The following is a 69,429-nucleotide window of genomic DNA, read 5'->3' as shown; positions in this document are numbered from 1 at the left end:
AGGGGAATTCGGAACCTGGCAATCTCAACACAATGAACATTGAATTGTAAATGGATTAAAATTTTCTAAAAGGGAGTACACCTGGAATATCAATTGCGGGAGGATGCCCAAGAGAGTGTAAAACAGGACAGTGCTGTGGGTTAGTAGATAGAGCGAGATGGATGAACAGTTAGTGATTTTGAGGGGCCACGTGCTTGGCTCACGTCTTCCAGAATGGTGGCAAGTACCCCTCAGTTTCTCCTGGTGTCGAGGAGGACCCCCGATCCCCCAGTGCGCTGCAGGGCTGACCTTCAGGGCGGGTGGAGGGCCTGCGTGCTGCTGTTCTCAACACCTGCTTAGAGCACAGCCCTCTGCTGCCCTCTCCACTCCCAGACTGAGGCCAGTGTGGGGTGAAGACGCAGCACGTGCCCCTTCTGGTGGCCGATCGGAGGGATCTTGGGTGGCACTTATGTTGAGATAACCGTGGCTTAGAGAAGGCATTTATAAAAACTGATCATGTCGTGGGAATCGTAACCTTTCTTTTCTAATAATATATCCTTGGATATCCTGGAGAAGGAGACCAAGAACCCCAGATGTCCCTAACGACTGCACTACCACTCACGTGGAAGATCCTGGTTTCTGGGCTTATCAAAGCCAGTTCCTAAGGCAGAATTGGGGGGGAATGAGAGGTCCCCCAGGACTCCAGAATACTTCCCCAAGTCCATCAGCCTGTGGTCTTGTCCCCATTTGAAGCCTTTGTTTGGTTCAGGGCATTCCAGCCTCTGCTGAAGAGGCCGACTTTGTGGTTGTCTGGGAGGGCAGTTCCTTGGGAGTGGGACAGAGGCTTTGGGCTCTGATGACCCCGATGCCCATCCCTGTCCTGCCCCCTTGCCGTCTGATTCTGACCACTCTACTCCTCTGGTGAGGGTCCGGCAAGGCAGGGCCTGGGCTAGCGCCGCCCCGTTGGAATGCAACGTGACCCTCATGCCTAATTTAAAATTTTCTAGAAGCTACATTAAAGAAGCAAAAAGGAAGAGGTGAAGCTAATTTTAATAATATTTTTCATTTCACCCAGTTGATTTATGTAATCAGTATAAAAGTTATTAATGAGATAGTTCACATTCTTTTTTCTCCAAAACCTGGTGTATTTTACGCCTACAGAGCGTCTCCATTCACAGCAGCCGCATCTCCAGTGCTCAGGGGCCACACATGGCTGGGGGGGGGGCTTCACTGGAGGGGGCGGGAGTAGACAGGGCAGCAGGAGGGAGTGTCCAGTAACTGGTGCTGGGGGGGCTGTGTCCGCTGCTTCCTCTCTGTGACTCTTCAGGGCCAGAGGCCACGCACTGGCCCACTCCCGACAGCATGGTGGCTGTGTCAGCTTCCTACTGCCGTGTCACCGGCTGCCCCAGACTTGTGGCTTCCAGCAACAGCCACTGGTCATCTCCCAGTTCCGTAGGTCAGACGTCCGTGTGGACCGAGGAGAGTGGTCCTCTGCCCCGTGCCTCACAGGCTGCCCTGGTGGGGCTGGCTGGGCCACCTTCTCCCCCTGAGCCTCGGCTGGGGACTCTGCCTCCAAGCTCACTCGGGCTCTCGGGCAGAATCAGGTCCTTGCAGACGTGGGACTGAGGTTCTCCATTTCCTTGCTGGATGTCATCTGGGGACGGGTCTTCGCTCCTGGAGGCCACCCACATTCCAACTCACGCTTTGCATGTGGCCCCTCAGGCTTGCGCTCTGACCGCCCCTTCGCTATCAGCTTTTAAAGGGCTCATGTGATTAGATTCGACTCGCCAGATAATCTTCCTTTTGATTCACACGAAGTCAACTGACAGTAATCTTAATTACAAAATCCCTTTTGTCGTGTAGCACATATAATCCGGGCAGGACGTCCGTGGCCTGCACAGCCCCGGGGATCAGGGCAGGAACTCCTGGGGCCATTTTCAGGGGCGTCCACCTGGTTACTGGAAGCCGAGGTGGGTGGAAGCGCGAGGCTCCCTCTGTCGCAGGCTGTCCTGCTTGCCGGGCCTGGACGTCCCAGCAAGGCTGGCGGGGCGGGTGGAGGCCGTGCCTCTGTACTTTGCACACGTCTGCCTGATCTAGTCTGTTCTGGGAGTTCTCTTTTTCTCTGAACTAATCATCTTCCCAAGCATTTGACCAAGGGCAACTGGTCACCTGTTCTCCCAGGTCCACAGATCTGGGGACACCGTGGTCTGATGCACTTTCGGTCCTTTTGGGTTTCCGAGGTTGAATGTGGTGGTGATTTTAGGGAAAGCTTTTCTTGAATGTTTGGAAGCAAAAGTGATATTTGTGGAAAGACTGGTCACCACAGCCTTTCTTCCCCCAGTTATGAGGAGCAGATCCCTCTGTGAGCAGAGTGGGGTCCCTGCAGGCCCTGCTGGGGTCCGAGCAGACCCCGTGCTGGAGGACGCGCCGGGCCCCTCGGAAAGCCCATCCCCTGAAGTATGTGCGCTGTGATGCTGTCCTGCCCCTTACATGCAAGTTAAGGGAAAGGAGTGTCACAGAAATGTTGTGTGTTCCTTCATCCCTATTAAAAGTCATTGTTCGAGGAGGCAGTGTAGTCCAGCTTGCAGGTCCTGGGCATGAGGACTCCGGATACGGCTGCCTCTGTGGCAGAACATATGCGTTTGCCAGAATGGGCTCAAGTGACAGGCGGCCCCTCCCTGGCTATGCTCAAGGAATTCTGGTACATGGAGTTGCTAATTGAGTAGGGTTACCAGATAGGGACAAGCACCAATACATTCTCCAGTGAGAGCTGTAGGAATTTCTCCTCGCTCCTCACCTGGGGCCCCTGGAGTCCAGAGAGCAGAGGGCATCTCAGTAGGATTGGTTTCTTTGTCAACCCTATACCTTGTATTCTATGCCTTTCGTAAACATTATTCCTCACGGGACTATCAGGCCTCACCCGCTTGCCAGGGGAGTCTGTACCAGGGCCCTGGGGCCGCCGTAACGAATTGCCAAACGCTGAGTGGCTGGAGACAACAGAAACTTGTTCTTTCACACCTTCTGGAGTCCAGAAGTCTGAAATCAAAGTGTCGGCAGGCTTTGGAGGGGAGCCCGCTCCGTGCTTGTCTCCCAGCCTCTGGTGGGTGCTGGTGACCCTGGGCGTTCATTGCTCGGGCTGCGTCCCTCGGATCTCTGCCTCTGTCTGCATGCGGCCTGTCCCTGGGCGCCCGTGTCCTCTGTTCTGATAAAGACACCTTCCATCCCGGATAATCTCAGCTTGAGATCCATAACTTAGTTACAGCCACAAAGACCCCTTTTCCAAATAAGGCCACATTTCCTGGTCCTGGATCTTAGGGTGTGGACGTATCTCTTTGGAGGGGTCACCATTCAACCCGCCGTGGAGTCCATGTCACAAAAAACGTTAAGGATCGTCGTGATCTTCCTAGAGGATGACTGATCTCTCCTGTCAAAACTGCACCTTTTCGTGACTTTTGCTGCTGTAACATGCTTGTGTTCCTGACTTGCAAACTGAAAATAATGACCCTTCCCCTTACCCCGCCCCCTAAACAGCTTCTGAACAGGATCAAGTTATGGGGGGGATGGACAAGGGCACCTTTTTCCTTTTTTACCCTCAAAAATGGTTCAATCAGGAAACCACTGGTTGCAGGTGACTTTTGACATCTCTCCCACGTACATTTGACAGCATGACACTTGCTAAATGCTTTTTTGCCAGGAGGAAACTCCCGCCGTGCCTGGGATGGCGCTTCTCCGCTTTGGGCTCGCTCTGAAGTTCACCACCCACATCCCCTGCCCCCTGCCACTTCTCTGGAGACACTGGAAACCACTGCGGGGTCAGGGCTGGCTGGGCGCCCTGTCCTTTACAAACCACTTTGTCCCACATGACTCCGTGGGGCCACGGTGATGGTTCTCCTCCAGCTCACATGGCCCATCGCCCCGCTTTTCTGTTCTCTGCTTAAATGTCACCTCCTCAGAGGTGCCTGGCCACCCTTTCTGCCCTGAGGTCCCTCTCATTTTCTCTTCTCTTTTTCCTCCTTTGTCCTTTCCTGACGATGTCTGCAGGGCGAGGAGACAGGCAACCTCAATGTCTTCGAATGACATAATTTTTAACTTTCCTCCAGTCAAAACCAGAAGAGAGAAGTGGAAAACGCTGGGTGAAAACCGTGTCATTCAGTCGCTTAGGGTACATGCACAGTGAAATTTGGGTGATTTTAGTTCGGACGTTCAGTGATAATTTTTCTGAAATAGCCCAGTAGGTAGACGTTGACCCCGACCCTGAGCTGGAAACGTCTCCATCCCCGGGCCCGCCGCTGCTCTTTGCTGCTGGTTTCTCCTCGTGTCTTCTTGACTCAGAACTCACATGCCGTCAAACCCACCATGGTTTTTTCTTTTTTAAAAGATTTTATTTATTTATTTGAGAGAAAGAATGAGAGAGAGAGAGCAGGGGGGGTGTCAAAGGGAGAAGCAGACTCCCCGCTGAGCAGGGAGCCCGATGTGGGGCTCAATCCCGGGACTCCAGGATCATGACCTGTGTCGAAGGCAGACGCTTCACCAACTGAGCCACCCAGGCGCCCCAAACCCACCATTTTAAAATGTACAATTCAGTGGATTTTAGTGCATTCACAAGGTGAGCCCAAGCGATGTTTGGGATGCTTGACTATTGCAGAGGCAAACTGTTAAAAACATTTTTCCCCCAGTGTGGAATTTGCATATAGTGTTTGTTAAGGTATTGAAACCACGTTAAAAAACATCGGGGCTATACACACCGAGTGTTCTCTGCATGGAGTCTGGTTCGGGGGATCCGTGTGACGGACGGGACGGTGGCAGAGGCGCTCCCCCGCTGGACGGGGAAGCTGAGGGCCAGGGAAAGGAGAACTGGCTCTCTGGAAACCCCCAGGTTCATGGTCAGGGAGACCAGCCACCCACGGAAAACTTTTCTGAATGACACAATGAATTCTATCCTACCGCCGACCTGAGATGAGGATGCCTCCAGAGCCCGCCACGCCACAGCCTTCCCAAGGGCCAGCTGCGTCCCCGCACGTCACGCGGGCCCTGGTGCAGAGAGCCCATCCCGGCACGGCTCCCACCCCTTCCTCTCCCGTCTGTAGCCTGGACACTAGTTCTCTGGGACCAATACTGTCCGCTGGGCACGCTCGACGGCCCACGATCAATCTGCTCTTTAGACACTCGAGGCAACACACAGTCCAAGAGACAAAGCCAGGCTTTCTGCCTCCCCAGGAGCCCCTGGCATGATTTTTCTCCCACTTTGGTCTCTTCTCCCGCTTCTTGTAACAAGCCTTTCTGGACCTTTAAGGCCTATTTCAAATGTGGCTTCCTCCATGAAGTCTTTCTTGATTGTTCCCGTTGGGGTGAATTTGATGCAGCAGGTAAGCCCTCCTTCCTTCACTTCACAGAACTGCGTTTTCTCCTCCTCCCGTCTGCTGGCTGGCCGACCCTGTGGGCCTCGCTGCATCTAGGTTTCTGCATGTGGCCGGTGGGGAGCTGGTATTCAGCCTGTCCCCCCCGCCAGACCACCTAGAAGCTCCAGCAAGCGGCCTGGGAGAAGAAGCTTCGTCGACTTTACCAGGGCGTGCTGCGTGTGTGCATTGCTGTCTTTTCCCTGGACTCCCAGGTGCTGGCCCCGCCCGGGTCCTAACCACACACACGTCTTGCTTTGAATTATAGTGATTGTGCACCTGTCCAGTCGTCCCCACTAGAGAAAGCCCAGGCTTCCCGAGAGAGGAGATTATGGTTACCCTTCTTTATTCCTCTCGGTCATTTAGTCTATACCGCGTGTGTGCATTTTCTTAAACACGTTGAAAAGTCAGTCCTGGATCAAGGAGCAATGTAGAATTCCCTCCCTGTCTTAGTTGGGCCGCGTCTGCATTCCGGGGTGAGCGTGCGGATTCCTGCCTGACTCTTCCCAGCTGGTTCCTGTCTCTGGATCTGTCCTTGTGATTTCTGCTTCTAGCGTAAGCTATTCCGGCTGCTGGCTCTCACTCCCAGACACCTCCTTGGTCCCCCGCATATTGCCACACTTACGGGGCAGTTTCGGGGCTGACGCCATGGCTTCCTGACTTGCAGTCTCTACCTGGGTTACGACCGCATCCCCTCAGTCCCAGCTGCTCCGTGACAGGACTGGACACCGGGCAGGGCACACTTCCGTATCATCGGGCAACACCGTCTTGGCTCTTCTCTGTGATGTTGTCTTTTCCAACCCATTAACACGGTATGTTCTCTACTCAGTCGTGTTCTCTTTGTCACTTCCAGTGACAGGGCACCTTCTTGTTCATAGGCGGTGGTCCCCTCTCACTGCGTCCTCACGTGGTGGAGGGGTAAGGGGTCTCTCTGGAGCCTTTCATACAGGCACAAACCCCATTCACAGAGGCTCTGTCCTCATGACCTAACCACCCCCAAAGGCCCTCCTCCTGTCACATTGGGGGTCAGGCTTCAACATATGAATATCGGGAGTCATGCATTCATAGAAGTTCATGTGCTGAGACAGTAAGGAACCCAAACCAAGCAGCAAATGAGGAGGAAAACACGTAAGGACAGTCTGTAGGGGAAAGAAGTCCGGCACCCGTTGCTCGAGAGGGTGATGCAGCCGTTCGCTACCAGGGAGTCTCAGCGGGCGTCGGCAGCGCACTCCGTCTCTCCAGAGTCCTACATCCTGGGGTGAGACGGGTTTTCCATTAACTCACACCTGAGAAAGAGTCCCTGGAAATTATTCTACGAAGAGATAGTCCCAAATGCTCCGGGGCCATGAGAGCGGCCCCAGGACTTGGAGGCGAGCAGAAGAGGGTGTGCGCAGCTCCCGAGGCTTGGTGTGAGCTTGCGGGGCCCCCACACAGACGCGGCCTTCGCACCCGGTCCTGGAGCGAGGGGAAGCAGGTGTTGTTTGCACACATCTCTAGCTTGGCTTGCAAGTGATGATGCATCTATTTGCATAAGTGGGTGACAGGGGTGCAAACAAAGAGCTCAGAGCAAGGAGAAGGCTGTCAGGAAGGAAATGACTAACTTGCAAAGAAATTTCAGCCGTTTGTGTCCTCTCCCAAATGCCTCCCACCAAGTTCCCAGTTGGCCTGCGTTGCAGCTGTAGCCCGGCTCTGCCTGGAGAAATGAGGCCTGGAGATCGGGAAGAAACCGGAGCGGCCGGCTAATTCAAACCTTTGCTCTTGCAGAAGGGGAGACAGAGGCATGAATTCTACCCCTGCCCCGGCCGCACCTGCATCCCTGAGCAAAGCAACATGGAGGAGTGGGAAGAGCCTTCGGCTTCCCTGAGCCTCACCGTCCCCATCTGCCAAAAGGGGACAATCATACCTGTCCCACAGCGTTGTTCGGAGAACCACGGGAGAAGGTCTGAGAGCAGGTGTTTGTAAAAGAGAAAGCAAACTGCAGGTTAAGGTTGGTGGTGCCAGTCTCAGGTCCGTGCACCTCCAGCCCTTCCTCTTCGCTTTCGGGGTGGAGTTCTGTAAGGCAGCAGTGGCCCCTGGGGGGGGGTCCCCGCTCGGCACCTCGGCCTTGGGAACCAGCTCGGCCTTATCTCTTCTTCGCGTCCCTCCATTGTTGCCGGTTATGTGGCACGTTACAGACAACCATGTGATTACAGCAAAACAGATTACGACCCGGTGTGGATTGAACTGCCTCAGGTCACGAAATACTCACCCAACACCTGTTAGTGACAATGAAGTTGGACTGGAATTGCGATTTTTAAAAAAATTTTTTTATTTATTTAAGTAAGCTCTACCCCCAGGGTGCGGCTTGAACTCATGACCCTGAGATCAAGCTCACGCTTTCCCAACTGAGCCAGCCAGACGCCCCTGCAATCACCATCTTAAACTCGCAAGGGGGGGGCCCCGGGCGTGTAGGATCAAGCAGTGCTCTCCCGATGACACAGGAGGATTCCCCCCCAAACCTGCCACAGCCCAGGACGCCCCTGTCCCCTCCACCCTCCCGTGGGGGAGGCAGCTTTCCATGTCACCTGTGGGCACGTCATCCCACGCTCACATCACCTGTGGGCACGTCATCCCATGCTCAGAGGGATGCTGCGGGCACAGCCGGTCCTTCAAGGGATGGAAGTAAGCATGGGAGCAAATCCTGCCCGCTGGCTCAGAATCCCCTCGCGCTGCAGACGCCCGAAAGGAAGGCAGGCTGTGGAACCGTGGGGACTGTGGCGAAGTCTTCGGCCCGTCTTGTAGGACCGCAGTGACGATGGGGCTCGGGCGCACTGTTGTAATGTCTGTGCGAATCCTCAGAGGCTGTGGCTCTCTTCAGAGGTCAGCGATTATGCTGTGCTCTTCTCCCCCCGTGCTTACACTCTACATTTATCAGACAGCTATTCGTTGCAAGTCCGCAAAGGTAACTTGGAGACGGGGACGGATAAGTCACTCTGATTATTTAGCGTTGCTGGTTGAGCACGCAGGGTCCCGGCCCCACCCTGAATATACTACGTGCCCTGCGTTACTTCTGTGTATTAAAATATAAGGACATTCATCTACGGTACATGTCAGAATCGATAGTTTTGGTAAACCAGTCTTTCCTAGCTATAGCCCCAAATATTAAGATATTTGGTCTGCGCTTAGAACCTTTTTACTCCAAAAAGCTGGTTTTTTCCCAGTACTGTTTCAAGCTCTTTCACTAGTAATCAGTATGAGTATAAAGTCTGTATTTGAAAGGCAGGAAAAAAAAAAAAAAAGAAAAAATTATCGAATTGCTTACTCTAATTCTTTACGTTAAAGTTTCATGTGCTTGCCACCCTCCCTTGGAGGAAGCTTGTGAATTAGGTACAGGGCACGTTTTGCAAGGACTGAATAAACACCCAGCAAGTGAACGAACAATGCATTTCGAAGGAACGAACGTGGGAGTCCCTACTCTGTAGTAAGACAAACAGAGCCTTACCTCAGATTTGTATTGGTCATCCTTTCAGAGTAAAGAAATAAATCGGGGGCAATAGTAGTGATGTGGTTTTTGGAATGTCGATGAGGTTGGTGGGGTCGGAGCCGAAGGCCAAGAAAGCAATCTTGAGACATCTTGGGTGCAGAAAGGTGGTTTCAGGAAAGCTTGAGGATAGCACCCGTGGGCAGAAGGAGCTGCCGTTCTGGGGTCGTGAGGAGCAACTGAGTAAACACTTTGGGGTAGGGGGAAGTAAAGATCAGGGAAGTTCCAGAATGATTTTCATCTGCTAAAGGAGACTCACTGGGTCCGGAAGCCTGGCTATTGTCAAGCCAAGGTGGTTTTTCCATCCAGCAAAGCACTAACATGAAGACAGTCGGGGGCTTCCTGGAGGAACCTAACGCTCCTCCTGCCCCAACTATTTGCCAGTGGGCTGTGGGTTATAAGGACATTTAATTTTATCTACATTTCCTTCTGCCTTTGTTTCCCACATCAGTAGCAACTAACAAATAATCATCTAAATCCACCTTGAACAAACAGAGCAATTGATTCAGTTACAAGAGAAACCGCAGGAAAGGACATGGGGTCAAAGTTCACATCTCTAGCACAGAGTTTTATCCAGTTTCTGGAGAGTTCCTTCCCAAGGCCCTTGAGTCAGCCCCGACCTACCACCTCGAAGAAAGCCCCCTTTTATTGGAAGACAGCCACCTACGTGAAAAAACTGACCCCTTGTGGACATGCACACACAGGGCACGCGCGCAAGCATGCACACACACGCCCTGTGTGTTGAACTACCTGACAAACTGTGGCCATCTGTTCGGTGTTGTGTCAGCTAATGAATGAATCTGTCCCTTATCTGGCTGGATAAACTGCCAACTTTCCAGTCCTGGCTGGCTTTCCCAGATGTATCCCTTACTTCCTGCACCTGCCGCCCGGCGCCGCCCCTGCACGCAGCCGGCCTTCCTTCTGACCTCGCCAAGGGGTCTTCGCTCGAGCCAACATCGCTGTTGCTTGCCCGCAGTTCGTCAGCTGTCCTTTGCTGCTGTTTTCATTTTTCGTACAAACCTTAAATACAGCAGGATGGATTTTCCGTGTGTACACACCCGTGTACATACCCCCAGGTCAAGATGCAGAACCTTCCAGTCCCAGGAAGGCTCTGCAGTGACTCACCCCGGTCGGTTCCCGCTCACCCGCCTCCCCCAGCCCCCAGAGGTAACCTCTATTCCACCCTCTGTCGCCTGAGTCCAGCCTGTTCTTGAACTCGGACACTTTCTCAACTCAGCGCAAGTCTGTGAGCTTCACCCCCGCTGTGCGGCCCGGGGACGCTTTGTTTTCTCTCACTATTGCGTAGTATTTCATCGTGTGCAGAGGGGCTGCCTCCAGGCGGACGTCGGGGGCTGTTCTGGGTAAAGCCGCAGTGAAGTTTCGTGCATATGTGTTTTGGTGGAGGTGCTCCCTGCCCTCGTGTCTCTTGGGGACATGTTCAGGAGTGCAAGTTCTGGCCTAGGTTCAACCTATGTTTCCCAAAGCGATTGTAGCAGTGTGCTGTCCTGCCAGCGGTGTGTGAACCTTCTCGTCATTCCACACCTCTCCGACGTTTGGTATCGTCAGTCTTTTAATTTTAGCCATTCTGGTGGGGATGTAGTGGTATCTTACTGTGTTTGTTTTTTAAAGATTTTACTTATTTATTAGAGAGAGAGCGCGAGCGCATGAGTTGGGAGGGGGGCAGAGGGAGAAGCAGGCTCCCCGCTGAGCAGGGAGCCCGATGCGGGGCGGATCCCAGGAGCCCGGGATCCCGACCTGAGCCGAAGGCAGACGCTTCACCAAGGGAGCCACCAGGCGCCCCTGACTGCGGTTTTCAATTTGCATTTCCCATGATTCTGATCACCCTGTCATGTGCTTTCTGGCTATTTGGTTAGCGCCGCGGTTGCGCCTCTCGGTAGACACAAGCCTGGAAACTCAGAGTGTGAACATGACTTCATCCATTAAGGCGACTTCGTTTCGACAGTCTTAGAAGGACTGATTCAAAGGCAGCGTATGTCTCGCGCCCACAGAAACCACTTCAGGGACATGAAGGCTCTCTCTCAAAGCCGAGCAGGTTTGTGCCCGGAGTCACGTCACTTTGACAAAGCCTGAGCACGCGCCTGGGCTCAGGGAGGGGCCAACGTGGCGCACGAAGACAGCACTAGAGACAGGTGGGGGCCGCGTGCGGGCCAGCGCTGCCACCCACCCGAGTGGAGACCGCTTGGTGACCGCCGGGCGGGTCCTGGGCTCCGCCGCACCCGCGCAGGCCGAGCAGACTGCGTTTCTGCCATGGACTTGCTCCCGCCACGATTCTCCGAAAACGGCTGGGGCTATCTGGCGGCACAGTCCGCGGCCCCTGCTGGGGGTGGAGATGGAATCTTTCTCTTTCTGGGGCATCGCACTTCATAGCCTGCATGTAAGTCGTTTCTTGAAAATGGGTGTGGTGAGCTTCTCCCAGCGTGGTGGCGCCCTGCCCGCCGGCTGGTAATGACGCCGACTCCTTGTGTTCGTGACCTCCGGCGCATCCAGCTTGTCTTTCATGGTGGTTGCTTTCTCCGTCCTGTTCGAGGAGTCTTTGCCCGCCCCCCTCACTGTTTTCTTGATTGAGAGGTATTTTTTGGCCGACGTCGTGGTGTGCCTGTGCTGCGTTGCTGACCCACAGCTTGCCCTGCCCCCCGCGAGTGGCACATTCTCGAGAGCCTTCCTTATCTAGACGCCCAGATGAGCGCTCTGCTGACGGGCAGGTCTCTTCCTGTGTCCTGTTCCTCCGCCTCTTTATCCGGAGCTCTTCGGCTGCCCATCTGCCGTGGGAGCATTAGCACTGTGGTCTGCAGTGGGCCAGACTTCTCGGATGTGGCATCGCCGCCCTCGGAGGAGAGCAGTCGTGTCATTGCGTGGATGTGGTCTTAAGCAGAAAATTCAATTTAGAGTCAGTATGACATCTCGAAGGGGATCAATTCCATTAGAGTTGTCATGTGTTGGTCTCTTGGAAATATGCAATCAGGAAAAAAATTCCAACCGGTACAGGTTTCCTCTGTCCAGAGCTGTCCTTGGGGGGCACTGGAGTCAAGCTCGGGAAGCCAGAGAAATGAGAGCTGCACGTGGGGATCCAGGGGCCGACAGACGCAGCTGGCCCTCCGGGAAGCCTGCATCCCACCTGCCTGCACTCCCACCGTCCTGTGAATGCCGGGCCCCTGGGAAGCAGGAGAAAACGCAGCTCACGCTAGTTAACAAGTAGACGCAGGTAGCTAATAGCAGGTAGATACAGCCACAGCCACCTTTGGAACACGTGTGGCAGCTTCTGTGCATGAATAAACCCCTCAGAATTAGGAGCATGGGTGGAAGGGAGTTAACACAGCAAGGCTGAGACCGTGGTCCCCGGAAAGGCCTGCTGGCCAGGTCAGCCCTCAGCTGGCGTCTGGGAACTTGGATTTGGGGAGGCCCCCCCCCCAACGCTGATAAGAGTGGCTCCCAGTGCCGACACTATGCAAACAACGTGGTTGATGCCGAACACCTGCTTTCCTCCCGGGACTCTGGGGTTTGGGTCCGCGCCCGGCAGCGGAGGCTGCTCACGTGACCGGCCCTCAGGAAAACCCTGGAGCCACGTCCCTAGCGAGCATCCCCGGTGGACAACACTTCACACATCTGTCACAACGCGTTCCTGGGGGACTGAGTGTGTCCTGTGACCCCTGAGAGAGGGCTCTGGAAGATGGCGCCTGTTCCCCCAGACTTTGCCTCCGTGCCTGTCCCTTTCCTGATCGTGCTTTGGGTCCTGTGCTTCTAATACGTCATGGCCATGAGTGCAAGACTGCTTGAGTCCGTGAGTCCTGGTGAATTACCGAAATAGGGTGTTCTTGGAGACCCTCAAGTAAGAGGACTGTAAACAACAGCACACGTCCTGGAGCGCAAGGATGAGCACAGGTTCTCCCAGCCCCTCCCCTGCTGCCCCCGAGATTGTCTCTCACAGTGAACTCACACGTGTCTGTTTAAGGCACCCCTAATTCAGTGCTGCGCTAAGTAGGGGTGCTAAACCAGAATAAGATCTTACGCTTTATCTTAAGGAGAATTCAGTGAAATCGTTCATAAATGTGTACATCTGGTCCCAAATTATGTTAGATTTCAGTGTGGCTGGAGTCGTCCATGTGCTTAAAATGAGGGTCAAAGGTTGGAGTAAGAAAAAAAATGAGGCTCGAGTTGGATCTTATGGATGGCGTGGCAGGCAGAATAACGGCCGCGGAGACACCTATGTCCTCGTCTGTGACACGGGGAACGCGTTGCTTTACACGGCAAAGGGAAATGACGGCTGCAGATGGACTTGGAGTTGCTAATTAGTCGGCCTTAGGTAGGGAGTGTCCTGGATTCTGCGGTGGGAGATGCATGTACGCCCCAAGTAATTGCGGGGAACTTAAATGTGGGAGAGGGATGTCTTAGTTTGTTTGGGCAGCTATGACAAAATACATAGGCTGGGGGCGTACAAAGAGCTCACATTTGCCCCTCGCAGTTGCAGAGGCTGGGAAGTCAGGATGAAGGTGCTGGCACATTTGGTGTCTGGTGAGGCCCCGTTTCCTAGAGGACTGGGCTGTGCCCTCCCGTGCTCACGGAGGGAGGGCGGGAGCTCCTGGAGTCCCTTCACAGGGGCACTCCTCCTGTTCACGAGGGCTCGCCCTCACGGCCAGATCACCTCCTGAAGGCTTCACCTCTTAGTGCCGTCCCCGTGGGGTTAGGATTGCGACGTATGAATTGGGGGGGGGGGCACAAACATTCCATCTGTGGCAAGGGAGGCAGAAGAGAAAGGCAAAGTGATGTGATGTGGAAACGGGCCATCGGGGCTTTCGAGACAGGACAGGGAAAGGCCAGGAACACGGCTGGGAGAAGCTGGAAAGACGAAGGAACATGGCTCTGGACGCTTTGATCTTAGCCCCAAGACCCCGGGGTCGGTTTCTGACCCGCAAGTACGCATGTTACAGCAGCCTGAGGAAATGAATAGAGATTTGTTGAGTTTTTGTTTTTGGTGGATGAAGAACAGTAAAAGGCACAGGCTGCTGGCTGTGACCCGCTCGTCAGAAGCCCAGGAGCCCCCACCTGTCGGTTTCCAGGCGGGAGGCAGAGCCCCACCCCCGCGGCAGGTGACTGGCTTTCTCTGGAGGGAGTCGACACCTGTCCTCCCAGCAAGCGCCTTCCCAGCTCTCTTCAACACCCCTTGCTAAGCCTGGCTTGGAAGGTGCAAAGCAGAGGGGGGGACCGGAAAATGAAAAGCTCCTCCCTGAGAAATCTCTTCGCCAACTCCCTTACGGAGCCTCCAACCTCCCCTGCGCCCCTGTGGTCACAGCCCTCGATAATCCTAAGAGGCAGGAAAGACTAGGCTGAACCACACCAAACTGCTCTTTCTGTAGGGCAGAAAATTGTTGAGTATTGGCAATTTCAAATAACACAATATTCTCATCAACGCCACTGTATAGGCGGGGACACCAAAAGTTAGGAAGGTGAAGTCATTTGCTCAAGGTCACACACGTAGTGAGCCAGGAACTTGGATCTGAACCGGGTCCCCTGCAGAATGTGCTGCGTCCGTCAGGTTGGGAGGGTGGGGTTTTCAGATGCCAGGATGTGCTGTGAAGCCACGGGGGATCCCTCGTCGAGGGAGACGCTGAAGCTGGGGGGCCACGGCGAGGCCACACACGGACATGGTGCGGAGGACACGGTACGGAGGCCCAGGCGGAGGCTGCTGCAGACAGCAGGGTGAGATTCACCCGGATTACGAGGTGCCGGTGGGTCACGGGAGAGGAAGGAATGGTCAGAGACACTTTTGTTTTTCGGGTCTCCGGCCCTTGGCACCAGATCCAGCCCATAGCCGTCACTCCATCAACGCTCATTAAATAGGAACAGAACTAAACAGACAAGGTAAAAGTCGTTCCCAGGCAGTGAGGAGTCACCACGTTGAAAATTCGGGGTTTTGGGAGCAGTTTCAGTGCCAGCCGCTGTGCTGTGAGCGTGCCTGTAATGTGTATAGTGACACCTACTGCCAGGGCTGCGCGCTGGGACGGTGGCCGGCTGGCTTCTCTGCGCTGCTGTGCTCCCGTCTTGACCCAACTGGAGAGCTGAGTGGAAATTTGAGCCACGGGCAGCACTGACTGGGAAGGAAATCTGGGCAGGCTGAAGGGTCACATTTGTGAAGAGATAGTATAAACACTCATGCAGGCTCTTGAAAGAATTTGAGTTCTGGAAGCTTGTCCCACATCATAACGAACGTATCAAAATGCTCCCACATTATCCAAACACTCTTAAAGAATTTGAGCTTTGAAAAACGAGTTTTCATTTGAAATTATTTGGCGACACGGAACTCATTTAATTTATGATTGCTATGACTTCCTGGCAATCATGGTATTAGGAAATTCTTACCAAGTGATTTCTAACTTCCATGTGGTTTTCAAATACGACCAAATGTTTATCAGCAAAGAAATTGCAATTTGAAGCTGGCACGTTACGTGTTGGGGACTTTTCTTCAAACATTTATTAATTTCAAATTTGCAGTGTACTTTTTGCATTGGGGGGCCAAAAATTTTTCTTTTTGAGGCTCAAACATTTTCATAGGTTCTTGAAAAGCCTAATAATACATGGCTCAGTTAACCTTGCTGCTTGTGTGTGATTGGCCAACGAGGCAATAAAAGTCAACGAAGATTCTCATTCTTCTCCCGGTAAGGCTGCCCCAGACCTGAACATGGGGAGACCTGTCTTTTTCCTTCTGTCTCCAGGGTTTCCTTTGTCATTTCTGTCACCAGTGTTGCCCCCCACTCCACTCCCAATGCCAGCTAACATCCCAGAGGGGCTGGAAACTGGACACAGACATGGTGAGGACCCTGCCTCAACACAATTCACATTACCTGGGGAAAAGAATTTATGATGAAAACTTCCCTAATTGGACATTCTAGCACTAATACGCTAGACAATCATGTTTTTATTTCTGATAGCCAGAGGGCAATGGTTTCAGATACCTTTTTGTAGCTGGGCACTTTTTCCTTTTTTACACTCCCTGTCAGTTGCCAGTGATTGGTCATCTAGGACCAGGTCTATAAGTAACCATAGGTCAGGTGTAAAGTTTGCCCCTGTCTGGACATGTTACTAGTGGCTTCCTCCCCTAGGAGGCATCCCCCACGCAGCTCCAGGAGCTTTGGCCACACTCACTGAGATGGGGGTCGCTCTGCAGGGACCACAGGCCGTCTGCAGCAGTGACCTCCGGGCCGCCACCATCCCAATCATGACTTCCAAGGATCTCCACCTTGGCCCGGACCTGTGCGGTCTCACATCCATCATCCGTCCCAGAGCCTTGACTGTGGTATCTGAACCCGGTCCCAGCCCCAGCGAGCCCTGACCTCCAAGATCCGACCTCCGCCTCGGCCCCGAGGGCCCAGCTCTGCCCTGGCCTCCGCCGTCCGACCCCTCGCACCGCCCCGGAGGCCTGCCAGCGCCTTGACTTCCGCCACCTGACACCCACCACCCGCCCTGCCCTGGACTTGGCCGCAAGGACGCCCCCGCGGCCCCTCGGGAATTCCTGCGGACACCCCCACGTCCCGCGCCGCCCCCGGGACCCCCAGCGCAGACCCCGGAAGGGCACCCGGACCGTCAGCTGCCGCCTCTGCGCAAAGTGATTTCTCGGAAAGCTGAGCGCTTCGAAGAAGGCGGGCCGGACGGGCCGCGCCCATTGGGCGGTGTTGGCGGCGCGCCCGCGCCCATTGGGCGGCCCCGGCGGCCCTCCCGCGCCCATTGGCCCGCGCGGCCGCCGCTCGGCACGCCGGACCCGCCCCGGCCCTAGACCCGCGCCGGCGCCGGAGCCCGCGGCCGCATCCCTGGAGCGCGGCGGCCGGCGTGGGAACGCGGGCGGCGGCGCCGAAGGCGGGCGGCGGGTTCGGGGGCGCGCGCGCGGAGGCAGGTAGGCAGCCCCGCGGCAGGCAGGCGGCCTGGCCGGAGGGGGCCTGGGCGGCGGGCTGGCCCCGCTCCGTCTTTCGTCCTCTGCTCTTCCTTCCGAACCCAGACCCAAAGTCCAGGCGTTGAGCACGGGGTGGCGGGTCCCCAAGTGGCTGATGCTTGACAAAAAAATCCTGTTTTTCTTAGAGTCGGGTTTGCATGGAAGACCTTAGAATGGCCTATCTAATGAGGGGAAATACTGACCCCTTTATTGCAAGACCTGCTCGCCGGTCCCGCCAAAGCCCTGCGGCCTGGAGTAGCGCTCGGAGGGTCATGACCGAGAACCTGCCCGGTGACCATCCGAGTTCGTGTGAGCTAGCTGGTGGAGGGGGGTGCCCACTGGGGTTTTCTTCTGCCTGATGACAGTTAACGATTTCTGAGTGGGCTTTGAGGCCCTTCGCTCCCATCATAGCCCAGTGGTCCCTGGCAAGAAAGCCCCAGCTGTGTAGGGCTCACCACTAACAGGAGCATTTGGGTGCAAAATGCACCCCAGGGCAAAGGGGAGACTTTACAAAGTGAGATATGTTGCTTACCCAGGGCTGTGGAGTGCTGTATGAATGGAAACTAGAGACTGAGTATTCCAGAATTTTAAACAATCCCTTCAACATATGGGGGGATAAAACACACTTTCTTTTCTTTCTTTCTTTTTTTTTTTCTAAACCCAAGTTAGGAGCTGGTCCTGAAATGAAGGTTCTGAGCATGTCCTTTGGGATTATGGCAGGTTCTTCCAAGAAAAGAATTGGGAGTGGTTCAGTCGTTACAGAAAGACTGGGGCCAAAGTGACAAATGGCTTTGATGCGTTTGGTCTGGGGGTGGGGGAGATGAGGATCTGGGGCCTCCAGGGAAAGGTGGCCTGGAGCCCTGAGAGGTGTGGGCGGTGAGCCCCGCACCACCTCCTGAGCATATCCTGGAATCCGGCTTGGGTGGGGCCACCACAGCCTCTTATCACCTCCCGCCTGGGAAGCCTGATTGTGGGGACCCATTTATTGGGATGCAGATTAGCTCCAGATAGGACTTGGCCCATAAAGAGAAAGATTATCTAAAAATCAAGGAAGAGGAAGTTATAAACATGTGACCGGGCTTATGAATTTTTTTTCTGGCTTGACATTTGATGGGATTAATGCGTTAGTGTTCCATAAATCATTGTGGGTCATCTTGGGACTAGAATCTCAGGCTTGTATTGCCACTTAAGAGTCTTAGAGGTGATCTCAGTGAGAATTCAGGTGGGGCTGTCCATGTGCTTCGATGTGGTAACGTAATCTTAGCATTTCTCTGTATAGTGAGCAAAGTTAAGACCCTGCCGGGGTTCCTGGGGGTCAGGGTGCCCTTCTGGGCTTCAGTGTTTCCTCCAGTGAGCAAACAGGCTGAATTGGATTGCTTCTAAAGTGTTGTCCAGTTTTCATATTCTGTGATTCCCTCTTCCTCTCATTGATCCCTCTCTTAACTTTCTTTTCTCTTTTCCTGTCCTTATAAATCACCAAGACCACTGTCCTTAAAAATTTTGGGGGCTATGAATCCATTAGAAATATATATTTTTTTAATTTTATTTATTTACTTGAGAGAGAGCACGAGTGAGAGGGAGCACACATGGAGAGGGAGAAGCAGGCTCCCTGCTGAACAGAGAGCCCAACATGGGGCTCGATCTCAGGATACCAAGATCATGACCTGAGCCAAAGGTAGATGCTTAACCAGCTGAGCCACCCAGGTGCCCCAAATCCATCAGAAATCTAGATAAGAAGGTGTTGACCCACTTTCTAGAAAAGTGCCCATACAGACAAAATCTTGCTTTTCATTTTCAGGAGCCTCCTGGAGCATGGACTCTGGTTTATAAACCTTGTGCTAAGGGGGTGAACAAAGCCCTCATGAGTGGGCACATTTCCCTGAATTGACAGATCCGCAGTCACCACCCCTCCTGTCGTGTTCTGGCCCCTCTTGCCCTCCTCCTGCACACAGCTTGCTCCTCAAGTGAGGCGAGATTCCTTTTTCCCCCTGAAAGGATCTGTAGGAATCAGTACGGTGCTAGGTTATTTTCTGGGGGGTGCTCAGTGGTGGGGTTTCTTTTCCCTCCCTGGATGTCCCTCCTACATCTGTACCTTCTTACTTAGAAGCACAAGGGACTGTTCTGGAGTTCTGGGATGCTCGGGATGCATTCACTTTGCCGCTGAGGAGAGCCTCAGACAGGCTCAGGTGGTTTTCCCGAGGTCAAGTTGGAGAAGAGCCTTTGCTGGGTCCTCAGTTCCCAAGTGCAAGTCCAGTTCCTAATTCCACCCATGCCACCCCTTTTACACCCACCAGTGGGCATGGAGAAGTTACAGTTGGCACTTGGGATTCACCTTCTCCCCGGGACCTGGACCCCCTTCTGATCCCACAGCCACCTGGAGGATGGCTGGTTTCTAAGTCATGCACTTGCTTTATGGACCAGCTCTGGATGTGACCATATTCTCGGGGACATTATGTCTTGCCACTACTGATTGTTTCAAACCTGTTTGCCCAAAGAGGTCACATTTTAATCAGAAGAATAGAAATGCCTTTTTTTTTTTTTTTTTGGTGGGCGTCTGTCCAACAGTCTAGGGGATTTCCACCCCTCTTCTTGTAAATGTGGGTTGTGTGTCGTCGATACGGCGTGATTGTTCTTTTTCTGTGTGCTGTTGGGAAAGCTGCCTATCCCGGCAACAATGTTCTTCCAGAGGATGTCTTAGGGCACTCTGGTGAGGTCCCCAAATTCTGGTGCCTTCTGGAAGAGTCTAGCCTGGCTGACTTTGCTCTGTTCTGTGGCCCCAGTTGATTTCCTTGCTTTTGTTCTAATTGGTCCTAAGAGTTCCTGAGGAAGAAAGTTAGGGTGATAACATCTGTTATCTAGAGAGAACCTTCTAAGTTCCAGGCATGGCATCAGGTGCATGCTCTGAGCCCTCATCCCGAGGAGGCCTAGTGCTGATGGTTATCCTGGGGCTTCAGCCCCCGTATCTGGCTCTCCAAGGTTAAATCATGATTCAAGGTCACCCAGCTGGGAGATGGTGGGACTCAAATGGGACTGCAGTGCTGTCTAATTCCCAAACCCTTGCTCTCATCAATAACCCATCTGTGAAGGAACAATCTAGAAGGGATAGCTTTGAGGATCTCTTTTTTTCTTGGAGCATGTAGATGTCATATTTGCTAATAAACACTGGTCAGACTGGGCATCGAGTCCGGGAATTGGCTCTCCACGTGGTGAGCTGCTCATTAAAGGACCTGGAAATGTAAAGGTGCTTATTCCCGTCTCATGCTAAAAATGGAATGGTGCCCTTAGATGTGGCTGTGTTTGCCTGGAACGGAGCAAGGGGTGAAGGCCGGAAGGAGTACCAGCCGGAGCCTTAGGACGGACAGACGTCTGGTGTGGGGCCGCTGCGGGGTTCCCGGGGAGCTTTCAGTTTTCAGGGGTTTGAGGCCCAGGGGAGGCACGGTCTTCCCACAGCAGGTGGCCCAGGGTCCCAGCGTCTGTGGGTTTCCCCGAGGCTGGCACCTGTGTTGCGACCCTCTGATTTTCCTGTTGGCAGTTCTTGGCTCTCAGATACATGGGGTGCTGTGATTAATGAAACAATAACTGTAACAGCACAAAGTGCGTTCTTTTCTCTCCAAGGATGTGTGACCGGAATGGTGGCCGGCGGCTTCGGCAGTGGCTGATCGAGCAGATTGACAGCAACATGTACCCAGGGCTGATCTGGGAAAATGACGAGAAGAGCATGTTCCGGATCCCTTGGAAACACGCCGGCAAACAAGATTATAATCAGGAAGTGGATGCGTCCATTTTTAAGGTACAGACTTGAACTCCCTCCCCGGGGCACAAGTGGTTTCTGTCTTCCCTTCAGGCCCGTGGCGGTGTTGAGTGACATCTTTCTTATTTGCTTGGAAATTAATCTAATTTTTTTAAACAAACATGGAGTGAGTGCCGAATGGGTCTCCAAAACATACACTCGGTGATTTTACATCTATTGTATGACCAAGTCACTTGGAAGTTAGTTGGGTATTGTTGGTGTTTTCCCGACGGGGAGATGGAGGGCACTTTCCCCACCTGTCCTACCATTTCTTTTGTACAAGGACTCACAATCGGAGAGAGAAAAGACTCCTTCAAGGCCCCCTGGGCTACCGTCTAAATTCCGTTAGGAATTCTAGGAAGGGTGTACGTCTTTGTTCTTTCAAAGTTATTCTGCCTGGCAATGCAGGGTCAGCTCAGTTGAGAGAGACACCATCTGTCATTGCTTCCGGGGCCGGGTCATGTGGGGTGCCCTGAACCTGCAGCAGATGTCTAAAAATAGTCTTCCTTCCCTTGTGAATAAAAAGTGCCCAAGCATGGCGAGGCTTGCTATTTACCACTAGCGCAGGGTGAGCGCTCGCTCTGTGCCCGGCCGGCCCACGTCTGCTTTTCCTTCCACATGCTCCTGTGCCATAGGCACTGCTCCTCTTCTCCCGTAGAGGTCGCAGGAGAAGTGACTTGTCTAACTCTTACAGCTCTTGGGTGACGGAGTCAGGCAGCCCAGCCAGGAGCCCGTGCTCCCAGCCCTGCGCGGTCCCGGGAAGCAGAGGTTTCTTGCCATGAACCTACCTCCAGGCGGAGGAGCGGGAGCCAGGGCAGCCCAGCTGGACCGTCAGAGTCCCTGTGGGTCGTCGCCACCCACAGGCATCTCTGAGGTCTAGGAACACAGGCCCCCTGCCCTGGGAGGTTTGGATCCCGAGGTCAGGGTGAGCCCAGTCTTCTGTGACAGCAAGCGGATGCACCACAGGTGGCCAACTTAGAGCCCCCTTTGTTCTGTGGGCATTTGGGGTCCAGGGAGGGGAGAGCGGGTGAGGATGGGGAGGGCGGGGCAGGCGGAGTTGTGGAAGGGTGGGACCCCAGACCGTGGTGAGGGAGGGCGCACAGGCCTGTGGACCCCCGGGAGCAATGGATGCTGAGCTGGGGATGACCGTCCTCTGGCCCAACCGAACAGAAACGGCAGCAGATCATGCCTTGGCCCCAGAGTGGGGCACACGTGGGTCACAGCCGGCTTCAGAGGCGTGTGGGCCCTCCGGTTCTCTGTGGCATTGCCGTGGGACTCCATGTTTCAACAGTTCTGTGCCATCTCTCATCCGGGGTCCCAGATCTCTTTGGGAACCTGCTGTCAGTTACTGGCCCTCAAGGGACCCCATGTAGCCTGAGTGTCCAGCAGATTTCTTTCCATCTGGAGCCTGGACACTGGCAGGTGCTTGCAACGTTCTTGGCAGTGTCCTGGACTCCCTGGCATTGTGGTGAATCTCTCTTGGGAAAGACTCTACATGTAAAGGTGAACGGTGCCCAGGGTCCACCGGGTCTGCTGGGAATTCTACGTTATAGATGGTACAGGCCAGAGCTCCTCAACCTTGGCACTGTTGACGTCTTGGGCCAGGCAGTTCCTTCTTGTGGGGCCGTTCTGGGCACTGGAGCGTGGCCGGCAGCACCCCTCCCCCTCCCCGCCGAGACCCATGCGGGTTGTGGCCCGCGGCCCGGCTGAGCAGATGGAGGCGGATGCCTGGGCTGCTGAGGGCACAGTTTCTGGGTGACCCTCACTGAGATCTCCTCGGGAGGGGAGTAGGGGCCCATCGAGTAGGCTACACGTCCCTGGCTGTGGCTCCCGGTGGCTGTGCAAGGCCTCTTCCTTCACCCTGCTCCCTGTTTCAACTTAGGCTCTGGGGGTAATGAAATAAAGCCCCAGATTTATATGTCTTATGCAATGCTCTTCATGGCCGTTTCAACAGCATTGAGAAAAATGTGCAAGATTCCCAATGCTTCCGTTCATTACGCAGTCCCTTGTGTGGCAATCTGAGAGGAGCCCACAATCTCAGCAGGAGCGGGGTGGGAGGGAGACGTGGGCGCCCCCCAGGGCTGGTGGCCACCGGGAGGGCGGCCCGCTGGTGAGAAGCATGGAAGGACCCACGTGGCGCTCCGCTGGGCCACGCCGGCTGGCGCCCATCCTCTGAGGGCGTCTCCCGCGGTGGCCACACACACTTGTGCTGGGGCAAGAGCCATCTCACGGGGCTTCTGGATAAGCAGAGGACCTTCTCTTTGGGACATTCCAAGAACACTTTTCAGAAATCTAGGAGTTCAGAAAATTTGGTGGAGCGTAAGAGCCATTTTACCAGCGAGCTCTCCACCGTCTGTGGGTGCGCTTGTAGGGCCCGCCTCGTGCTGTGGGCCAGAGATGGGGGATTGGGAAAGGCTGGGCTCACTTTGTACCACCCTTGAGTACACCGAGGCTCTCTTACCCGCTCATACTTGTTTAAAAGTATTCTGCCTCCTTTTCATAACGCTGAGGCTCGTGTCTCTCATCGACCAGCGCTGTGACGGGCCTAAATGAGTTAGGACGGACTGTGTAGCACACATTTCAAATTCAGGAGGCCGTCGAGGAAAAAAATAGCATTTGGTCTTTAAAACGCAAGATGAGACAATAGCATTCCATCAGGGAGCGTTTGTGGGCCCAGGTGCACTGCTGGCTGCCGGCGAGCGCGGGAGACGCGGGTGGGGTGGAGACGGCCCCGGGCCTCGGAATCGCGGCGTCTGCGCTCTGTTAGCTCCGGAAGGGTCTTGAGAGATCACCAGCTAAGCGGATCTTTCAGAGCCGGCCAGAGAGCCCATGAAAAGGCTCAGGGCAGGGCTGGGAGCAAGGTACGTCTGACGCCACCCAGGGCGCCTCCTGACCGCAGCGCCCCGCTTTGCGCCATGCTGTCCTGGCTCGCTTCACGGTGAGTGTGAGGCTCGGATGACTGATAGGACCGTCGGCCCCGCAGTTCTGGATAAAAACTAACTGGTCCTAACATTGCCTTGAAACCCATGATCTTTAAGGTCTGTGTGTAATGTGGATTAACCAGGGGTTCCCGGGGTGGGGTGGGGGGGACGGTGTCGCAGCGTTCCCTCCCCGGGGCACCCTCGGCCATGTTTGGAGACAGTTCTGGTGGTCACAGCAGGGGCAGGGGCGCTGCTGGGCTCGGGTGGGTCAAGCCCAGGGATGCTTTTAGACATTCAACCACACGGGACGGCCTCCACCCCAAAGTACGACCCAACCCCAAAGAGCAATAATGCTGAGGTGGAGAAACTCTGATTTAACCTCATAAAAATTTGAAATTACTGTTAAATGTGTACGTGGTTCGCCTTCCTTAAAAAAACTAAATCCATGCCTGGTCTGAGATGCTGTTAAGAAAACACCGAACACCGATTGGGAGGGACTGGAAACCATTGACTGGAGAGGGGAGTTTGTGTCTGTCAGAGAAGGGGGTGACACTCTTGTGCACCAGGAGGAACGTTCTCCCGTTTGCCTCCGGCAGCCGCACCCAGGCTCAGGGCGTCAAGAGAGGAGCTGTGAGGTCTTGTCCCAGGGGCCGGGGTGTCACGGAGTTCCTGCACGTGTGGCCCCCTGGTCACCTGCCAGTCACTGTGATGCTGGCTGAAGATGCAGATTCCCAGACCTGAGCCCCGCTTACTGAAGGAGACCCTCTGGGGGCGGGGCCCAGGGGTCTGCTTTTCATGAGCTCCCAGGGCGCCGGCGGGGGTCTTGAGCTTGAGGACCCTTGCTGTAGGGGAGCTCCATCAGGCTGACAGTCGGGACCGTGGTGTTTAACCCCAGACAGGGTCACCTTGGGAAGACTCGTGTCGTCTTGGTGGGGCTGAGGATTCCATCCAGACCTGGTGTTAGCGGAGGCTGGCAGGTGCGTCTCATCTCGCCTGAGACGGATGGTTTTCACCTGACAGCCCTGACCCCCTCGTTGGTGTGTCTGGATTCCAGTTTCGAAATCTTGAAACTGCCCGTCCACGTGTTCGTCTGAATGTTCTTCAGTTCTGCCCCTTCTGCCTTGTGGTTTTTGTAGGTTTCCAGCTTTGAGTGTCTGGTCCTAGTTGAGACTGTAAGGCCTGCAGAGGTCAGGGACAGCTGTGGAAAACCAGCAGAGACCGAGAACATTTCATTGCCTCTTAAACAGCGCCCTGGGGGTGGGGCGGGGGAGGTTAGAATAAATGCCAAAATGCAAAACAAAATTTCTATTAAAAGTAGCAAGGCAGTGGATGACCGCATTCAGACTTCTTGCAAATGTTCCCTTTTCATGCTAAGTTTTGGCTCCGGGTTGATCTGAAAAAGCAACAAATTGTTCTTTGTTTTGAACATTCTAGTGAAACCATGTGCGACTTCCTCTTTGCGCTAGCTGACCTCAGGCTCCTCCTGGCCCTCTGGTCCAGGGAAGGATTCACCAAGAGGCAGATCCAGCATGTGTGTGTGGGGAGGAGCCACGGGCAGGGGCTGGATTCCGGCTCAGCTGGGTCGTCGGGGGGGGGGGGCTTCCTGGCGTGGGTCTTTTTAAGACGGAGGTCCCCGAGTCCTGAAAGTCCCTGAATACGAGTTGATAGCGAGAGATGACTGTCGGGGTGGCGAGAATGGGCCGGTCCTGACCGTGGCTTTGGATATTCGTGGTCGGGGTGGGGCAGGCTGGCCTCCTAGTTCAGGTGCTTCTTTCTATCCCCTCAGGCCTGGGCAGTCTTCAAAGGGAAATTTAAGGAAGGGGACAAAGCTGAACCGGCCACTTGGAAGACGAGGCTACGCTGTGCTTTGAACAAGAGCCCAGACTTTGAGGAAGTGACAGACCGGTCCCAGCTGGACATTTCTGAGCCATACAAAGTTTACCGCATCGTTCCCGAGGAAGAGCAAAAATGTAAGTGTCCTTTATGGGCACTGAGCCCAGCAGAGGCTGCCCGGCCTGCAGCCCCTGCCGGAGAGCCTGGGTCTAGGGGGACGTCTGGGTCTGGGGGGACATCTGGGCCAGTGGTTTTAGCTCAGCTGACAGTCCCCTGCTCTGCGTAAGCAGATGCTGAGAGCTCCTTCCCCTGACCCCGGCCACCACCTGCTGGCCAAGTGGCGGCTTCCCGCTGAGTGGGAGGAAAGGGTGGGGAGAAGGGTGGGGAGGTGGGGGGCGGCTGCCTGCTGCTCATCCCCCGCCAGACCAGGAGCTGACTGTGCGGGGCCTCCGGAGGCGCCGTCACGGGGTTGGGCAGGAGCAAGCGGCCTGGGCAGGGTGGATGAGGAGTTCCTTCTGTTTTCTCACAACGCCTGGGCGGGCTAGGGGACGGTCAGGTGGATGGAGGGGGCGGTCAGGTGGATGGAGGGGGCGGAGGGTAAAGTTCTTGAATGCCTCGGGCGATGACGGCACCGTGGGCCTCGCTGCCAAAGATCAGATACGCCTGGGCACATGGTTAGATCCTGATCGTTATTTGGGAATTCTGGGAAGTGATGATTCTGGACGGGTCTTCCAGCTCTGAGATCCCCACAGAGCATTCGTGAGATTAAAGCGGGAGAAGCCCAAACCTGCCTCCCGTGCCACAGCCTCGCTGCCGCGCCCTGGTCACACGTGGCTCATCGACCAGGAGGCTGTGACTGCTCTCGCCTCAGAAGCCTTTGCAAAGTGGGGTGCTGTGTGCGGATCCGAGCTGGCCCGGACACGAAAGCTCGTTGTCGTCAGTGGTTGAGAACATTCCTTGAACACACCCCTTAGCCGTCAGAGGTAGCCATTAGGCCGCTGCAGCCGAATGACCTGCTGCCTCCAAGCTCTTCACTTGTCCCAGGCGCCTGGAGGAAAGCGAGTCCTCAAACTCTCTGGGGCTGCACGGATGGTCTGCATTTGAGCTCTTCCCACTGGGCGAGGGTCGAAAATGTTGACAGAGAATTAAAAAAAAAAAAAGTTAAAATTGTGACTCTCCCAAACCTGTAGTGAGCCTGGGTGAGAGAGTCCTGTAACTCCTCCCCAGGGGAGTCAGCATGAGGACGGAGACCGTGGGACGACGCATGTGAGGCTGGGGCGAGACTTGGTCTGGGATGTCCCACCCTGTCCCCGCCTGCCATTGGGGTTTGGGGGGTCGTCTGAGCTGCTGTCCTTTGTAGCTTCACTGCGTGTAAATTAGCACCTAACTACTGAGTCGTTACTGTCAGCAGTTAAGACAGACGAACCCACCTCTCCCGGGAGAACCCGACGACCTTGACAGGGAGGCCTCGTGGGTAATGCTCTGGGAGGGCTCTGAAAGGCCAGGCATGCATCTTTCCCCCTCCCCTCCAAGTTCTGGATGACTTTTCATCAACATCAAATGAATTGTGCTTGGAGGGAATGGAGAAGTTTCTCTTCGTGCCCCCACCCTCGGGGTTGGCCAAGCTTGAGCTGGCAGGTGAGCCCAGCTTGTTTATAGTGTGGGGAGCAGCCGGCATCACCTGCCAGGGCGGGCGTTACAGAAGTTGGTTCTCAGGGGGCAGAGGGACGCTGCATTTGCATAGTGTCTAAATGGACCCGCTCTGCTCTGTACTTCAGCGGTTCACGGGCTTCACTGGGGGTGCCCCCTTTACCCCCTACTTCCCCCATCCACAGCTTCTAGCGAATTCTTGAGTCTGTCCAGGGAGAATCCAGATTCAGTCGGGATGGCGCGATGGGTCACTTAGGTGCTTGCTTGCTGGTTACAGGACACAGGTCACTGGATAAGGCAGATCTCTGGCCTGGGGTGGGGGCCTGCTGTGGGGCGGCTCTGTGCCTGGAGGCCGTGCCTGCTGGAGCCAGGCCTTCTGGTGCCGCATGTGCGCATGCCTGGTGTGTGTGCATAGAGCTGTGCTGTGTATTGGGAAAGGCCACAAAGATATTTCCTGTCAATTAACTTTAAAAAAATGACTCCGGTCTGCACATACATTTTGCCAGGAAATCTTCTGAGTGCCTTCAGACAGCCCGGCTTATGAGTGTAACCCACATGGTGGTGAACGCCTGGCGTGAAGCGTGTCTGATAGGCACTCATTTTCCATCACAGCTAATGGGGATGAGCCACACGCCAGGCCTTGTCCTCTGAGTGTTAGAAGCAGCAAATCCGACTTCTCCCTTGGACTTTGCCGGTCAGACACCTGAAGCAGCGGGGGGAAATACTTTCTAGGCCTTTTCCAAACCAGTGAAGACACTGGCTTTTATTTCTTTCAACTGAGCATTAAAAACAGAACAAAACAAAACACCAACACTGATTCTGGCCTCGATGATGGCTGTGATGCCTCCGTGCCCTGTGTCACACGTCCGCCCGATTTTCCGCAGGTAAATTAGGCATGGCGACCCCTGGCTGCGTGAGCGAGATCACTGAGATGGAGTGCGGGCGTTCCGAAATCGATGAGCTCATCAAGGAGGTGAGCGGGCAGCCCCGCCAGCGATCTGGCCCCCGGCCGGGAAGCCGCGTCGCTCCTGCCCTGCCGAGGCGTCCCGAGCCCTGGGCTGTCTCGGGAGGCGGCACCTCCAGCCCCGACCTCTGCCATCTGGCCAGCCCCTTCCCCCCGGTCCCCAGCTTCATTCCGGGGGCCGGGGCTGAGCTCCCTGCTCTGTGCCAGTGACATTTGCTCCAGCTGTAAACTTGTTATATTTTGAACGTTTTGAGCGGCAGTGTTAGGAAATGTGACACGGAACCCCTTGGTTTCTTGGGAGCGCTGCCGTGAACAAAATGTAAACTCCCCATGCGGCTTGGGGTTGTCCTTACGGGGATGGCGGTGCTGGCGGTCCCGGCAGGCAGCTGCCCGTCTCAGACTCTGCCGCTGGCAGGCAGAGAATCAAACCTGCTAGAATTGTATGTAAACTCAGTCCATAGGCTGCAAGTAAAGGCTTAATGGGGTCTCTTTAGGGAAAACACGTGGGGTTTTGGGTGCCAGTTTTAGGTCTACAGAAACCCTGTTCTCTTACCATCCGCCTCTTACCTCTGTTTTTATGGCTGTTACCAGGTGGGCCTCGCACAGCTAAAACCCTCCCATGCTGTCCTTGTAAGAGGTGGTGTGGGCGCTGCGGAAATTCTTCCCAGTACATGGCAACAGTGCCATTTTTAGGGGTAGCTTGGCTGTCAGAACGCAGATAGCAAAGTGCAGCCCCCCCCAGCAGCCGCAGCTGGGTGCGGGGGCAGGTGCGGAGTTTCTCCGTGGCCTCTGGCAGCAGACCGAGGGAACTCCTGGCTTGGGGTCTCCAGCAACATCCCATTTTCCCTGTGAGGCTTTTCTGCCGACTCAGCTGAGGCAGTGAGGTGGTTACGTTAGCACCCCGGGGTCCCAAGAAAAGCAGGTTTCAGAATATTTGCTCATCAGATTTCTCAGCCTCCGTTGAGGAGTGGGCCAGAGGTCGGCAGTCCAGGCGTGGAGAGAGAAGCAGGACGCGCTGAGTCACGGCAGAGTCTGTCCAGCGTCACCGTTCACTGGCGTCCCAGAACCTTCTGCCTCTCCAGGGCATTGGGGCAGCTGGATGACCTGGCCATTCCGTTCTGTGACAGGCGGTTTCACAAAAAGGCCATTAACTGATGAGGGGTCCTGCAGAGGCTAATCGTTCAGGCACGTGGTTTGGTTGCTAAGCCTGGTGGGTTTGTCTTGGATCTTTCAAGATGCAAAGTAAAACTTTCCTTTTGTCTTGGGATAACGGTGACTGTGGCTTTGGTGAAGTCTAAACCTTCATCTCTACAAACACCGGAGTCCCACTCTGGAAGCCCAGTGACCACGGTGCTCTTGTCTCTCCCCGTTCCCACAGCCTTCTGTGGACGACTACATGGGCGTGGTCAAACGGAGCCCCTCCCCGCCCGAGGCCTGCAGGAACCAGCTGCTCCCGGACTGGTGGGCTCAGCAACCCAGCGCAGGTGAGGATGGGACTGCCGCACACGCGGGGGATGGGGTGCGGGGAGCGTGGTGCTCACTCCTCCCCGCCTTCAGGCAGTGGGGGGCCGGTGGGCTGTGGGACTACAGTGATCCCATTTTACTGAAGGTAACTCAGCCCCTTCCCCTACGGCCTCTTAGGAAGGCACACGGACCCTTCCCCCAGGAGGGGTCTACTTGCCGCCTGCGCTCCTGGGAGGGTCCGAGCTGCGTTGGCAAACCCCTCCCAGACCAGAGGGGAGACGGAGCTTGCCACGTGGGCCTCCCAGCCACCTCCGGGACCTCTCAGAGCCAAGGGGAGCCCTGGGCAGCAGGAGAGGAGGAGGGCCAGGGCCAGGACTGTGCGGTTGCTCAATGGGAGCCCTGGATTTGAATCCCGTGGTGGAGGAGGCTGTGTAACTTACTCCGTTCTCAGTCGTCTCATCCCATGGAGACACCAGGACCTGTCCCAAGGGGTTATGGGGCTGACTGAGACATTCACGCATCTATTACCTTCTCGTGCCTCCTCCCCCCACCTCCCCACTTCCCATTCCAAAGACCCTCCTCGAGAGCACGGATTTCTGTGCTTCTGCCCTCAGTCTCTGTCCCCCACAGCTCCCCTGCGGGAGGCTGCGAGGGGACTCTGGCCAACGGGCTTCACAGGTCGCCAGGCTGTGGGGTGGCAGTTTTGCCTGCAGGGCCCTGGGCGAGCCCCCTTTCCCTGCACTGGGGTGACACCTCGGGGAAAGCGAGCAGCTCGGGCCCCGGGTTCCCCTCTGGAGACAAGGCCTGGATGGTGGGAACGCAGTCCGTGAGATTTCGGGAGCAGGCGCTTGGGTGGGAGGACACGGGGCCCCAGCGCATCACACTGACCCTCAGTCAGAAATCCCACAGCACGGAGGACGTTTCCTCCCCCTCTTGCTGGTTGAGTTGAGGTCTGGTTTATGAAACGTGGGTTATCGTGCTGGGGCAGTGGGAATCCCAAATTCAGCAGAGCCCGTGGCAGGAACTCGGGAGCACACCACGTGTGGCTTTTAAAGAAACTTCTGGAGAGGGAGCATTTGGGTTGGTTCCCCACACACGACGGGGTCTGAATCTCCTTTCCTCTTTCTCCCGCAGGCTTGCCACTGGTGACGGGGTACGCTGCCTACGACGCGCACCATTCAGGTATGGCGCCGCTCCGGGTGGGGCTGGCGGGGTGCACCACGGGTGCTCCTTGAAGGCAGGGCGCAAAGAACCTGTGTGGGCTTGCAGGGTCCATGGTTGAGCCGATCCGGTGTCAGAAGTCAGGCCCCTGATTCCTCCTTCTCAGTGTTTGCTTTTAGAGCAAGCAAGGGGCAGCCTTCTTGAGGCTCTTCTCGGATTAGACCAACAGACAGATCCAAAGAGCTCTTTCTGTGTAACGTGCAGGCGCAAGAGCGTGGGGACAGCTCGGGCCCAGCTCTGCCCTCTTGTGTGACCTCAGGCAGAGTGATTGAGCCGCTCAGAACCTCACTGGAGTGTGGTGAGGATTAAATGTAATGTCCTTAAAAGTTTCTGGTAGGGACATCATTGGTCAACAAACATTACCAGTATCTGTCGTGAGTGTCCATTTCTTTTACTCTGTTGCACACTCAGGATCGTAGTGCTAATGATACTAATTACTGGGGATGGTGGGGATGGTGCTGCTGCTCCTGGTGGGGATGGTGGTGGGGATGGTGATGATGATGGGGATGATTAATGATGATGGGGATGATGATGGTGGTGGGGATGGAGATGATGGTGGGGATGGAGATGATGGTGGGGATGGTGATGATGGTGGGGATGGAGATGATGGGGATGGTGATGATGGGGATGGTGATGATGGGGATGATTGATGATGGTGGGGATGTTGATGGTGGGGATGATTGATGATGGTGGGGATGATGATGATGGGGATGGGGATGGTGATGATGGTGGGGATGTTGATGGTGGGGATGATGATGATGGGGATGGGGATGGTGATGATGGTGGGGATGTTGATGGTGGGGATGGTGATGATGGCTGACATTGGATGCTGACTAGATGCCAGGATCAGTGTTGAGGTTTTGATGTCCGCATCTCATCCTTCCATTCACCTGTAGAGGGGTGCTGTTACTGTCCCCAATGACAGGCTCAGAAGCCCTGGGTCACACAGCCTGTGGGCTGCAGAGCTGGGATATGGCCTCAGGCTGTCCCATTCTTGCTCCTGCCCTCATGGTCAGAGGTGGCCTCTGGTACATTTTTGTCCACTTAAGCTGGGGACTCAGACGTCCTGCCAGTGACCCCTGGAATTGGCAGTCTGGCTCACTGACAGCATCTTTAGGGCAAAGGAAGCCAGTGTCTTCCCCAATAGCTGTTGGTTCTATGAGAAGTGAACAGCCTGTCTCATCAGGATGGACCACAGAACGTCAGGTCTGGGGGACCAAAGCTCTCTTGGTGCAGAGGAGGAAATGGGGCTCAGAGAGGTGTCTGGACCAAGGCCCTCGTGGGACGGTGTTCGGGGTGGTGGAGGCAGCTTCCCCCCCAGGCAAGAAAATGACAGGCAGCAGTGTTCCTGATCATAGCACAGGTGTCCCTGCACAGCAGCCCTACGAGCTGGGGACTGTCACAACTTGCCTCACAGAGGAGGGAACCCAGGCTTAGAGGTTCAATTGCTGGTCAGGGTCACCCAGCTGGTAAGCAGGTGCCCGGGGTCAAAGCCAGGCACCTGGCTGCCTCCAGCCTGCACAGCAGCGGCCCTGCTCCCAGAGGCCCTGGCTCACGGGGCCAGGCCTCTGACCTAGTCAGCTCTGGGCTGTGGCCAGGCAGTCTGCTGACCGGTGCTTTCTGGGGGCAGGCGGGGAGCCGGGGGCAGGGCTGAGGCATCTGGGTGAGGAGGAAGTGTGCTTAGTTGCCCCATAGCTGTCCCAGCAGAGAGCGGGTGAAGCCACCCATAGCACTGCCTCACGTGAAGAAAATCCCAAAACCCTCTTCTAGAAGTTGTGGACTTTGGTCCCTCTGTTCCCGTCACCCCCCCCATGTAAATAAGTCGATGGCAGGGGTCCCCTGTTCTCAGTGCCACAGGGATGAGGTGATGAGTGACCGGGCCAGTGAAGGGTGGCAGGGAGCGCTGGATGGCACGGCCTTCAGACGCCACTGGGCTGGATTTCTCCATTTTTCTGGAGAGCTCAGAAGCCTAGGTTTTTGTGTGAAACCTTCCCAAATGAGATGTTGGCCACAAACCCGCATTAACAACACCCCAGTGTGCTTGGGGGATCCGGATGGGCCCGTGGCTGCCAGTGTGGACCTCGGCTGTGTCCACGATGCTCGGGGGTCGAGGTGGGGTCTGAACTCGAACAATGGGGTGCTGTGCTGAAGAGCCCCGGTGCAGAGCCGGCCTGCTGGCAAGCGAGGGAATCCAGTCTCCCCCCCTCAGCCCTCCTGCCGTCCCGCAGATGCCTAACCTGTCTACACCTGTTTCTTTACCTGGAAGATGGTGTATTCATGAGTCGCCTGTGCCTCACGGGGCTGTGGTGAGGGTTCAGCGTGCTGATAGGTCTGGCGGCCCAGGAGCAGCACCTGGGATCTTGTGTGTAGACCGGGAATTAGGATTTAGAACTCGAGGAGTCTCTCGTCCTGTTCCCCTGACTTGTCTAGTCGTAGCTGCTCGTGGGCTGCTGACGTGCGCCAAGTGCAAACATGAGCTTGTGCCATCCTTGGCTGGGGGAGGTGGGCGCTACTGTCATCTCTGCTTTGCTGACGGGGAAACTAAGGCACAGGGCGGTGAAGCTGCTTGCCCCCAGTCACACAGCTTGGCCCTCACGTCAGAGTGTCTCTGCTCCTGGCGCTGTTGCCATGCTGTCACTGTGGTGGGGTCGTCCGCCGGTGGGTGGGTGGCTGTTGGGGGGGCAGGACAGGTCGTGGGGGCTGCTGAGGCTTGTGGAAGGGCTGGCTGGAGTCACAAGAAGGTCCTGGTCGTGGGTTTTCCTCCGCGGCTCCCCTGTCGGGTGCAGTGGTCCTCCTTAGGCCCTGCCAGCTCAAACTTACTGTAAGCTGTGCTGCCCTATGGCCCTGGGGCCACTGGGAGAGCCTCGCCCGGGCATCTGGGGAGCCCCCGTCTGCTGCACCCTTGGAAGCAGCCGGTTCTCCCGGCTGCGAGGTGCTGCTATGAGGTCAGCTTTGGCTGCGACAGGGCAAAGGTGTGGAGTGGTGACAGTCATCCAGGGTGTTTCTTTGGGACAAAGTTCAGGATAGTTCTGGAGTGAAGGAAGTGGAGTGTTTCAGGATGAGGTGCGGGTGGTACAGACTCGGCATGGGGGGCAGGATGGTGAGCCGGGCGTCACAAGATGTGAGGTCAGACGCCGGCCCTGCTGCTTCCGGCCGGGTGACCCCATCTGGGCATCCATGTTCCCACCTGTTACATAAGTGAATTGGACCAGAACACCTGACGCTCCCAACCTGGCATGATTCTAGAATGCCGTTTAACTCCTACATGGGAGAAAATGGAGCTTGGTAACGGTTGCAGGGAGTCTTACTATTCAATGGAGCACATGATTCTTTTTTTAAAAGATTTTATTTGTCAGAGCACAAGGAGGGGGAGTGGCAGGCAGAGGGGGAGAGAGAGGCAGGCTCCCTGCTGAGCAGGGACTCGATCCCAGGACCCCGGGATCATGACCTGAGCCAAAGGCAGATGCTCAACGGACTGAGCCCCCCGGGTGCCCCTGAGCAAATGATTCCTCAGCAGAGCCCAGGGGCGCGTCCGAGGACCCGCTGCAGGCTTCAGAAATTCTGGCCCCACCTGCCCGTTTTCTCCCTTTGAGAAGGAGTTTGTCAGGAGTTGGTGTCCGGGTCCGTCGGCACTAAGCCGGGGCTGCTGCTTCGGGGACCAGAGCCTGAGAGAATATTGAAAAGGGAATCGTCTTTCCATTTACTTGCCGCCGGGGCCGTCGCCCTCCCTCGGTCCTCAGCGCGGTCCGTTCGGGAAATGCTGAGTGCATTTGAACGCTTTTCAGACTCTTCAGAGAATAGGTGTAGATGAAGGCTTGTGCAGAGATTTGCGTTTTGAAATCCATGGCACCCCAAGGGAACTGTGAATTTGTCAAGAAAAGGATGGCATCTGTGCCCGGGAATGCGAATCCAGCACTTGTGTTGGTTGGGAATTCGGAGCAGGCCCCGCGGGCACGTAGCGCGAGAAGCAGTGTATCCGGTGTGTCGGACGGACGGGCGTTTACAGGACAGCGTCCGACAGCGGCACAGCAGGGTCTGGGGCCTGGAGCAGTTCACGAACTTCCACGTCGTGCCCGTCGTTGTGACCTTCGCTAGAAGACGGGCGCGGGCCGGCGTGGTGGTTTATATGGAGTCATTGGCTTCCTTAGTAATTCTCTGGGTTCGTTCGTGCTTATAAACACTTGCTTTCTAGAAGGGTGCGTGAACTTCCCCGAATCCCCAGGGGAGTTACGGCGCCTCCTGTTTGTGAGAAAGGACAGCCTCGTCCCTGCACAGAGACGACCGGGCCCCCCTTCCCTGCGGCCCCTGACCTGTGCTCCTCCGCCCGCAGCCTTCTCCCAGATGGTCATCAGCTTCTACTACGGGGGCAAGCTGGTGGGCCAGACCACCACCAGCTGCCCCGAGGGCTGCCGCCTGTCGCTGGGCCAGCCGGGCCTGCCCGGCGCCAAGCTGTACGGCCCCGAGGGCCTGGAGCTGGTGCGCTTCCCGCCGGCGGACGCCATCCCCAGCGAGCGGCAGCGGCAGGTGACGCGGAAGCTGTTCGGGCACCTGGAGCGCGGCGTGCTCCTGCACAGCAGCCGGCAGGGCGTGCTGGTCAAGCGGCTGTGTCAGGGCCGCGTGTTCTGCAGCGGCAACGCCGTGCTCTGCAAGGACCGGCCCAACAAGCTGGAGCGCGATGAGGTGGTCAAGGTCTTCGACACCAGCCAGTTCTTCCGAGGTCCGTCCCTTGAGTCCTGGGAGGGCCCGTGGAGGAGCGGGGGGACACGGGGTGCATGAGGCGGGGGTGGGGGGTGGCGGTTCCAGTCCTGCTCTGTGCTTTCTCGCCGAGCGACCCCGGGGCACCTGTGTGTAGAACGGGGGTGCAGACACAGCTCCTTTCCTGAGTGGCTGTGGGGAGTGTTAGGGACTCCCGCACCTCCATCGGGGACTGTCCCCAGGTCCTGGCAGCTGGTTAGAAATGCAGAGGCGTGGGCCCCAGCCCTGCCTGCAGGGCGAGACCTGCGTTTTGGCAAGGTCCCCGGGGATCAAGGTGCACATTCTGAGACAGGGTGACCTCATACGTGCCGGGTCCTCCGCCCACGCTCACCCACGGGAACACTGTGCGGGACCTGCTGTCACTCTGTGGGGCTTCGGGTTAGCATCCTGCCCCAGTGCTCCTCCCAGAAGGTCAAGTGTGAAAGCCCCGGGCACCCCCCCTGGGGCAGAGGGTACTGAGGCCCCCCGTGTCCTTCCAGACCTGCAGCAGTTCTACAACAACCAGAGCCGGCTTCCCGACGGCAGGGTAGTGCTGTGCTTCGGAGAAGAGTTTCCAGACATGAGCCCCTTACGCTCCAAACTCATCCTCGTGCAGGTAAGTGCTCCCGGCCCACTGTTCGAGTCTCCGTTTATACCTGGGCTGGGGAGCAGGCAGCAGGGAGTGGGGGACTCCACCTGTGGACAGAGGCAGGCCTGGGGGAGACGTCCATGTGGGGCTAGTGGATTCTTGCCACCTCTCAGCCATCCTCTCCTGTTCCACGACTCTTAACAGTCTCTGCGTTCTCCCCCTACCTTAAGTCAACACCCCTTCTCGCAAGATTCTTTCTAGTAAGGTTCAATTGCCTCAAGGTCTGAGAGACAGATTAGGGCTTTTCAGGCCCTTATTTAATCCAAAGGAATGAAACTCTAACGGTAGAGTTCTGGACGCTGGCTACCAGTGTGGGCTGTAGCGGGAGAGTACATAGGAGTCTTCGCAGGAGTACCACTTGCCCGTCCCTTGCACCTACCTTTTCGGGGCTCAGGTGGAGTTCTCGGTGAGCACTTTGGGCTGGGTCATCGGAGAATCTGGCTGGTGCCGGAGACGGTCCGCCTGCACTTCCCCGTCTGACCTGTGCCCGTCCCTCCAGATCGAGCAGCTCTATGTCCGGCAGCTGGTGGAGGAAGCTGGGAAGACCTGCGGCGCCAGCTCCATGGTGCCGCCTCCTGAGGACCCCCAGCCAGACCAGGTCTTCCGGATGTTTCCAGACATCTGCGCCTCACACCAGAGACCTTTTTTCAGAGAAAACCAACAGATCACGGTTTAAGCCTCTCTCTTGGGCACCCCATCCTGCCCACATCTCGCGTTTCCCTATTACAATTACTGTCGTAATTATTTAAGGATGTCGATCCCTGTGACCTGGGGCGGGATGCTTCACTCTGCTCTTAATTTAGTAAGGGCGCTCCCTGAGGACTTGACCTTTGCGGCGGAACAGGAGCCTGGGGCGGCTCTGAAACATGGAAACGTCCCCAGATGATCTGGATGCTGTAACTATAACCTGTGATTCAAACATTTATTTCCCGCATTTCCCCTAATTATCATTAGTTGCTAGATTCTTCCAGCATTTGGGGGTAATTGGTTACTAGCACAGAGCCGCCCCAGGAAAGAGATTGGAGTAGAAGCCATCTTGTCAGAACAAGGCTGCTTTTTGTCTTCCCTTGGGTCAGAGCTTCAAGATTTCATACGCTTGGTCCCATGTGGACTGTCTTTACTTCTTAAGCACATTAATAAGATATAGGAATACTTAGGTAACAGCCTCCTTTCAGCAAGTGAAAGCAAGACTCGGGGCCTGTGGGAGGCCTGCCCCCCAGCAGATGAACTGGTGCCGTGACCATCTTCCCTGTGGGCCTTACTGCCTGGAAGCTTAGAGCTAAATTTGTTTTTCATTTAATTAAATCATTCCCTCATCCCTTGCGCTTTTCTTTCTAAATGGTTTTGACCTGTTTTAAAAATATGCATACTTTACTTGTCCTACTGTAAACTACTTTGAATTTTTTTTTTTTTATAAAGTGAGCAGGCTGTAAACCACAAATTCAAAAAGTAATGGTAGATCGTACAAGCGTTTTGATTGTGCATTTGATTCCGTGCACCCAGAGCCCGGCCGGTGGTGTGGAGCGTGGGGGCGCGCCTCGGGCGGATTGGGGAGTAGGTCACCGCCACCCTGGTCCTGGGGCGGATGGCAGCAGGGACAATGCCTTCCCCCTCCCTGGGACTCCTCGAGGTCCGAGGTGGCCTCGGGCCGTACCAAATTCTGGGTCGAGTAGTATGGGGGGACCCCAAGGGGGCCTTCCCAGTTTGAGCCCCAGAAGAACTTTGGCTGTTGGCTAGTGAAGAGGACGCATTTACTACCCCCGCACGTGTCAGAACGGCGGGGCCAGGTCAGCTGACCTTCCGTGGTGCACGACACATCTCCACAACGGCTCTAAAACCATTTTCATGGTTAAAAACCACTTGAACATTTTTTTCCGGGAAAAAAAATGTGTATTTTGCTCCATTGGGTGCCTCTTCCCCATCTGTGTCCTGGGTGATGTGCCGGACGGAGGCTGGCCAGCCAGGTGGGCACGGAGCAGGTGTCTGCCCTATGCCCCCGGGGAGCCAGCTCCCTGCTCAGTGTGGACACCAGGCGGGGCTCGGGGGGCTCTCCTACCACTCTCTGGGGGGTGGGGACGAGTCTTTGCCCCATTCTTTTCCCTTCGTACCCCAGCCTGGTCCCCACAGGCCCAGGCTCAGCCTCACCGTGAAGGGCAGGAAGGGGCCTTACCTGTCGACGCGCACTTTGCGAAGTGGGGGAAGCTGGGGTTTGGGGGACAGGATTGCCCCCCCTTAGCCAGCCTGGCAGCCTTGTCACCATGAGTCTGACTTAAAATCCAAGCCGAAGAACGTTGTTCCCCTCGACCGCTTCCGCGAAGGTGATGGAGGCGTGGTGTGTGGACCGAGGCTTTGTCATCGGTCCCTTGAACTGTGTTTGACTTCACCTGAAAATATAGGGAAATTCAGCAAAAGTGGCTTTTCCGTCTGTTTTCTGAAATGAACAGTGGGTTTTGGTCTCCAGCTCAAACGGTAAAGCATAGATCCCGACTCTGCTAGATGAATATTTATTTTTGTATCCACTTAAAACATTGATCTTTTTTGTTCTTTATTAAAATAAAGTGCTTTTTAAAAAGCTGATTTGTGCTCTGTGTTTTAAGTCACTATAAAAATGTTTCCTCGTTTTTACCTGATTCTGGGTTCTTAAGGGGGAATTAATGCTGCACTCTGAGTTTAAGGATTTTTTGCTTTTCACTCATCCCCAAAACAATGGCAAAAACGTATAGAGGTTTGCAGATCATAGAGCAGTTTCTGGAGAAAGAGCAGGACGTGCTGTTTTTCTGGAAGTCCAGGGGCCCATTGGGGTTTGTGTGAGCTGACGGAGGAGGGTGTGGGGGCGTGGAGGGTTGGAGCTTGGTGGGGACAGCCCTGTCCTGGAAGGCCCTGGGCGTCTCCCCCCCCCCCCCCGTTGGGTTGCTGGCAGGTGATGGGTTGTGCATCCTTCCATTCATACACGTACTCACTGTGCTGGGTCCTTAGGGGGTTCAGCGGGGACACGAGGGACCCAGTTTGGTCATCGTGGACGCTGCTTCATGGGATGTCCCTTTTGAACAAGCAGGACAAATCAGTCTGTTTCAGGGGGGCCCGGGCCCCAGCCGACCCAGGGGATGTGCTCCACTGGGACCGTTCCCTCCTCCGTGCAGAGACGAGTGAAGGCATGTCCCCATATGGGGTGCGCTGTGGCCATTCGTGGCCTGGGACAGCTCAGTGTGAGAGGCTTTTCTGACAAGGCCTGGCCGCCGCGCTTCGGCGCCCGCCGGCTAACCCCTGGCTTTCTTAGACATCTCCTCCTGAGTCACACTAATTCCCGCATGTCGCTAGCAGGACCTTTGTTTATCAGCAAACCCTTTTCTGCTTGTGGATTCGGGGCCAAATGTGCAAACTTGAGGGAGTCTGCTCCTCCCCAGAGCTCAGCGCACCCGTGCAGACCGTTGGCAGACCTGCCCCCTCTGCTTCTTGAAGGAGAGGAGGGAGGATGGGGTTCAGGGACGAGATGCCGCAGGAATAGCTGGGAGTTTGGAAAATGCCGTTAGGGCCCAGAGGTGACTGACCTTTGAGACGTGGGGCCTCCTCTGGACAAGTATCTTCTGGAACCCAAGGGCAGCCCGTGGGACTGGGCTCCTGAGACATTCGGTCAGACAAGCGGCCTTCACTCTCTGTATTCTAGAAACATTTACGCAAGTGAAGATATTTCAACCACCCCTTGCTGAGTGATTGCCCCTTGCTACACTAACTTTTGCAAAATCCATCTGGGATGGAAAATTTTGGTTTTCCTCTGTAATGTCCAGATGGAGGAAGATGCTGAACCCCTGGGATAAGAATCCCCAGGATCTGCCAGGCCTGCCTGGGGTCCTAGCGGAGTCCTCCGGGAGGGGGCCGTGGGCCGGCGCCCCTGGGTGCTGCTGAGACAGCTACTCTCCGCCAAGCAGCCATGGTGGGAACCAGGAAGAAGTCATTTGTACGAGTGACTCACACTCTCCACAAGAGAAAGTTTTGCAACTCAACTACTCAGAAATATTTAGAAATTCTTTCTAAAGAATGGTCTATAACTAATGACTATAATTTTAACAGCTCAGTGGGCTGAGGGAGGAGAAGGAGTGGCTTCTCAGTGGAGAGTGTGGCTGTTTTTACTAAAAGCAGGGGGGAAGCAGTAAATGTCTTGACCTACTTGTCATCTTGATCTCCCTCTAGGACAGGGGCACATTCAAGTTCACTCATGGTAAGAAACTTACCGGATCCAGCATTTTCCAAACTTACTTGATCTGACGTGCCTGGCAAGGTGTCTAGGGATACGCATGCCTCATCCAGCTTGACCGACTTCAGGCATCATGAGGAGAATGCTCTCTGTTCTGGTAGGGCTGCCTTTCCATCTGGACGGAGGCTGCCAGGGATGGGGTGGCCACCCTCACACGACCCTCAAACTTACATTTCGCTCATGGATTTTGTGGGCCAGATTTAGACAGGACACAATGGTGTTGGCTTTTCCCCTGTTCCGCAAAGTCTGGGGTGTCAGCTGGGAAGACTCACAGTGGTGGGTGACTTCAGTGCCCGGGGGTGGAATCATCTGGAGGCCTTTAATCCACACGTCCAGGGCCTGGGCTGGGAGGCCTCTCTGTGTAGCTGGGGCTTCCTCACAACATGGCGGCCCTGGGGCAGTCTGGGGGACACAGGGGACACCAGAGGGCTTGTCAACTGGCCTCGACGCCCTTTAGACTCGCTTCCAGCAGGCTCCATTGGCCAGAGCAGTCACAGGCCGCCCAGACTGAGGGGCATGGGCAGGGTCCCCAGCTCTCGATGCCAGGAGCGTCAAGGAGCTGGCGGCCATGTTTGAGAACCGCTGGATGTGGGGGGACCAGAGGCATCTTCTTTGCTATGCATCCTGCCTACCCTTCGCCGAAACCTATCTTCTGCCTCCTCCCCGGAAGCCCCGGCTCCTTGAGCCCCAGACAGGTAGGCCTTTCCCTCGCTCCACCGTGGGAGCCTGGTTGTGGACACTCACCTTCTTCAGATTGTGGCCCTTCCCTCGGGAACACTGATCCCAGCCCGGGCGGGACGCTGGGGCGTTACTGTGAGAGCCCATCCCCACCGGAGGGGACCACGGGGCGCGCAGGGGCGAGAGCCTGACATGGCTTTTCCCCGGCCCCTCCCTTCCTTCTGCTCCTCACCTCTCAGCGTAAGGCAGGGCCACCCTCCTCGCTGTCACCCCGACGCGAGGCCTCTGCCAAAATGTGTCCGTGAGAGCAGGAGACCGAAGAAAGGATCAGGCCGTGGGTGATGGCTTCGGTGGGGCCGGGCTCGGCCTGTTGAGCTTCCCGGCCTGCCACCCGCCGCCGAGTGAGTGAGGCCAGGTTCGCGGGGTCCCCCGTGCCTCGGCTTTCCCATCTGCGGGCTGCGCGCCAGGGCTGGGTTAGCACAGCAAAGCCGCGCACCGCCGCGCGGGCCGCACCCTCAGCCGCCGACCGGCGTGGCCTGCGGTCCCTGCGAAGCCGCGCAGGACCCCGCTTGCCTTTCCCCCAGAAGCAGAGCCGGAACAAGGACGGAGGTCAGGCGGCTGTGTGCGGGGCCACGTCAGGAAGGGCCGGTAGGGGTGAGGAGAAGCCCGTGGACGTGACTCTGCGGCGCCTGCTGGGCTGGGACCAGCCAGACCCGTGTTTGCCCACCTCCACCGGGGCGGCCGAGGCGCTACCAGGGGCGGCGGGGACCTGGTACTTTCCACCGGCCTTGCGCGCAAGGAGACGTGGCTCCGGCAGCCGGAGAAGCCTCGGCTCCCGCCGCATGGGCTGGCCGCGGGGGTCGGCGGCATAACTGCGGCGGGAACGGCGAGGGGACGTGCTGGGGACACTGGGAGCTCCATGGAGTGTTGTCACCTCTCCGGAGAGGGACACGTGCCAACAGCCCAGGGTTCAGCTTACTGGCTGTGTGGCCCAGAGAAAATCACTTCAACTCTGTTCCTCAGTCTTGTCCTCTGTGAAACAGGGGTAATGATATCACCTACCGCGAGGATAAAGGGCTTACAGCCGCCCCTGGCCATGGTGAATACTAAAAAAAGGATATTTATATTTATATTTATCATTCATGCAATTACTTTAGTATTAAATTTTGATAAGTCTCAGACTTAATAGGTCTAAGAAATAATCTTATTTATATTAACTATAATTATATGCAAATATTTGCTAATTAGTAATATAATAAATTGTAGTTATCTAATTCTATATTTAACTCATTAGAATTATTTAACTTTATAAAAACAGTAATTATTCAATGATTATATAATGATTAAAACTATGTTACAATCCTACAAATAAGGAAATAATTATAATGCAATTGTTGATTCTCTTGTCATGTCTTATTTACAATCTGCTCGAGCAGAGGCAAGGACCAGCTGGAAGATGGGCCTGGCGTGCAGGGGTGCGTGGCTGGCGTTTGGGGAGCGAGCGGCTGATGTGTGAACGTGGCAGGTCAGCGCTCTGGTGGTGGAAGCAGGTCGCACGCGAACGTGGGAGGGAAGGGCTCCAGGAGGCAGCTCTTCCAAGCTGCCAGACACATAGTAGGTACTCAAGACACATTTGCTCCCTTCCCATCACCTCCTTCCTGTCAAATACGGAAGAACGAGGGCCGAGAGGTTTCTGTGGGGTCAGACGGAGGCACTAGAGACCGCAGGGTTCACAGACCTCTCCCCTCCCCCGTCTCCAGGGAGAGGGCTCCTTGCAAGCTCAGGACCACCTCCCCTCCTTTTCTAGACGTGTTGTTTCTCGTTGGAGGGGGACTCAGCTGATGTGTAGGAAGACGAAGGGGGGGCCCAGGAGCGGACAGCGAGCACCAGCCCTGAGCGCTGGGAGTCTCATTACGCGTGCGGTGGCGAGGGGTGGGCTGGGCTCGCTGCACGTATCAACTGCAGGGTTCTCAACGGTGAGAAGAGGGGAGGAGAGGGAGCCTGAGGTCGCCTGTGGTTGTGGAGCTGTGTCCTCGGGCCGGACGCTTGTGAGATAGCTCCCGGCTCCTGGCTGTGCTCACATACACACCCACCACCTGGTTCGTGGAGGGCGCGCTCTTTTTCCAAATCATAAGGACCTGAGGGAGCTGGAAAGAACAAAGAATCTGGGAAAAAAACCTCTCTCAGAGAAAGGCAAGAGGGTGGGACCCTGCTGTTTTCTTGGAGCGCTGCTGGAGGCAAAAATCACGGTGCGGTGCGTCGGGCAGGCCCAGATGTCACCCCTCGTTCAGCGTTTCCCTTCCCGTAGCACCTGCAGAAGCCTTCCTTCTGACCTCCCCACTGCTCCGCTGTCCCAAACCAGCATTGAGCAATAGGGCCAGTTAGCAATCTCGAGCCCAGAAATAAAGTGACTGTTGCTTCGGTGCCCTTGCACGTTTGCTCGGGGTCCTGACAGGGGCAGAAGCAATGCTTGCAGGAAGCAGATGGCCTCGTCTACTGTACATTTCGGAATATTTCAACTGCAAGGCTGGCTGGGCTGTTGCATCACTGGGCCAGACAAGGCCACGGGATGGAGGCTGGGAGCCTGGAGACTGGGTGGCAGGCCAGGAGGGGAGAGGAGGAGGAAGAGGGGACGAAGGGGGGAAAAGCGCCTAGTTCTCAGCCAGGTGCACCTGCAAAGGGCAGCTACACGGGTTGAGGGTTCAAATCCTGGCTGAGTTGTTGATTAGCTGTGAAACCCTGGGGAAACGACTTCCTTTCTCCAAATTTCAGCGTCCTTGTCTGTAAAAGACCTGTCACTCCTACTTCACATGGCTGCTGTGAGGGTATGTGCACTGCTCTTAGGGGCTGCCGCGAGGATGGCAGGAGGTCATCCGTGCACAGTGCTTAGACCTGGCCCGGTGCTAGAGGTGGTACGTTGGGGCCAGCCTCTCCCTGGGGGCAGGGGGCGCAGGCAGCCACCCGGCAGGCTGCTCAGTGGGCGTGGAATCGGACAGAGGGAGCAAAGAGAATCCCAAAAGGGCCTCTCCCCCGAGGGCCCACATGCTTGGAGTGCTAGCAGGCTCCCCCACCCTATGGCTTCCAGCAGTCAGCCCATGGGAGCCCCAGCAGGAGTCAGGGGGAGGGAGGGAGGAGAGAGGCCAGGGTGCGTCCAGCCAGTCTTCTCCCTGCATCGCCCCGTCAGCCTTGCCACTCCCTAGGCCACGGTCTGCACGTGACTGCTCCTGGGCGCAGGAACCGTTCCCTCTTCTGGGTCCTTTGGGGGCCCCCTCTGTGGGTGGTGACAGCCCTGCCCCACCAGTCCTGGCTCCTGCCCTCTCTCCTGTGGTTCCGAGACCACGTGTCAGCGGATCTGGCGAACCAGGCCCACTGCCTGTCTGTGTCAAGTTTTATCGAAACACGGCTCTCCTCCCTCGTTGGCGCATGCCCTCCGGCTGCTTCGGTGCCACGGCGACAGAGGCGAGCAGTCCCAACAGATGCAGCACGGCCCCCAAAGCCGGAAACACTGTCCGGTCCTTGAGCTCAGCTTTCCGGAGCAGTCAGCCAGGCTCTGCCTCCGACCCGGCCACACTGGAGAGACTGACCGTCTGCAGACTCGCCAGGGCCGCCGGCTGCTGCTCGTGTCATCACCGGGACCTCTTCACACACAGGAATCGTTTTCCCAGGTTCCCGTGTTCCTGGGCGGAGAGGGTCCTGAAAGACTGTGTGTGTCTACGACGCTCCTCTCTGCTCCAAACCATTCCACGCACTGGCAGCAGGACGAGGGACGCGGCCAGGCCCCCGATACCGCCCCCTTCAGGGGTGAGCTGGGACCGTTCCCGGCGCCCCTCGGGGTCGCTGCTTCCTCCCAGGGCTGAGGGAGCTGGGGTCTGAGAAGTGTCACACGTTGCACTGTATTCCTGGCCCTACTCTCATCACCAGGTATTTCTGGTTATCACGACTGGAGAGGTGGGGGCTGCTGGCGTCCAGTGGGTAGAGGCCGGGGTGCCACTCACACCCTACAGTGCACAGGACGGCCTCCCCCCGTCACAACTAGTCATCCGACCCCAGCGTCAGCGGGGCCAAGGTGAAGCCCTGGGGGAGACGCTTATCTTCACGAAGGAGGGACAGCGTGCGCTTCGCTCTCCGTTCGATCCCTAGCACATGGCACCTGCTCAAAGTTCCCGATGCACAAGAGAGTGCTCGCCGTCGGGCAGGCCCCGGGGTGAAATGGGCTTCCTGGGTCCAAGGCAGCGTGGGATCCACGTGCCAGCACGGACATAGGCCCTGGGGGCTCTGAGCACAGAAATGGGGCTGGTCCGGGCCCTGATGGGCAGGGCGGACGGGGTAGCCGGTCGGGAGGCGTCCAGGCTGGGGCCTGGGCTTGCTGGACGTGGCAGGTGAGGGCCACTCTTGGAGGTCTGGGGATGCACGCCAGGGCCTCCGTGCACGAGATAGACAACGGATTGCAACGGCCGTGTGGCCCAGTGAGCGCTGTAGGACTTCCAGCCAAGACAGCTTACTCAAGAAGAGCCTGTCCTTTGGAAGTTTCGGGGGGAAGGTGTGGGACACAGGCCGTTCTGAAACTCAAGGTGATTCCGTAAAGTGCGCCTTTCGTTTCCTGAGCGTGATGCTGGCTGGGATCACTTCCCTCCTTCTCAGGCCTGCAGACCCGCCGGCACCAGAGCTCAGGCCCTGCCCCCTCTACCAGGCTCATGGCCGTGTGACTCAGTGTCCCCTCTGGTAAATGGGTGGGAAGCCACAGAGAGAGGGTGCTTGGCGAAAGGGCCCTAGACACTGAGCCCGGCGTACCTGCGTGCTTGCGTTTGCGGGCTCCTGACCTGGTCTGTACCCCACCGGCACCCTCCTCTCCCCCATCGAGGGAAACCACGTCGGCTGCAGGGACAGCATATCTGGACTCCACGGGTAACCACCTCCCCGCTGTTCTCTATACGTTCACTACCCTCAGCCCCTGAACACGCACAGCTCAGTCACACGCTGTCTTCCTGTGCGTGGGCCTTCATTCACTCACCGTTGCTGGAGAGCCGGCCCAGCGGACGTGCGTCCCCAGGGTCTCGCGTTCTGGGCTGTGAGCACACCAGGACTCCCACCTCCTTCTGCGTCTGGGCGCTCGGTCTGGCTCCCGGGTTGGGCCCTGGACGGCACTGTGGGCTGGGATTTCTGAGTCCCTGTGCACATGTGCGCGGCTGGGCTGTGTACTGTCCTCTCACGTTCCCGCCCGAGCGTGTGGTCCCGGCGCTCCTGTCCTCACCTTACCCACTCTCGGGGCCACACGGGACGCTGGCAAAGGGCAGGAGAACTTTGCTCTGGGAGGTGACGACACGGAGCGTCACGATGGCAAGGGTGGGAGAGGCCGAGGGGAGAGAGGCGGCGAGGACCCCACGGCAGGAAGGGTGACCTTTCCTGCCCAGTCTCTGTCCTCATTCAACGGCTTGGATGGCATCTCGTGAGCTCCGTGCCCCTGGCCTGTCTGGTCCTCGTCCTGCCGGCAGCTGTGAACGGAGCTGCTCCCGTGTGTGCAGGTGGTCACGTGGACCTTCGTTCCCGGCTCCCGTGGCAGGGTACGTGGGTGCACAGCTCCTGGATCGTGGGGTCAGCCAATGTGCAGCTTTGTGAGAGACAGGCCAGCTGTCTTCCAAAGGGGCCGAACGTTCTGGATGCTCACCAGCAATGAGTGGGAGCCCTTAGGGCTGCGAGGCTTGATTTTCAAAGCTTTGGTCCACCTTGCTTCGACGAGGTAAGTGTGGTTTCCGCCTCGGACACCAGAGCGGCATCCCGTCGAGGCGGCCAAGGGCTCGGGCTCTGGCAGGACGTGGGTTCAAGGATCCAGCTCTGCTGTTCACTCCTGAATGAACGTGGACAGACCAGTCAGCACCCCCACCCCTGAGCCTGACTTTGCCCTCCGTGGACTGGGCCTCACTCGGGGTGCAGGCAGGCCACGTGGGTCAGCACGGTCGTGGGGAGGGCAGGCTGCCATGAACATCAGCCACCACTGTAGTCGATCTTGAGTTTGGAAGAAGCCTCATCTTCCTTGCCCAGAATCTTAGAAGGTTCCAGAGGGAAGGAACGTGAGGTAGACTGGGCGATGCCCCCCAAAATATCCATGTTAGTGCTCAGAACGAACTTGGGGGGAGCTCCCTTCCTGGTGGGAGGTGCTTTGAGGATGGGGCCGAGTTGAGGACCTGGAGATGGGGAGGTGGTCCTGGATGATCTGGTGGGCCCGGTGTCCCTACACGGTCCTGGAGGGGGAGAGGTGGGGGCCAGAGAGACGGGACGGTGCCACTCTGCTGGCTTCAAAGATGGGGTGGGGCCACGGACCAAGGATTGCTGTGGTCTCTGGAAGTGTGAGGAGGGAAGGGAGCATTGTCCCTGGAGCCTCCGGAAGGAGCCGGTCCTGCTGGCACCTTGACTTGAGTCTCGTGAGACCCGCGTTGGATGGGTGACCTCTAGAATCTACGTGTTGTCAGAGAACATAAGGGAGTGAATATGTGCTGTTCTCAGCCACGAGGGATGGGGTCGTCTGTACCACAGCCGGAGGAAACACAGAGCCTGCGTGAGCAGACAGGAAGCTCAGGCCCAGCGTGGCCTCACGGCCCAGGGTCCAGGTGGAGACCTGCTGCCCCACGTGCCCTTCTGCCCGTCTCTCTCAGACCTGCCTTCTCTTCTGTCCTTTCCCGTGGGTCCAGGGCCCTGACGGGGTCACACGGGAGCTGGGCTGCCCGAGCGCTTTGGGGACTTGGGGTGAAAACCCCAAGGTTGAAAATAGCTCTGTACCCCTGTGTGGTTAAATTTCTGCTTCTCGGCCTGCTGTGAGGGCGACGGCTCACAGAAGCCACTTCCTCCTGACGTGCCGCTGCCAGCCCATCCTCGCAGCCATTCCCTCCTCTGCCGTGCCCTCCGTGGCAGTCCTGCGTGGCCAGCCTGGGGGCTGCCTTCCAGCTGTCCTTGGGGGCGGCTGCCACGCACTCCCGGACCCCCTACCACGGCGGCTTCTCCTTCAGGCAACTGCTTTTCTGTGTGTGACTGTTACGGTCTTCCTCGTTTTGAGGTTAAAGTCAGTCCTTCCTTTCTCTGGTGTGAAATTCAACCATGATGCAGTCACAGCAAAGACCATATTTCCAACCGAAACCGCGGTGCGCGCAGGGCCTTCTCGAGACGCTGTCCTTAGCTTCCTCTGGGTTCTTGGGCTTGACCTAAAGGAAATTCTTAGTTGGAAAATCTGAAAAACATCGTAGGCACAGCGTGTAGGTGGCGAGGGAGGGAAGGAATTATTTTCTAAATGAGGCTTACAATTTCTGTTTCATTTCAGACAGGAGTCTTTCGAACACGCCAAAGAGATTTTAAAAAGCCTGTGTTCACTGTGGAGACCCGGCCTGACCGTTGCCAGCTGGGTGCCCAACTTACTCCACAGCACGTCCATTGTAGGCGTCCGAGGGGTATTGGGTGAAGGAACCACCAGAGGAACGGCTGTGTGAGTGGGTCAGCAATTTGGAAGCAGCCAGAATATTCTAGAACTTACCCCACGCTGTGCCTCTAACGCGGATCCTGTGTTCTCACTCTGAACCGCTCATCAGAGGAGAGTCCTCTTGTGGCCAGAACACTTGCTGAATGGAGACCAAGACCGAGGGCCAGGCCGGAGAGAGCTTTTGCGAGTCTGGAGGAAACAGATGGCAAGATTCTGGCTCACAGGCTATGCTGACGATGGCGAAGGCTGTCTGGGGGACGTGGTGTGTAGGGGAGTAACTGTGTGTCCTGTGGACGAGAGGGCGTCTTCCGGTTAGGAAGGGGACTCACATTTGTTGAGGACCACTCCTATCTCCCGTTCCACCCAAGCTTCTTAGCAAACGTCATTCCCATTGCTCAGATGAAGAAACCAAGACTCAGTGATGTAAGCAAATCGCCCAAGTCTGGGTGACAGAGCAGAACTGGCCTGGAAGTTGGCCAGTGACGGGGCAGTGTTGCTTGGCCGTGGACATCCCTCTCCCAACCTCTGCATTGTCACAGGCCCTGGTTCTGTTTGGGCATCTACTCCTTCCCTGTGTGACTCAGGGCAAGGGTCCCCCACTCAGACCCAGCCATAATTCCTGACCCTTCCACGACAGCAATGGTCACCCCCTGGCCCTGATGCTGATGCCCACGCTGGGAAGACGCGATCTGCAGGGGGCTTCTGGGAGTCTCCTCGCTCCTTCCTCGGCTTGAGGCTGTGGCCGGGGAGGTGACGGAAGCGCGTCTGCCTCTTGCTGCCAGCCTGTGGGTGATGCTGATGGCAGGTGGCAGGGGAGGGCCAGCCCCACGCCAGCTCTAGGATTCCTGTTTTCTACGGCAGGCACCTCCCTCACTCCGGAGTTTGCTGCTTGCAGCCCCAAGTGTCCCGAGGCACAGACCTGGTACCCTCTCCTCTCTCCTCCCACACCAGCCGGAGAAGCACTAGGGCTCTGCAGCCTCGTGTCTCTGCCACTTAGAGAAATCACCTCTCTGGGCCTCCCCCTGCTCTCCGGCACCGCCCGGCTCCCGGTGTGGCCTGGGAGGAGTGCCGTACCGCGTGCAAAGGCAGGCACTGTTGGGCTGTCCTGGTAGGGAGCGTCGCCCCACCTTCCCGCAGGGCCACTTCTGCCGCTCCTAGGGGACAGGTTCCCTCTGCTGGCTTTTCTCATTCTTCCTCGACAGGTCTGAGCACTTTCCACAACGATCACTTACAACCGGTGATAATGACGTCATGCCTTTCCAATCCCCCCGGGAGAGGGTGGCCCAGCGGGCGGGCCTCTGAGGACAGCGGTGCGGCCCTGACGGGTCCTAGCCCCGAGCTTGTGGAGGGCCAGGCCCCTTGGTGTGTCCTTGTGGGAGACACAGTGCAGCCTTGCTCACAGGAATCAGGCCTGCCAGGGGTTCACCCCTGCGCTCGAGCTAAGCCAGAGGGCAGCTTGCTGACTGCACCCCGGGGGGGGGGGGGCGCGTGGAGGAAGGGGACCAGGGGCCAGGAAGCGGCCCCTCACTTCTTGTGGGCTTGCATGCTGGTTTCAAGGCCCACCAGCCACAAGGGGGCCTGGGAAGCGAATACCCAGCATTTCCCGCTCCTTGCTCCGGGATGGGAGTCCCTCAGCCGCAGAAGGGCTCTGAAGGCCGGGCGGCCCAAACCAGGGACGGAGAGCTTCTCCGCCGTCGCCAGCGGGTGTCCTATCCACACTGACCAGGTAAGTAAGAGTGAACTGTCCTCTACCTCCAAGAAAGCTTTACTCTGGGGTCTGGATGGGCACTGTGGGGTCAGCAGGGACTTGGACCAGGGGTTTACGGTGTTTTTCTCCGACTGCCCTACTTTTGAACCCTGGGATTTGTGGCCCATCACCTGCCGATTAAACGCCTCCAGATAACCGTGAATACGCTGGTCAAGTGACCACCGCAGTGCGACGGTCCCCCCATGTGCCCAGAAACATCTCGAGTGCTCCTGCCATCCCTGGTCCCATCACGGTCGAGCGGAGCGACGCCCTGGCCTTCCCGCCCCGTTTCCTGCAGCCGCCGGAGTGCGGTAACCGCAAACGGAGTGGCTCAGGGCAACAGGGCGTATTCTCCTACACTGCGGACAGAGTCCAGTATCGGGGCTCACGGGCCTCAAGTCCGGATACTCTGCCTATTTTAAAGGTCAGCTGATTAGTAACCTTAATTTCACCTGCAAACGTATTTGCCCTTTGCCACGTAAGCCGGCGTACGCACGGGCTCTGAGGAGCGGGGCCGGCGTCGTCATACTGTCCACCACACCGGACAAGGCAGAACGCTCCCAAGTTCCAAGAAACACGCCTCTTTCCTTCCCTCCCCTGCCCTGCAGCTAATTACAGCACGCTCCCCTCCGCAACACTCAACGTTTTCTCTCGCAGATGTTTGGTTAGTTACGGACAATCCCGGAGATGCTCACTGACCAGCCACGTGCCACGCCTGGGTCTACACGCACGAGCGAATTACAGGTTCCCGTCCGCACGGCTCTTGGTCTCATGGACAATTCGCAACATTGAGCATTTTCTGTGTCGCCTCCTCGGGCTGCACACCACCTGGGAGATGGCTCTCATTGTCGTTCCTCTCTTACAGATAGGGAAACCGAGACACAGCTGGCTCAAGGTCACACGGCTTGCTACTCAATGGCACAGCTGCAGGAATGCAGGGCTGTGCTGCACTGAACTTGACTCTCCCTTGGGGCCCGGAGCATATATGGAATATACTGGGAGAGCACAACATTATAGTTCACGTCGCTCAAACGTGGCGGCCGCACGTAACAGCCCGAGACTCGGCAGCCCCGGCCGGCCCCGCGCTCTGCAGGCGTGGAGACTAGAGCTCAGACCTCACTAAGCCAAGGCCGCATTTCTCGCGCTAGGATCTGGGTCTCCTGACCTGGGGGCCTTTTTCTGCTGCGGCGTGGCATCCTGCCGTGGACAGGGAGCTCCAGAGCAGCCCCACCTCCGTCCCCAGGGCAGGGCACCCGGCCACTGATTACTCACCGTCTCCGTGGGTCCACCCACGTCAGGACAGACTGAGTGCGGAGCTGCTGCACCGTCCCCTGTGGCTGGCCCCCCGATGGTCGTCGCACGGAGCAGGGCTGCGCGTCCCCTGCCAAGATCAGTCCTGTGCCCCGTCCAGGCCACAGTCTGCTCTCAAGTTGGGGCCTGGCCATCTGAAAAACACCCAACACAGCTTTATTCTTCACGCCATCTTAGATTTATAGAGAAATGACAAAGACAGTGTAGGAGGTCCCCACTGGCCCCCCAACCAGACACCCCGTGTCACAGCACCTCCCCTCAGTACGGGGCTCTGGTACAGTTAACGTGCCAACGCCAATCTATTACCATTAGCTAAGTCTGTGCCCCGCTCGGATTTCCCTGGCTTTCAGCTGACGTCCTTTCTCTGTCCCAGGATCCCACGCTGCGTTAGGTCGTCCTGTCTCTTCAGGCTCCTCTGGGCTGGGACGGTTTCTCAGACTTGCCTCGACAGCTTTGGGGAGCGCTGGCCGGGCGTTTCATAGACTGTCCCTCGGTTTGGGTCTGTCACAGTGAGACTGGAGTTACGGGTGGTGGTAGAAGACCCCAGAGCTGAAGGGCCCTTCTTAACCCGTCCAATCACCTGCCTCCTCACTGTGGACAACACTCTGGGGCGCCTGAAGGAACGTCTGTCAGGCTCCCCTCCCCCCACCCCCGACAGTTTCCCGAACGCTTTTCCATGCTCTGGCAGAAACAGGCCCCGATGTGCTAGGGGTCTTTCTCAAGGTAAGTGGGAGGAGCTGCTGGAGTGGCCCCTGTCACCTGGTCTGCACAGAACAACAAAATTTCATCCGTTTAGCAATTATTCAAGGTCTTCATTGGAAAGCTGATCTGAGGGATCTTCTCGGGGGCCGAGGAGCGTGGCACTCCACCCCTTAAATCCATCCCGTGGCTTCCGACTGCTCTCAGGTAAGGACCAGCACCCTTCGTGTGGGCTGTAGGACTCCAACTGGGCTGGTCCAGCACCCCCTTGAGCCCTATCTGTCTCTATGCTGCTCTTGCCAACCAAGCTCCGGGGGCTTCCTCCAGCATGCCCCATCCCTCCTGTCTACCCCAGGGCCTTTGCACATACCATTCTCTCTGTCTGGCATCTGCTCCTTTTCTTCCCGGACTGGTTAACTCCTGCTTCCCTCAGGTTATGGATTACGTGCTGCTCCTTTGGGAAACCCTTCCTGGCCAGACTCCAGAGGAGGACCGCTGCCACAACACACATCTGCTGAGTGTACCACCTGATCTCTTACACACATGTGTGCCAGTTTTTCTCTTTGGTTGGCATGTCTCCCCCACTGGACACTATGTTCAAGGAGCACAGGACTCAGTCTGTGCTCGCTGCTGCATCCCAGAGCCTGTGTCACGGAGCACGGAGCAGACAGCAGGCTCTCAGCTCCACAGACGTCTGCTGGAGGAAGCGGTGGATGCAGGACACTTGGCATTTGCTGTCTGAGCAACAAAAGGACAGGTTTCATCAGAACTCATACTGGCCTAACTTTTCCTCCTCCTTCCTTCCCTCGGAGGGCCGGCAAGAGCACATTTCAGATGGAAGGAGATGAAATTTTTGAGTCAGCAAATTTAGGATTTCCCATCTTACATGTGTCCCGGACTTATCGGCCTGGGTTTTATCAAACCACAGTGAGTGAAGCTCGAAGGGCCTGACCGTGTCGCAGCCATACCACGCACCATCACGGTGTCCCGGTGACCACGTGGCCCCGTCACTTCCCCTGTGGCCTGTCCCAGAGCTCGTGTACTGTCCTCCAGCGATGCTGAGCAAACAGGCCCGGGCTCAGGGATGCACAACACCCAATGCTTTATTTTGACTGTAACTTTGTGGGTCGGGAGCTCAGGCTGGGCTCAGCTGGCCGATGAGCCACTCCGGAGGACCCGAGGCAGCTTCGCAGATGGGGATGCGGGACGGCTGGGTCTGCTGGGCCTGCTGTCCTCGTGTGGCCCTAGGGCCTCTCCACGTGGCCTCTCCAGGAGGGCAGATGGACTTCCTGCTTAGTGGCTCGGGAACGTCCAGGGTGGGTGTCCTGGGGGACGGGAAGACGGAGCTGCCAGGCCCCCCCAGCTGAGGGCTGGACAGGGCCACAGGGTCATCTCGGCCTTTCCTACTGCCTGAGGCAGGCACAGTACCCACCAGACTGAAGCAGAGGACACAGGCCTGTGCGGGAGGAAGGTCACCGTCACCCGCCATGGTTGGCCGTTCCTGGCTTGAATACTTGAAGCAGCAGGGGGCTCATTCCTTCATGCAGAGCTGCTGGTTCCATGACTGGGGGACTCTGGAGTTTGCCTTTTCTGTTGAAAGGATTCCTGCCTCCCTGCTGTTGCACACGCTCGTCTGGGCCTGTCCTCCCGAGCCCCACAGCAGCCGCGGCCCCTTCTTCAGGCCACCTCTTCAGAACCCGCCTCACCCGAGACCTCGCTCTCTTCTTGTGCGGGGCCCGTGCTCTTGGACGGCACGCACCTGCTCAGCTTGGCGGGAGCTCCCTGGATGAGCAGCTCCATCTCGGTGGTGGTGGGGGAACGGGGCTCACCCCCAGGTGTGGGTCCGTGCGAGCCCCAGATCTGACGACACGAGCATCTGGCTACGTTTCTGCTCAGGCTGGGTCGGTTGGCAGTCAAGTGAGGGAGTTTTTGTAATCACTGCTCATTCACTCACTCTTTCACCTGCCACCGCGCTACTCATCCACCTGTCCACCATGCACCCACCCTCCATTTGTCCTCCACCCACCTGCCCTCCATCCCCCGTCCATCCATCATCTACTCATCCAGCCACCTCACCTCCATCCGTCACCCCTCCATCTGTCTATCTTCTGTCCACTTAACCACCCACCTCACCTCCATCCACCACGCTTCCACCCGTCCCCCATCCATCACTCCTCCATCCCCCATCCATCACCCCTCCATCTGTCCATCCTCTATCCACTTTTCCACCCCTCCCAATGTCAACCCACCCACCCATCGAGGTGGTGCTGGCTCAGGACACAGGGTCAAAGGAGTCGCCCCCACCCTACTGGAGCCCCCAGGGACTCAGTGAGTGCACACGGTTCTAGGGCTCCCTTCCAGGGCTTCTGAGACTTTGGGACTTGGCTAGATCTCTCCTGCGTCTCCGTGGCTGCTCGGGACCGGGTACAGATGATGGTTCAAGGTTGGACCAGCACATTTGCATTTTGTGCCTTTTTGGTCTCAGTTTTGCAGAGGAAACTTTTCTGGAAGTCTTAAAAAAACTGAAAAAACACACACACACAGGAAACTGTGTCTTGTGTTCTTTGTAGCGAGTCTTGTGCTAATTTTGAACCAGTTTTATTTTTCTTTATTTTTAAACCCTGAGTCTCAAGTGTGAAGAGAGAAGCTTCCTCTAGCGGTGGAGACCGGAGACCCCCTCGGAATGAAAGGCACACAGAGGGGCTGGGGCGGGTCCGGCAGTGACCTCGCTGCGTTACTATCCCGAGGCCGCTCGGTGCTGGGGGCCCGATCAGGGTGTGGCTGTGGGGCGTGTACTTGCTGCGAGCCTGGCTCTGCCCCCACCAGCTGCCTGGCCTCTAAACCGGGGGTGATACAGCGGGCACCCCTTGCTCCGGGTCAGCGTGAGGGTGACAGGCGTGAATGCACACACTCCTGCCTGGCACGGGAGGTCCCTGGCCCTTCCGGCCGGGGCCGCAAGCAGAGGCAGGTGGCTGGGGAGAGCTGCCAGGCGAGGAGACTCCAGGCACCGGGGGGAAGGGGCCGGGAGCTGCGGTGACTGCTCTGTGGGGGGCGGGGACAGTACCCCAGTTTAAGAGAAATGCCCTTGCTGGTGCTCAAACCTGGTCGCTTGTGCTGCCAGGTCACCAGTGGGATGGTGGGACTTCGTGTGCCCCTGTTAGGCTGTGCTTTGCCGGGACCACCTCCCCTGCTGTGAGGAAGCAGCCACCCCGGGCTGGTGACCTGTAACCCACATCTCCATGCTGACGTCACAGATCCTGGAACAGGCTCAGGAACGCCCTCGGACTCCTCTGCCAAGATGGGCCACGGGCACCCTCACACGCAGCACGTCTCAGTCCAGACTCCCGATTGCACCCTCGGCCCTCGCCCCCCGCGGAGGCCGGGCCCCCTCCCTGCTTCTGTTCTCAGTCGAGGTCGGCCCAGAGACCAGACTCCCGCATCACCCTGGCTGCCTGGCTCCCTCCCGGCCAGCAACCGCGCTTGCCTGGACACCAAGGGGCGACCAACTGCTCCCTGCAAACACTGGCCACTGTCCTGATCTGCTGTCTCCCTAGCAACGGAGCCACCACATAGCCACACAAATTGGATGTCGCGACTTCCCACCCGAAGCCCTGTCGGGACTTAGAGCCACATCGTCTGACGTGTTGGCCACTAGCCCCATGTGCTACTGAAATTCAAAGTCCTTAAGTCATGACAGCCTCCCAGCTGATCATCCACAGCAGAGCCAGAGAGAATGTTCTAGAACCTGACTTTCACGGGGCCAGTACCCCTCTCCTATCCTCCGCCATTCACACACCTGTGTGTTCTCCTTCTCCTACCTCCTTGCCAAGTCCCTCATGCTCAGCCTCTCCCCTCCCTTACTCCTCCCGCGAGGCCCCAGGCCCACAGAGTGCTTTGTCCTCGAGAGCGCTTGCACGTGGCAGAGGCCGAAGCCCAGGAGCTGGGCTGCCTGCATGGGGGGCCTGGCTCGGCAGCACATGCACCATGGGGCTCACAGAGCTTCAGCCCCGTGCTCCTTTCTTGTGTGGGCCCTTTACTGGCTGGGGGTCCACCCTGGGCTCTTCATCTTGAAGAGGGACCCTAAGTCAGCAGCAGCAGCCCCAAGCCTGCGCCCACTCTGGGCAGGCCCCTTGCCCGGATGACCTCAGCTTTCCCATCTTTAAAATAGGAATAATGAGACCCACCCCACTGGATCACATAAAGAAATGGGGTGTGGTGCCCGGGGCACGACAGGAGTGGAGTATCTAAGTGTGGGGTCATGTTGTTTGAGGAGTAGGAGCTCAATAAGTCATAGTATCAGAATCAATAGTCTCAATTTGTGGGTGAGTGCACCTGGTTCTCTGACCTGGTGGGGTGGGTGTTCCTGCTGCCCCATTTTATAGATGGGAAAACCAAGGCTTAGGGAGACCAAGTGATTTCGCGTCTGACAGCGGCCTGTAGATGGAGCCAGGTCCGTGGGGCTCAGAAGTGGGGTCTGTTTCTGGGGCAGTGCTGTCCCCCGGTGTGGCCATGGAGAGTGGGCTCTGCTAAAAAAGAGCCCGGCCAGGAGGGACGGCGGTGGCTCCCGGAGCCGTGGGGGAGGCTCCCATCCCGACTCTTCTCGTTTCTATTTTAGCTCTTCTCATTCTGAATTTCGTTTCACCTCAGGCTCCTACCTTGACGCGCACGTGGGAGACGGGAGAAGTTTCGGGGTCCCTGAACATCAAGGCGGCTCCACGCGGACGAGGGGCCCGGCTCACGGGATTAGTCATGCACCTTTCTGATAAGAAAAGTGAAAACGTGAAGTTGAGGACGGAAGGCGCCCAGCTCCGCACGTCCTGGTCGAGGGAACAAGCGACGCCCAAAGAGGAATCGTTAGTGGGAGTCCCACGTTTCGCTGGCGGTGGAAGGGGAACTGGTCCGGGGGTCTGGTTTCAGGACCTCACCTCACCCCCTCCCCGCGGAGGCTCTGGCGTCCACGCCTGGCGGCCGGGCCCTGTCGGGGCACCTGTGCCCGCGCTGCCGGCCGGGTCTTCCTGAGCAGCTGCCGTCCCGCCGCGTGGTGGGCCGCACGGTTGCGACACGGCAGCTGAGGTTTCTGCGGTGCCCCCGTCAGAAGGCAGCCCAGGTGCTGTGGGCAGGCGTGTGGCAGAGACCGAATTAGAGCCCCTAGGAACAGACGCCACCCGCCTGGCTCGGGACCCGCACCCCGCGACCTACACCACGGCCGAGGCTGGTGCTCGGATCCAGCCCGTGGACGCTCTCGGTCGGACACCCTGGGTCCGGAGCCGTCCGCCTCGGCCGCCTTGTGAGCAGCTGCTCTCAGTACGCCTGTTTCCCATCTGCAGGATGGGTGTGTTGGGCACGTGAACAGGACCCCCTCCTGGGGAGGCTGAGAGGTCCGAGCGACCGGATGCCCAGGAGCGCTCACCATGGCGATGGGCACGGTGCAGAAACGTGCAAAGGCAACGCTCACTGAGGCGGGAGGGGGAGTCCTTGAACCCTGCTCATTGGGGACGGGATCTGATCTAGCCACTTAAACGTGTTGGAAAATCACTGTAAATGTACAAAAAGCCGGTAAGGATGGGGCAAAGAACACGCTCCTGGTTTCCCCTGGACTCGCGGATGCTTGCTGACGGCTTTATCAGGGAGCAGCTCAGCACTCGAGGCGAGGGGCACACTTTGGTAGCCTTCAGTGTCGTCAGAGTCACACAGCTGTCTGCAGTTTCAGGACGCGCCATTATGCCCTCTGCCCCCAAATCCCGCACGCCTTGGAGGTCACCCCCCCACCTCTCATGTTTTTTTTTTTTTTACCGTGAACGCGTCCACGCATCCTTTGGACCTGTGGTTTCCAACGTCTTTGAGTCTTGGGGACCCTCTGACATATTACGAGACTCTGCAGGGGCCTCGCCGTCCGGTACTCGTGCCGCCCCCGTGTACTGAGCACCACCGTGGGCCGAGCCCGGCACTAGGAGCTCCGGCTGCAACAGGACTGCCGCTTCCAGAGCCGGAGATGGAGCTCACCGGGACGCGAGGAGTCTGTGTCCCTCACAGCCTGAAAGGTGCTGGAAAACCAGGAAAAAGCCACTAGAGATGCTGCAGGGCCCTAACCTCTCCCCGGAGTGAGGGCAGGCTTCCCGGCCCGAGGCGGCATCTGCGGGTGGAGTGGAGGGAAGCCTGCCCGGTGGTGTTTGCAGCCAGAGGGCAGGGGAGGGAGGGAGGCAAATAAGCCGAGGCCTCCGGGGCCCATGGGCTGAGATCACACCACGCAGGGCTCGTGAGGGCCACGCCTCGTGAGCCTCCATGATTATCAGGTGCTGTGCTGAACCCTCCGACCTGCTTTAGCCGGCACAGCTGTCCTTAGTTAGGCACAGCAGCTTCTCGGCCTGTGATTGCTAGCCACACACATGTGCCAGAGTGTCTGCAGTGCGAACTCCTGTGAGGGCTCCCCTGCTCCCACGGAGCCCATGTTCCACCAGCTGGACACCACTGTGTTAGCCTCCCCTTATTTCTGCCGTTTATAAACGCTCTCCCACAAGACACTGACCACGTCCCAAAGCAAACAAAGAAGTCCCAGACCCCTTGTTTGCAAACAAAGTTTCTAAGTACCCTAGTTCTTTCCCTACACTTCAGATGCTCTGGAACATACTAAAGGCTCTGAGAAGTCCTGCAGCAAAAGCCCAGTGCTTGCTAAACTTAGTGCACGGAGCCCTTATCTTCCATGACCCCCAGGAAACTCATGCAACTCATGTTATACAAAAAAATCCTTTAGAAAACATGGCTTATTTTTGCAAATGAACCAACTGAGGTGTGGGACCCAAAAGAGTCCACCACACCCCGCACAGCACGAAAAGCAGGGATGGAGGGATGGTTTTGGAACGGTGCACTCAATTACTCTGGAGGAAGCAGAGGGGCCCTGACACATGGGCACAGCCCTGGCTCCTGGCTGGGCCGTGCTGTCCTCCTGCCAGACACAAACCCCTCACAGGACACCAGCCTCAGGCAAGGTCGCCCGGAGACCACGGTGCAGTGGGACCAAACAGGTCACTGGTCCCCACGAGACAGAAAACATTCCCCCTCTCTGCTCCAGTGAGGGATTGCTGCCTCTTCACCCCCCAGCCTCCTCCTGCTGCTGCTCTCCTGCCCCGTGGGTGAAGGAGCAAGACCCCCAATCAGACGACTGCCCCCCTTTCCCAGCACCATTCAAGAGGGAACCCCGCTCTCAGGCCCTCCCCAGACCGCCTCCCACAGCGGGCTCCGACGCCCCCTCACCCCACGGTTCCTGCGGGAGGGCCCGGCCTCCTGTGAGGGGGGACAAGTGGGACTGTCCCGCCGGCAGGCAGGCAGGCTCCTGCCGTCACCCTCAGAAACATACAGTTCTCTGAACATATCCCTACTGCTTTACAAGTGAAGCGTCTTTCTGAGAAGCCGGGACCGTATTTTACCAGGATACCCATCGTGATAAGGATCGACTGGGGGGGCTTGTGTTTTCAAAGGAAGGTGCAGACCGAGAAGTCCTACGTACAGTGATGCGAAGACGGGCCTTGCTGCCCATCACCCGGGTCCGAACCTACGCCCAGCCTCCCCAAACCAGAGCTGAAGAGCCTCTCCTGTCCCAGTCCACGCCTGCCGGCAGGGCGCCACGGGACCAGACACGGGTGGGGGGTGGGCTCGCTCCGCAGCTCTGTGCCGAGTGGGTGAGACTTCCACGTGCCTGCTCAAGGGGAAAGACCTGGGCGAGGGTGTTAGGCGGTCAAGTGCAGGCTCCATCCCCCACTCACGGAGTGACCCTGGCTGAGTCTCTGTTCTTGCCCCTCCCGCACTGCGTGCACATCTGTTGCCTTGACATGAACCACCCCGCGAAGCGTGTGAAGCGTTTGCGGGGGCTGCTGTCACGCCAGCACGAGCCCGGCGGCTTAGACCGCTTGGATGTGCCCTCTCGTAGTTGCGGGGATCGGATGTGGATGTCCAGCACGAGCTTCCCGGGGCTCAAGGAAGGTGTGGACGGAGCCGCGTTCCTTCTGGAGGCTCCGGGGGAGAACCCCCTTCCTCGCATTTCCAGCTCCTGGAGACACCGCATGGCCCGGCTGTGTCTCCTCCCTCCCCCCCAAAACCCGCGTGGCAGGCGGCGCCCCCTGACCTGCACCACTGACTCCCGCTTCTGCTTTTGGGACCCTAGTGGGGATAGCGGCCCCACTTGGCTGGCCCACACTAATCCCTCCAACTTGGAGTCAGCTGATCAGCGAGCCGGATCCCACCTGCAGCAGCGATTTCCCTTTGCGTGTAACCTGACCCACCCGCAGGCACGGGGCGCGGGGGGGTGGTTAGGGCGTCTCTGGGGGGAGCACGGCCCACCACTCTCCGGTCTACTCATCAACTCATTGTTCCCGTTACACAGATGGAGAGACTGAGGCTCCTATTGACAGAGTGGCTTGCCTAGGACCACACAGTGGGAGAGGGCTCTGGGGAGACCCCTGCCCCTTCGTGTGGAGGCCAGGGGACACCCCTCCGCTACCTGCAGCCCCCACAGGCCTGACCCGGGCCGTGCACTTCTGCATTTTCACTCTCCATGACCCCGGGGCTCATCCTGTTCCCGCAGCCCGAGCAGGTGCAGAAACCGCACACCTCCCACCGCATTCCCAGCCCCCGCCATGCAGATGGTCCTCCAGCAAATACCCGCCACTCCCTTCCCAAGCCAGTTTCTGTTCATTTAATCAGACCTCTTGCGTGTTGAATTGAGACCAGCTGGGAACATGGAGGGAGGTAAAAACAAGAAACCGGCAAGACTCTGGGACCCACACGAACGGTCCTTGAAGGCTTTTATTTTCCATTTTGGAGGCTCACTAATTACAAGCCCTCGCCTCTTTGGTGGCCGCTGTTCTGCCCGTGGGCCCCCTGGGCGTGGGCTTGGGAGTGAAAGCTACGGAGTTAAGATTCACTCAGCATTTCGGGATTTTGGGTGAGGTGCCGGGTCTGAGGGAGCGAGCTGAAATCACAGGGTGAAGCTCTCTGCGAGGTGCGGCTTCCACCGCAGACGATGTGCGTCTCTGTCACCCCAACCTCGAAGGCATCAGGCTCTCGGGGCTGGAAGGGCCTCTGGACACAGACCCTGGAGCTCACCCCCCTCTGTGCGGAGGGGGGACTCGGAGCCCCGAGGGGCCAAGCACAGAGGGGGGTGCCTCAACCCCAGACTCAGACCTCTGTGCCCCCACAATGGCTGTGGCACGCGTCCCGGGAGACTCCCCCTCCCACCTCCCTTTTCCTGTCTCTCGTGGGCCCCTCCCCTGAAGCCATACTCCCTCTGAAGGTTCCAGCAGGGCTCGGAAAGCAAGCACGTAAGAGCGGAAGCTCTGGGTTACTTGGACCCTGATCCATTCTCTCCAGAGCCTTTGGAGGTCTCCCTGGGGACTGGCCCTGGCGGCCCATTCACACAGCCCTGCACACCGCCGGGGCCTGCGGGGTCATGGCCAAAGAACCCCGCATCTGGGCTTCACCCCTTGTCTCATAGCACCTGGACACCCGCACCGTGAGAGGCCCCTCCGGGGATTCGAACATGTGGCTTGGCCACGAACCCGTTGAAAGTTCTCTTTAAAATCTGCAGACCCTTCTGGGGGTGGGTGTGGAAATGAGTCCAGTTGTGGGTTTTGTCTTTGTATTTTTCTCTGTTGTGAATTTATTTTGCCATGAGCCTTTTACAAAATAATAGGACGCAGTTTATTTTCTATTCCCATTTGGGAGAAAAAGAAGCCAAGACCTCATCCCGTGGAAGCTCGTGTGCGAAGGCTGGTAGAGGAATCCGGGTGTTCTGTGGCTCCCGCGTGTACCTGCCCCCCCCCCCCCGCCCCCGTTCAGGCCCCGGGGGTCCGGGCTCCAGTGCAGCCTCAGGCATTGCCCCTCCTGGGGCTCTCTCAGCAAATGCCGGGTCCTTTCCCTGCCGGTGAACGTCACATCCCACGACGTGGAAGGTGAAGGGGCAGCTAGGGACCGGGGCAGGGCTTGCCTGGTCCCTCCCCACCAAGCCTGGGCTGGCCGCCGCAACCCGGCCCATGACACCACGGCTTTCTCAGGGCCCCCCAGGCACCCCTACCTGTTTTAGGCACCTCGTCTGTCCCCAGGCTCACATGAGCCCTTCTTGCTCCCACTCGTCCATGCTCCCTTTTCTCCAATGCTTGTCCAACCTGGGCTCGTATCAGGGGTGTGTGTCGGGGAGAGGAGGCAGGGGAGTGGCTCTCCCCACCTGGCTTGTCAGGATGGGTGCTGGGGTGAGCAGGAGGAGCCTGGGAGGGAGGTGAGGTCAGGGAGGGCTGCTCGGAAGAGGGGACATCTGAGCTGGGTGTCAAGGGCTCGGCCAAGTCCAGAGCTAGGCAGGCAGGCTGCCCTCAGTCCAGAAAGCTTCAGTGTCATTCGGGAAAGAGCCCGCAGCTCGGCTGGGGGGGGGGGCGCCTGGGGAAGGAGAGAAGTTTAAGAGAGGAAGGGAGAGAAGGAAGCAGGAGCTGGAGGCCTCGTGCCCTGTGTGGAAGGTGTTTGCACCTCTGATTTGCCTGTGTGCCTGGGGACAGCCGCAGAGTGACTGGGGGGCTGTTTAACGCCTCCGGGTCAGAGGCAGTGAGCCTGGACCCCGGGCCAGACTTACACTGGCTACGGTGTGAGGTACAGGCGGACTGTCTCCATGGGGGTCGGGAGGAAACCCCTGGTGGCTCACATGAGTCTCATGTGGTGGGATGTCAGGCAGAAGCTGGGGACGTATTTGGGGACATGGTTTTTCCAGCTGTCCTGCAAGGTCATGTGCCCTGCCCACTCTTGGCCCTGTTCTAGAAACATAGTTATGCTCAGGAACAGGACTCCCCCATCCCAAGGAATCCCTGTGGCCCTTTGGGGCTGAACGTGGCATTCTGAGCTGGCTGCACCCAGAAGGTGGTGGTGAGAAAACCCGAAATGTCAGTGTGTGCCGGGGGTAGGGGGGCTGTTGGTATCATGAGGAAGGGAAACCAACATTTCTCGTTGCCTCCCCTCGCTCTGCCATTGGTTTGGTTTGAACACATTTTTCCCCTTAATTTTTTTTAAATTATAAAAATAATACAGCGACCGCATTATATAAAATTTGAAAAAGGAAAAAAGAACTGCCCCCTCCACCATACCCCCCCTCCCGCCCCCACTGGACCACGCCAACCACTCTCGGTCTTCATTCTGGCTGGAGACCATATTCTGAGCCACGATTAAAAAATGTTTTTTTAAAACATTATATCATGCGCGCTTTCCTCACTGCTACCAAGTCTGCACAGCCGTCCTCTCTTCACCTGTCCCCGTGGGGGTGGCCATCTAGGTGGCCGGGAAATTTCTGATCCTGGGGGATGATGCTGCAAATGCCTGTGTGTGTATGTGTGTGTGTGTTTGCTTCTCTTTACTCTTTTGGGATGCCATCCCGGAGTGGCATTCCTGGGGGTCCCCTCTGCCCGACCCCTCACTCCATGGCAGCCTCGTGGGGCTCCCTGCTGCCCGCAGACCTGGTACGCATGGTCCTACCTCAGGGCCTTTGCGCTGTCGCTCCTCCACCCGGAACATTCCTCCCTGAGGTTCACGTGGCTTTTCCTTTACTTCCTCCGGGTCTGCTCAGGTGTGACTCCCTCGGGGAGCTGTCCTCACTTTCTCTGCTGTTGACACGGGCTGTCAGTGGTTTCCCGTGGGGCAGTAAGCGCCACGGGGGCAGGGACTGTGTCCCGCGCGTTGGTGCGTCTGCAGTCTTGCACAGGGGCCCGGCACACAGGAGGAGGTCAGCATTGCTCACTGAACACTGGAACACAGGAGGGTGACGGACATTTCTGGGCGTCCTGACAGGGCTGCCCACATTGTTCACGGAAGGTGTGGCCGCGTCCCAGCGCTTGTCACTGGCTAGCTCCTGTGAAAGTGCTTGGGATCCAGGGGCAAATTCAGTTGGGGATTTTCTCTGGCTCACTCAGGCCTCCAAACCCACGGACCTGAACACGTTCAGGGTGCTAGTTCGGGAGGCGCCAAATGCATGTGGGTCAATCCCAGATGGAGGACTAGGGCTCTGTTCTTAGCAGTGACACCTTGGGCACCGTTTGACCACCTCTGTCCTGGAGACGGTAGGCTACATCTGCAGATGGAGCCGAAGCAAACCGCGTGAGGGTCACTCAGTCCCCAGGGCAGTGTCCCCACCTTGGAAGCCAGAGCGCGAGCGGTCCGGGAGATGCTGACCTGGCCCAGGGCGGCCTGAGCCGAAGTCAGCCTCGGGCCCTTGATCCTGAATCTGATGGAGATGAGAAAGTCGCGGGCCAGCTTGTGCCGCCTGCGTGGGAACAGCTGCTCTGGGGCAGAACGCCCCTCCCGGAGTGGGCTTTGCGCCTGATGCCGGAGTCCGGCTGACGGATCCTGTCGGAGAGAGTGGAGGAAAGCGCCAGCCTGCGTTCCAAGGCAGACTCTGACCCCAACAAGCTGTGTGACCTTGTGCATGTCCCTCGCTGTCCCCGAGTCTCCGTGGCCTTCTGGGTCGATGTTCTGGGCAGCGGAAGGTGTGCTCAGAGCTCGCGGGGATGCAGAGAGCTCGGCACACAGAAGTCTTCATTCACGGGCACCGCCCCAGCGCCGCCCCATCCAGAACCCCATCAATAACCCGCACAAAACCCTCGGCACACAGCGGGCTCTCAGGCTGGGTGATGCCAGTTCTCTGGTAGGTTCTGTGGGAACCAGTCTCCTGGGGTTCATTCTAACAAGTCTGTGGCTCAGCCCCCCAGCGCCCAGGAGGCAAACCACCCGTGGGGTAATGGGTTTGGGTTTGACCTGGCTTCCAGTCCGGGTGGCCTCAGGCCCGTGGCGGACACACTGTAGACGAGTGTCCTCCCCTCCACGAGGGCGCGGTGAGAGTTCCTGTCTCCAGGCCATTGTGGTTAAGGGGAAGGCAAGCCTGGGCTTGGGGCCTGGTGCACGGGAAGGCCATCAGGAGAGCAACCGCTGGTGATCAATGGTGCGAATTCTAGAAAGGTCCATTCAAGAGGACAGGGGAAGGTGCCTCCTACGGCACTTTAGCTTCCTGGGAAGCGGCTGGGTGTGGTGCGAGTCCATGGGACCTGGGTCAGTCTCGGCCACTCAGAAAGGGAGCGGACTGCGTCCCTGCTGGCAGTTGGCCCTGTCTCTTTGACAGTCCCGGCCCCAGGTGCCCCTCTGTTGACAAAGATAAATGCCTGCCCTGGCTTGTGGTTCAGGCTGGCAAGAGACCCAAGCTCGGGGATGAAGCTGCTCCCTGGCCACTGCCGAGGGTTCAGGGCGTCGGGTCTAATTCTCCCGATACCCCGGGGCTGACCACTTCACAGCTGAGGAGACCCAGGCGCGGAGAAGGGGACGCTCCTGCCTTGCGCTGCAGGCCAAGACCTCCATACGGGGCTACTCCTGGGTGTGCCGGCCTGGGGATCTGCATTTCCACGAACTCAGGCGGCCACTGGAGAGTCGGGCCTCCCTGGGCTCAACTCCGACCGGGACCGCGACTGCCCGGGGCCCCTGACACCAAGATGGGCCGCACCTGTGTGAGCCGCAGCTCCCCCCGCACCTGCTTTCCCTGCAGCTAATTAAAGAAAGGACACAAAATCCTGTGGGCGCTTAGGTCTAGAAGGACACCTAGAAATCAGGTGGTGCTGGGTTTTTTTTTTCTTTTTTTTAAATCTTAAAATTTAAAAACATTGACTTTATTTTTAGAGCAATTTTAGGTTCACAACAAGACTGGGTGGAAAGTAAAGAGCTCCCACACAGCCCTGCCCCCAGCCTCCCCAGCACACAACACCCCCACCGGAGGGTACCTTCGTGACCACGGGTGAACCGGCATCGACACGGCCTGGTCGCCCAAAGTTGAGCACAGGATGAACACGGGAGGCTTCCTGAAGCACTCATCTTTTTTTTTTTTTTTTAAAGATTTTATTTATTTATGTGACACAGAGACAGCCAGCGAGAGAGGGAACACAACAGGGGAGTGGGAGAGGGAGAAGCAGGCTCCCAGCAGAGGAACCCGATGTGGGACTCGATCCCGGAGCGCCGGGATCACGCCCTGAGCCGAAGGCAGACGCTTAACGACTGCGCTACCCAGGCGCCCCAAAATATACAGGATTTTAAAGATAACAGCAGATTTGGGCCTTTTAGAGTCGTATGCTGGTAGAAATGCTCACAACTGGCTTTCCAGGGACAAAAAGCACGTACCAGTTTCCGTGGCGTAACTACTCCCAGCGTGGCTGAGATATGCTGCAGGGTGATGTCGGCTGTATGTGCAGCAGGAAGGGAGGCCCCTAACTGCCCCTTGTGGGCTGGTACAGGCACCGTCCAGCACGTCGCTGGCCTCGCAAACGTCTGGGGAGAGGAGAGGGGATCACAGTTCTCTGCGGAACACAAAAGGATTGGACCCAGTGAAGCTGGAGAGGGGGAAGACTGGTTTTAAGTCTCAAGGAACTCCTGGCCAAGCCAATACTGGAACCCAGCTCCCGACTTGCACGCCTGAATCGGCTGACCCCACACTGGGTCCGAGGTTCTAAGCAGTGACTGAAAAACGCAGGTGCCCTATGTAAGTAGAAGTTGTCAGTAAGTCACACCGTGGGCTCCGTAACCACAGGGATCACGGAGAACACAACAGTCTCCCTGTCCCACGGCTATCCCCGCTAATGCTCTCGCCTGCGTCCCCACTGGCTTCGTCCTGAGCTGATGAGGAAACTTTCACTGAGCTTCATGCCAGCTGTTATTTCAGGCCCGGGCGATGCACAAGTGAGAGAAATAGCTACCGAAACTCTCCCGACTGGGGCTTCGATGTCTTCACGGCCTGAAGACGGGAAAACTCAAGGAAGCTGCGGGTGGAAAGCAAGACGGGGAGGGAGCTCTCGGGACGTCACTGTGTGCCTTTTCTCGGGCTCTCATCAGGCTGTGCTGCACGTGTCTGATGACCCGCGGTGCTCCTCCCTGGGCAGAGGGCTTCCCGGGGCTTGTGTCCTCTCGACCTGCACACGCAGCTCAGGAAAGCGGCGCATGCAACGAGGGGGTGCTGGACCCAGAGAGGCCCCTCCCCGTGGGTTTCCACCCCTGGGCTCTGGGCTCCCTCACATCACCAGCATCGAACGATCCCAAGTGTGTCGGCCAGGAGGGAAGGCTGGGCATTTACAGAGAGGCTGTGGAGGGACTGACGGGAGGCTGGGTTTGGGGCCTGACCAGCGTGGGTTCCAGTCCATCTCTGCCAGTTGCTGTGTGGCCTTGCGGAAGTCCCTTCTCCTCCCCGAGCCTCAGACCCCCTATTCAATGGGGATCAAATGGCTTATCCCCCATGAAGGTTTGCTGTGAGGATTAGGGTAACGTATTCAAGTGTCTGGCCGCCGTCCAGCACACGGGGCGCGGTGAGGATCATAAATGTAGTTGAGGCAGCAGACCTCCGCGCCGGCAGCAAAGTCAGCATGCTGACCTGAGGGGAAAGGTACTCCGGAGTTGATGCGGCTTTCGACTTTTAGAGACGGTGGGAACAGAAAGCGGAAGCAACCTGCCCAGAGCCACCAGCGAGGTAACATCAACACCGGCCCTCGGCCTGGGGCCAGCTCGCAGCCTCTCTGGAGAGACAGCGGAAGGTGAGGGGCGGGAGGTGCATAGCAAGGGAAATGGGCTGGGAACTAGCTGGGTTCCTGCTTCAGGACGCATTAAGCCGCACTTACTTCGGTGATAAGATAACAGCCACGAAAGTGCTTTGCACACTGTCAAGTGCAGTGAATTCTGACCAGTGACTGGACACGTTTACTGAGGCTTAGGCCATTCCCGGGAGTGCGCTAAGGGTTCTGTGTGTATGAAGTCCTGCCAAAAGGCCGAGAGGGAGCGCCTGGCCACATCACGGCCCCTGTTTCTACATAGCAACCAGAACCAGAGAGGTTAAGTCACCAGCCGGGAGCAGGCGGCCCTGATACACTTGAACTTGGATCCCACAGACTCCAACCTCTAGTCTTTGACCAGCAGCCTGAGCTGCCTCTCTGAGGGTGTCCTGGCTCCAGGAGCCGGGAGAAGGCCAGCACAGGTGCGCATCTGGGCCTTGCGGAAGGCTGAGCAGGGCCCGTGGGGTACAGCACGCCGGGGGAGTGGGAGAGGAAGAGGCAGGCTCCCAGGGGAGGAGCCTGATGTGGGGCTCAATCCCAGAACGCTGGGATCACGCCCTGAGCCGAAGGCAGACGCTTAACTGCTGTGCCACCCAGGCGCCCCACCTTTTAGAATGAGAAACAGAAGTCGAGGGCCTGGTCACCTCTTGCACAGAGCCCCAGGGGTCAAGACCAAAATACTCTCCTGGCCCTTGAACCCCATCCTGCCCACATCCCCTGGGCCCCACCAACGCCCCTTCACTTCCCAGGTCAATGAGCCCAAGCCCTGCGGGAGGCCAGCGGGCAAAGGCTTGGATCCACTTTGGAAACATCTGGCTCCTGAGGATGTTTCGTGGGAAACTTGCATCCGCCCACCTTTGAGTCCCCAGCGGAGCCAAGAGCAGGCGGGGTTTCTCAGAAACTGAGCCAGCCACCCTGACGTCCCCCAGCACCGCTGGGTTGGGTGGAGGGCGGATGCAAGGAGGAGCGCGGTCAGAGGGGCTCATGCCACAGCCGCATCTCCAGGATTTCCATCGGGGGTGCTCAGGGGTCACTCTGGTTGGAAAGGAAGTGGGGGTGGGGGCTTAAATAGCACTTTGAATAAGAAAGGAAATGTGAACTGTTGACTACAAAGTATACACGAAGGGCTGACTGAATTGGAGGGTGGGGGCTACCCCCACCCCGTGGCACCACCCTGAACTTCTCCAAGGCCAGAATCATCCAGAAACGGAGGGAGTCAGCTCTCTGTGCTTTACAGATGTACCAGCCTGGCAGGTGGGAACCGGGGGTTTTGCCAGATGTCCTCTATGACCACTGTGTGGGTTGTTCATGGGTGGGGGTTCCTGGAATCAGGGGCAAGTCCGTGTTGAAAGCCAGCTGCATCCTGCTCCCCAAGCCGGGTGTCTTCCTGGAGGAAGAGATACCTTTCCTAACTCAGGCAGAGGTCCCATGTGGGCTGGCACGGGTACTGCTTCTTGCTCTTGTATCAAAAATACAAGAAATGGAACCCAACAGACTTACAGAATAAGGACGTCAATATTTCCCCCAGCCGGAAGTTATGGGCAGCCTTCTAGGTTGGCCGGTCCCATGGCTCACAGACGTCAAGGACCCAAGTCCTTTCCATCTCCTTGTTCTGCCAACT

The 69,429-nt window shown here is 57.3% G+C and overlaps 1 protein-coding gene across 2 annotated transcripts; it reads left to right on the top strand.

The window, feature by feature from the left end:
* Window positions 1-16,694: 16,694 nt before the first annotated feature.
* IRF8 (interferon regulatory factor 8) lies at window positions 16,695-38,637 on the top strand. Of its 2 annotated transcripts, none has more exons than XM_045772758.2 (9): window positions 16,695-16,798; window positions 20,450-20,624; window positions 25,332-25,515; window positions 27,913-28,001; window positions 29,371-29,476; window positions 30,591-30,638; window positions 35,008-35,394; window positions 35,912-36,027; window positions 36,560-38,637. In XM_045772758.2, the coding sequence occupies exons 2-9, from the start codon at window positions 20,451-20,453 to the stop codon at window positions 36,734-36,736; spliced, it is 1,281 nt and encodes a 426-aa protein (XP_045628714.1). In that variant the 5' UTR covers window positions 16,695-16,798; window position 20,450; the 3' UTR covers window positions 36,737-38,637. The 2 variants fall into 2 exon arrangements, with proteins under 2 accessions (XP_045628714.1, XP_045628713.1); XM_045772757.2 differs by lacking the exon at window positions 16,695-16,798 and adding an exon at window positions 16,864-17,143.
* The last annotated feature ends 30,792 nt before the right edge of the window (window positions 38,638-69,429 follow it).

Source organism: Ursus americanus, chromosome 21, assembly GCF_024610735.1.
Source record: "Ursus americanus isolate L20-20 chromosome 21, mUrsAme1.1.p, whole genome shotgun sequence".
Taxonomy (NCBI): Eukaryota; Metazoa; Chordata; class Mammalia; order Carnivora; family Ursidae; genus Ursus; species Ursus americanus.
The sequence above is the reverse complement of the archived record's forward strand: the minus strand, read 5'-3'. Positions and strand labels throughout refer to the sequence as shown.

What these genes read in the sequence shown, in the direction of transcription:
- IRF8 (XM_045772758.2), top strand. Translation starts at nt 20,451, where the DNA reads ATGTGTGACCGGAATGGTGGCCGGCGGCTTCGGCAGTGGCTGATCGAG. An exon ending in TCCCGAGGAAGAGCAAAAAT is followed by an intron (nt 25,516 to 27,912) that starts GTAAGTGTCCTT and finishes GATTTTCCGCAG; the next exon opens with GTAAATTAGGCATGGCGACC. An exon ending in GGCTCAGCAACCCAGCGCAG is followed by an intron (nt 29,477 to 30,590) that starts GTGAGGATGGGA and finishes TTTCTCCCGCAG; the next exon opens with GCTTGCCACTGGTGACGGGG.